A 72,089-nucleotide genomic window follows, 5' to 3' on the forward strand; every position below is an offset into this window, starting at 1 on the left:
TTAAGTGGTATAATATAAATTTTTAATAGTATAAAAATATTTGAAATATTTTTAAACTTGATTATTGGTTTTCCTTTTATATTTTGTTAAAAAAGAAATTAACCTTTTTACTTTGTTTGATTTGTTTTTGTGTTACCTATGTTAGTTTATAGAGAAAATGAGCACAAGAAATCAAGATTTGAAGGTACCAAGTCCACCACAATGTTCAAAACAACCAACTCCCTTTCAAAATTCCAATAATGACAGTTAATATCCACTGAATCCATCTACGCAAACACCTTCAGAAGTACATGATGAAATACATTCAACAACACAAGCAAAGCCTGAGAAAGGGAAGTTGAAAAGTGTTGTGTGGCAACACTTTGAAGAGATAAAAGTTGATGGAAAATACAAAGCTAAATGTAACTATTGCAAGAAACTGCTTGGTGGAGAATCAAAGAATGGAACAAAGCACTTGCACCATCATCTAGACATATGTATTCAAAAGAAGACTTTAACAAGGGGAAAAGGGGGACAAAAAACACTTTTTTCTAAGATTATAAGTGGCAAAAAGGAGTTGGCTTGTGGAGCATATAATGAAGAAAATGCCAAGAGGGAACTTGCTACAATGATTATATTGCATGAATATTCATTGTCAATAGTAGACCTTATTGGTTTTATTAGATTCGTGACAACAATTCGACAATTATTTCAACTTCCTTCACGAAATACGATAAAGAAAGAGATACTCGGTATCTATGGACATGAAAAACAAGTTTTTATAAAGTTGATAGATACAAATAAAGGAAGAATAACAATTACATCGAATATGTGGACTGCAAGTAATCAAAAGAAAGGGTATATGTCTATCACATCTCACTATTGATAACAAGTGGACCTTGCAAAATATAATTTTGAGGTACACCTTTTTTAATTTTTAAGTTTTCAATAAATTTTTTATGCGCCTCTAGAAAGAGTATATGTCTTACAAAATATTGCTTAATTTATAGGTTCATTTATGTTCCCGCACCTCACACAGCTGATCGACTTTGCAATGAATTAGTTGATTTTTTGTTCGATTGGAATATTGATACAAAATTGTCTACTATCACTTTGGACAACTGTAGCACAAATGATAGCATGATTGAAAAAATTAAGGATAAGTTGAAGTTGGACGCACTCATTAAGGAAGGGTCTTTGGTTCATATGCATTGTTTAGCACATATCCTTAATTTGATTGTGAAAGATTTGAGGAATCAATTGGACAATTGCAAATTTCTTTCACGAAAAAATTAAGTTTGGATTACCCAACTAGATGGAATTCTACTTACAAGATGCTTGATATTGGCATATGTTATAAGGATGTTTTTTTTAGGTTAAAGCAACGTGAAGCTCAATACACTTCTTTGCCAACTGATATGTAGTGGGAATTTGCAAAGGATGTTTGTGGAAGGCTAAAATTGTTTAATGACATCACAAAAATCATTTCTAGCTCCACATGCCCAACTGCCAACATCTTTTTCCCAAATATTTGTGAGATCAAGCTTGCAATAAATGATTGGGTTAAATCTCCTAAGACAGTCATTCAAAATATGACAATACAAATGTTAAAGAAATTTGAAAGTTACTGGAGTGTTATTCATGATATATTGGCAATTGCTTCAGTTTTAGATCCAAGGTACAAGATGGACATGTTAGAATATTATTTTTATAAATTGTATGGTATTGATTTTGATCTAAAACTTAGTAGGATTTGTCATGTGCTATGATTTGGTTTTAGAATATGAATCAAAAAAGAATGCAACTTCTTCTTATAAAGCTACATTGTTGGAGTTGGAAAAGGTTGTTGATAATGATGCAAATGAATTTTTAGAGTTTATGGCAAAAAAAGAAAAAAAATGTAGAACTACAGTTATGAAAACAGAGTTGGATTATTACTTGGAAGAAGATAAATTGCCAATTACACAAGAATTTGATATCCTATCATGGTGGAAAACAAATGGGTTAAAGTTTCCAACCCTTCAAGCAATTGCAAGGGATGTTTTAGCTATTCCAATAACAATTGTAGCTTTGAATCTGCTTTTAGTACTAGTGGTTAGATATTAACTTCTCATTGTAGTTGACTTCATCATATTACTATAGAGGCTTTGATGTGTACAAGAAGTTGGATATGAAACTTAAACCATTTAGGTAAGTTACTCAAATTTTTTAATATTTATTGTTAGTATTTTTTTATGAATTCTCATTTAATATTCTACATTTGGTGTTTGTAGGTGTTAAAAAATTAAAAGAAAAATATGTTCTCATGAGTGAAAATGAATCTGATGAAAAAGGTACATTATATTCTATTAATTAAAATTTCCAATTTTAATTATTATATCATATCTAATTTTTCATTTTTTTTCTATGTGTAGGTGGATCAAATGCAAATGAAACCACTGATCGTTTGTAAAATTAATAAATATTTTAGTTATTATAAATTTTTAGTAATATGTAATTGTTTAGCTTTTATAATTATTTGAATTTTCTCTAGTTGTTATTTGATACTTTAATTTGAGATTTATAGTACTACAACATTTTTTTTAATATTTGACATCATGAAAAGAAAAAAGACTATGTTATTTTAATATTGAATATTTTGATAGTATCATGATTCCTTTGATGTGACTTTTAAATTTTTTTATAAAAATTATTTAATTGATATTTGGAACAGTAAAAAAATGGGTATGGATATAGGTATAAGAATATACCCGTTACCTAGTGGGGATGGGGACGGATCAAAGTTGTATATCCGCTGAGTTTGGAAATGAGAATGGGGATGAATTTTTATTATGGGGATGAGGATGAGATCATGATACCCGTACCTGTCCCGTTGCCATCTCTATCATGAACCAGGGTAGAAATCTCCAAGGATGTTAGTATGCTATTCCTCAATTTTTATTTATAGAAAGTCCCAACACACATATGCATAAAAGTAGTAGAAAAATAGGTTGGAAGGTACAACCATATGTTTGAATTGGTTATATCTTGTGAGATTCCACCACATGCACGCTTGATAACCTTGGGTTGGCTTTGTATATATCATTTTACATTTATAACTTTCAATATAATCTTGGAAGGTACAACCATTTTGAGTTATTATAACTTTCAATATATCATTTTACATTTATTTAAGTACTCCTTCATATTCTTTTAGCCGATAATAAAAATTCAAGCTTACGTTTTTAAATTTGTTTTCGTAGTCAATAATTACAATAGATATTACATTTTTCACCTATTAAAGTGTCCTTAAAGTGTCATTTGAGATTCGTCCCACTTGCTCTTCGTCCCCATTTGGCCAGCAGTGTGTGGAGACTCTAGCCTCCCTCTCCAAGTTCGTCTTTCAATTTGGTACAAGATGTTAGTTTTTCATTTCTTTGATTTGCTCGTTATTTCTTGTTTATTGTATGTATATAATTGCTTGTATTTTGTATTTGCCATTGTAGTTTTAATCTTAGACTATATTTTTGGCCTATTTCTTTTTTTATTTGAAATTTTTTAATGATGTTTGTAAAATTAGGAAATAAAATTATATTTATTGTTAGATGTTGCATGTTTAAATAATTCTAATTGCATTTGACTTTTGAATATTATTGTTGCATTAATTGTTATTTTATATATGTAGATTTATTACACTTTTAGTATACAATTTGTGCCATACATTGATAAGTAGGTGTTTTTGTTTGTAATATTTTATGAAGTATTATTAATTATTTCGGCTAAGTACATGCACTACAAAAAATCATGTATATAACGATGTTTTTAATATGACGGTTAATTAAAACTGTTATTTTTCGCAGTATAATACGCCAGTTTGATAACTGCCATAATGTACATGTATAATATGGCGTTTCTAACCACCATTTTTTACATTGTCATATTATTATTTAAAATTGTGTCATTTTGAAATACCACTTTACATAAAACATTATTTTTATAATTTTATGAAGTTATTTCCTATCCCACTTTTGTCTCGGTACCCCTTTTTTTGGTAAAACTTTGTTCCCTCTCTTTTCTATTTCATTTTCCCACTCAACAGTTTAATATTTCCTTAACTAAGATTACTTTTCCAAATTCATTGACACCCAAATTACTCAAACCCCAAATCACTTCATTCTCACAACGTTCACTCAAACTTTCTCCTTCATTTCACCTCTTTCTCATTTCTCCTTCCTTCTTGATCTGTGTTTGCACCTCCATTTGTGCCTCAGTCCATGATTTCCTCTATTCGCATATACATTAGCGCCTTCATTTGCTTGATTGGGTTCTTCATCCTCGTTCGGAAGGAGAAAGGTTCGATTGGGTCATGTAACCACTCCTTTTCTGTTTCTGGTATGACATTCATCAAATTAGTGTTGCCTTTCTGAATTTACTCTTGCCTATTTTTGATTTGAGTGGCCAATTGTACAATTAGGGTTTTCTCTTTGATTCCTTCACGTGGTGGACAATGCCAGTTCGACATTGAAGGGCGAGGAACTCGCACCCGTTGTCTCCCCCACACTGAAGCTCGAAACCGATAGGCAGGTTTACAGGCCTGGTGATCCTGTCGTTGTGACCATCCAGATCTCCAATCCCACAAATGGGTGCTCGTTTCTAATGGAAAGACTCGATTTTGAGATCAGGGGCATCGAGAAATTGGACACTTAGTGGTTCGCCACGCAGAAGCCTATGCTTGGCACAAGACATAGGAGAGGTATGTTGTTACAGCAATAACACTCAAATTGGAGTTTTAGTTCTTTTAGTTGTTGTTTTGTTTAATTTGTTAACAACTAGATGAAAATTTATAGTTTCTACTGTATCATTGTTATTATGATGGTAAAATAAGTTTTGTTATGCCAAAATATCTTGAAATTCAGGTTACTCTCTCTACTCCCTATAGAAATTTTATACTTGTTTTAGTCCTTACTTGAAGTGACATGGTTTTAGCAACACATAACACACCCTTTTGATCATAATCTGTATTTATGTTGGTACATTACTGGTGTTGATGTTTGTAAGGTTCTGCAACAATTTTTTCTCTCTAATCGGATATTACATGGCATGAACTCCAATTTCATATATCATCGTTTAACATTTTTATCTGTGTTTCTTAAAAATGGTGTTTCCATAAAGAAAAACAAGAGATTACATGATGATAGTTAATTAGTTACACTTCTAAATAGGAAAATTTCTTAATTAACTTTTATGTCATGCTCTACAATTTTTACATTCTTTTCTTGTTGAAAGTCCTTGTCGTAATGTTTTGTTGTGAGAAATAGTTTTCATTTAATCATTTACGTTTAATGTGAGGCATAATTTGTCTTTTTGGTTTATGTATGTCAGGGGTGGAAATTAGTGTTAAAATATAGCGAAAGCACTAAAATGGTACAACTTTATTTGGAAACAACTGATATGGTTACCTTTTGTAAAAAAATAGGTAAATGGTAAGTTGTGATTTTAAGTATAACTTTCATCCTTTTGTTTTTTGTTTATTTATTTTAGTAATAAAGTTGTGCTTTGAAACAAGATTTTAGTATTTTTTTTAATATAGAAATTGTGCTGTAAAACTTAATTTTAGTATTTTTTTAAGGTGAAGTTATGATTACAAGCATGAATTTTAGTGCAAATTAAATTACTTTAAAGTTGTGCTTTAAATTAGGACTTTAGGTTTTTTTTTAAGGTGAAGTTATGATTACAACCATGATTTTTATTCCAAATTAAATTACTTTAAAATTGTGCTTTAAATTAGGATTTTAGGTTTTTTTAAGGTGAAGTTATGATTACAAGCTATTAATTTGCTTTCCAAAAAATCAAGAGGGGTAATGTTGCTTTTAAAATAAATATTTCAAAAGCTTATGACACTTTGAATTGAACTTTTTTGATAAAAGTGTTACATGGTTTTTAATTTCATAGCAGGTTCACCTCTTGGATTTTAACTATATTAAAGTTTGATTACATGTGATTCTTCCAACTCTAATTTACTTTTTCTTATTTTCATTCATTATGTTTTATCCCCTATTACTGAGACCAATTTTGCCATTTAAGGTTGATGATAGAAAGACATATATTATATGTATTTCTATTTAATGATTTACGACAAATAACAAAGACTGTTTTGAAAGAAAAAAATAAAGACTATTCATGCACCAACGATTACTCAAAGTGATATGAAAGTCATGATACAAATATCATTCACATCTTTATGTTAATTTAAATCATATATTACACAACATTATAGTTATTTTTACAATGATTTTTACCTTCTCTATTTGTATAGGATAAAACTTGGACAACTTGCAAGTTAAAGCTGGTGCAAACTTTGTCCAGCTTATTTCATATAATATCAAGGTTTGAGCTTAAGTCATGTTCTTTGCAATTCAATTATTTTAGTTAAATCTTTCATTTAATTGTTTTGAGGATAAAATATATATGTTTTGTCCTTTATTTTATAATTGCTTTGAATGAATACGTTGGTTAACTAATTATTTTAGTTAACTCTTTCATTTAGTTAAATCTTTCATTTAATTGTTTTGAGGATAAAATATATATGTTTTGTCCTTTATTTTATAATTGCTTTGAATGAATACGTTGGTTAACTAATTATTTTAGTTAACTCTTTCATTTAGTTGTTTTGAGGATAGAACACCTTCCTCTTGTTTGTATGATTTCTTTCCTAAGTAATGAATTTTTTTTCTTTGGTATTTATTTTGTAGTCATGCCAATAGATAAATTGAGGACTTCTAAACCACGAAACACCATTGAATATTCAAATGGGTTGAATATTTTTTTTGGATTTTGCTTTTGAACATGGTAATGGTCGTGTTATTAAGTGTCCATGTTCAAAGTGTGGTTTCAATAAATGGCAAACTAGGGATGCGGTTCTAGAACACTTAACATGTATACCTTTTCCTGAAAACTACAAAACATGGTATATGCATGGTGAAGGACCAAGTGTAAGTGATTCCATGGCTGGTAGAAGTGCAAATGTGGTTCAAGATTTTTTAGAATCTCAAAATCCAATGGAAGACATGTTGAATGATGCATTCAGGTTTGTGGGGAATGATGTTAATGATTTTGACAAGGCTACTGAAGATGATGGTGTGCAAGCTAATATGATGTGTGGTGAAGGAAATACAGATTTTGATGCTTTGTTGAAGGAAAATAACCAACCATTATATGATGATTGTACAAAGTATTCAAAATAATCATTCATGTTGAAGTTATATCATATAAAGTGCATGTGTAGAATGAGTGACAAAGCAATGACATTGATTCTAGAGTTGCTAAAGGACGCATTTGAACATGCTAAGTTTCCTAGCTCATTCTACGAGGCCAAGAATTCAATTAGCAAGCTTGGTCTTAACTATGTCAAAATACCAGCTTGCCCAAAAGACTGCATGCTATATTGGGGTGAAGAGAATGAAGACTTAGAAGAATGTAAACGGTGTAAGATGTCTAAATGGAAAGATAAAAATAAGAAACAATATGCAAAGATATTGCGTTACTTTCCCTTAAAGTCGAGATTGCAAAGATTATTTATGTGTTCTAAGACAATTGATTCTATGACATGGCATGCATCAAAAAAAAAGGTTTTCATTGTCAAAAGCAAAGAAGAAAACATTTTTTCAAACATTGAAAAATGTTAAAATGCTAGATGGATACTCAAGTAACATTTCACGATGTATCGACTTGAAAAATGGAAATATATTTGGACTTAAAAGTCATGATTGTCATATTCTTATGGAACACTTACTACCTATTTCCATACGCAATCTTTTTCCAAAAAATGTCACTGCTGTGATAGTAGAATTATGTTCCTTTTTTCGACAATTATGTGGCAAAAGTTTAAGTCAATTAGATCTTGAAAAACTTGAGTGTCGCATGATTCAAACACTATGCCACTTAGAAATGTTATTCCCTCCAATCTTTTTTACAATCATGGTTCATTTAACTTGTCACCTAGCTGGGGAGGCAAAACTTGGAGGTCTGGTACATTATCGTTGGATGTATCCCATTGAAAGGTTTGTCTACAACACACCTTTCTATTTTTGTTTAAGTGTAACATTTGTTTTGCCTAATTGTTTTAAAATTTTATAGGTATTTGGGACACTTAAAGTCCTATGTTTGAAACAAATCACAACCCTAAGGTTCTATTGCTTAAGGATACATAGTTGAAGAGGTTCTAACCTTTTGCTCTTAGTATATGGAAGGGATGGAGACAAGAATTAATAGACCTTCACGTGTGGATGATTGTGGTGATACAAAATTATCTGAATTGAGTACCGTATTTCCACTAATTGGTAGAGTAATAAGTGCCTCTTCAACTTTTCAAATGTCAACCATGGAGAAAACCCAAGCACATCGATATGTGTTATTTAATTGCCCTCTTGTTAAACCTTATATTGAGTGAGTATTACCATAAACAATAATGTAGTTATATTTAAAATGTGTTTTTTATGGTATTATTAGTAATATGTTGAGATATTATATTAGAGAATTTAAAGATCATTTGCGAAGGCAGTCTAGAAGGTGAAGAATTTCCAATACAAAGATAAAAAAGATTGTTAATAAGGATTTCATGAATTGGTTTCCTCGTAGGGTATGTACAATATGTGTTATTAGATCTTAAATTAAAGTTTCACTTTAAATTGACGTCTAAATTCATTATTTTTTTAGATTGATAACCCATACATTTCGAGTTTCGTGCCAGATGATCTGAAGTATTTAGCTCAACGTCCAACACCACATGCTAGAAGATTTACTACCTTTAATGTAAATGGATTCAAATTTAGAACTCAAAGTCGAGAACATGGGATGAAAACCCAAAATAGTGGAGTGTTCTTAACTTCTTCAACATCATGTGTTGCAAGTAGTGCAGACAATAACATTAGAGAAGCAGATTTGGCATATTATGGAAAATTAGAAGACATAATTTAGCTCAATTACTATGGGAAATTTAAAGTTATATTGTTCAAATGTAAATGGGCTGAAACCACACAAGAAAGGGGGTTTAAAAAGGATGCATGGGGTTCACTTGTATAATTTTTTCACGATTAATTCACATTGGAGATCGTGAGGATCATGACCCATACATCGAAGCTTCACAAGCTAAAATGGTCTATTATGTCAACGATGAGGTCAATAATGATTGGGCCATTTCTCTCCATGTCAAACCAAGAGACTTTTATGATATGGGAGAAGGTGATATTGATGTTTGTGAAGTTGAAACATGTCCACAACAAGACTTAAATCAATTTTTTAGTGACTCTGAACAACTAGCACTTTTTAGGGATGATGAAGATGATGACTTATTAAATGAGGACAATTGTAATGATGAAAATGATTCAATGTTAGAGTAATAATAATTATTGGGTATGAGTCTAGGTCATAGAACTTGGTGAAACATGTATTGGTTATAAATTATTTACTTTTACCTTGTTTCTAACTTAAAGTGTAGAAAATTTAGTAATACATGTTTACCTTATTAATTATGTTTTTGCTGATTTATTTTTTGTTTTTTGTGCAGATATGCCTAGACCCAAGAGGATTAGGAAATTGCTAAAGTCAGTTCCAGGTACCCCTGAAAATGAACATTTCGTCTAGTTCAGAACATTATGTGGGAAATTATGTGCAAGATACGTTTAGACAACCATCTACTCAACAAGGACAAGCAAGAATTCAACTAGGACAACCAACAACTCAACCTGGAGAGCGAGGAATTGAATCTGCAGATGCAACTTCTAAACTTGCACAACCACTTGAACCTTCACAACCAGCTTCTGAATCTTCACAGCCATCTTCAGAATTTTCACAGCCAATATCTCAATATACTCAACTCAATTATGAAGCTGAACCTGTAGTAATGATCCCCAAAAAAGGAAGACAATCAAACCACTATTGGTTTGTGGATGCTATAGGTAAATTTAATATTGTGTTAATGTTTTCAATTAATAAGTTCTAATTAATGTATTTGATTTTTATAGATGAAGATGGAGTTAGTAAAAATCTTAAGGTCAAGGTTAAGGATGTTCATAACTTGCCAAATGGATTACATGTGGTCGTGTATTATGATGATAAATATCATCCAATTGGAGAAGCATTTGGCCTTCTTGTTGGAGTGTATGGGCAGCTAGCAACACATTGTATATTGTTCCCTATAAGTTTTGAAAGGTGGTCATCTGTGCCAGATACTTACAAGGACAAAGTGTGGGAAAGTCTAAAGGTAATTAAACTCTCTATTTTTATTTCTTTTATTAAATATAAATTATAAATATTGACTAACATTTGAATTCTTTGAAACCTCGATTTTGTTTCAAGATAAATGAGGACTTGGCAAAAAGAGATGTTATGTCTAGAATTGGAAAACTATGGAGGGAGTACAGATGGAAGTTATGGAATGAGTTTTATGACCCCCTTCTCAATAGAAATGAACTCATCAAGAATGTTCCCGATGAGATTACCATGGATCAATGGGCTCTTTTTGTTGATTATCGTCTAAAGCCTTCAACAATGGTAAACAAATTGTAATTAGTATATTTACATACATTCTCAATTTAAATTTCCACAAAATTGATTTCCTTTACATTGGTAGGAAATGGGTAATAGAAATAGAGATATCAGGAAAAGGCAAACTATTCCTCACACGGGTGGTGCTATGTCTTTGTCAGGAAGAAGGGAAAATTTGGTATTTTTTCTTTTGATATTTTGTTCTCAATTTAGTAATATTCTAATGTTTGACTTAAATTATTTTCTTTGAATATTAGAAATTGGAGCTTGGTAAGAATATTGCGAGAGCTAAAATGTGGAAGGTGACTCATATGAGAAAAAATGGCACCTATGTGACTGACAAGGCTATGGAGATTGGGGTAACTTTACTCATATCATTAAGTTGTTAAAATATGGATTGTTAGATTATTGAATTTGGATGACTTTGCATGGTACTAGATGTATACTCTTATAAGGCTTTCTTATATTGTAGAGTAGTACTAAGTGGTATTGACGTGAGAATTGAGTTATGACAGCATGCTTTTCTGTTGGTTTCTAAGTGGAAGCCATTAGGACCCCAAGTGGGCCTAATAATGCCTAGAGGTTTTCTTGAGATAGGTCTTAACTCAATTAACCAAATATGTTCAAGATTTGATTTTGGTACTCTGACAGACATCAAATAACGTCGGCCAAGGTAAGCCCCGACGTTATTTGATGTCTGTCAGAGCATCACCAGACGTCAAACAATGCAGTTTGTTAGCACCATTCAGCGCGAAACTTGACGTCTGCTCCCTTTTGACCCAACAATTGATAACGTCGAACCCTTCTGTCCCCGATGTTAATTGACGTCAACTCTAGTTTCTGATGTTATTTTGACGTCACCCAGTACGACGTTAGTGTTTGGACAAACGTCAAAGGTCAAAAATATCGGACGTTAAAAGTCTTTTTTGTGTTAGTGTTTGGAGTTTGTTGTGGTACGTCTCAAGTATACTTTTTTTTTCTTTTGGTTTCGAAATAATTGTGTAAATTTTTATGGGTTTATTGTAACATCCCGTCAGGATATTACGAATTTAAAAATAAAATAAACGAAGTAAATGAATAACAGAGTATTTTATAATACCCCATTTTCCCAAAACGCGAGAAAATTTAAAATTTATTAAATGAGTAGATAATGTTCATAATCATCAGTCATAAAAACTGAAAACCAAATGTTATAATATCACCCATCAGAGTTTATAATTGATTCCAAAACCAAATAAAAGAAAACATAAGATTTCCCCGAGTCTATCCCCTCTCCGCGACTAAGCTTCACCTAAGCCACCTACATCAACAACATCTGCTCCCGTGTAGCGCGTACACGATCATCGCCAAACACACGCAGATAGGGTGAGCTTAACAGATAAAACATATATAATGTTACAGATATATATTACATACACACATATCACTATACATAACTTAACATTCCACATTTGTTCTATACTTTAATTCCTACTATCTGACCCTCAATCAGATTATTCGTGTTCTACATCGTCTAATGATTTCTTCAAGGTGACTTGCTGTCATACCTATCGGCCACAACCGATAGAGCACATGCGGGAAACAATGCTACGGATCATACACCGTAACGCCAGGTAGAGTTCCCATATACGAACATAGTTCGTATCGTCCCAAGACTACCAAACTTGTCAGCCAACAACTGAGGAGGGCAATCTATCTGGACACATCCGTAATGGCCACAACCAGCACACTCACACCGACAACATCGCCAACCCAAGCCACAACTCAAGGGTTCCTCGTGTTCATCTGCCATCCCGAGCCACAACTCAAGGGATGCTATTCCGAGCCACAACTCAAGGAATACCACGTGCTTAACCCTTATCCTGAGCCACAACTCAAGGGATACGTTCTGAGCCACAACTCAAGGAACACCAACAACCCCACCTTTAAAGCACCATTAGACGCCTTGTAGATCACAAATACGAAACCAAAATTCCAAGCTGCAGTAGAACAAATCGCTTGGCAGGGGACACGTGCCGCCAGGCGCTGCCAGCTCCCAGACCGCCTGGCGGGTGTCGCGTACCGCCAAGCGCACAGCGCCTCAAAAATTCATCTCGCTGTAGGTACCGCCTGGTGGTATTACCCTCACCGCCAGGCGCCTACATAACAGTGGCTCACTGTTGGATAGATATCGCCTGGCGCCACAGACCCGACCGTCAGGCGTCGCGCTATCAGGTACTCTCTGATTCCCTCTCTATCGCCTGGCAGAGCCGTTCCCTCCCGACAGGCGCTATTCCAGAACAACTTGTTTCTGGTTTAACATGTCTTAGTACCTCTAATGATCCTTAATTCCCTTTCACTGACCTCTCCATCCCTTACGCCACACCCAAGCTTATGATTAAGGTCAATATTACCTGTTAACATCATATTTAATCCACTCCTACCCACACAAAACAGAAATTGTACCTTGTAATATACTATTGGTCCTGTTGTGCATGTGATTAATCATCTCAGTCAATTATCTTAGACTCTGACTGGCTTATGTTCAATACCCATCCAACCTTAGTTGTGCTTTATACTTCATTCCTAATCAAAGCCTATTTTCCAACCTCACGACCCACTCAGGATTTTCCATTCTTTATCCTTCATAACTTGTTATCCAACTCAAAAATATATCCAAGAGAAAACATCTTCATTGAATTACCCTATATCATTTCATGACCAGATTATCATCGCATCTAACCCGAACCTAACGTACTCCAAACTTTCCCACATGCCTCTGATTTCCTCGTTGTCGCCTGGCGGTATCCTCTAGCCCGCCAGGCGGTACATCAGACCTGGGAAGTTCCAGGTTCTGTCACGGCCTATAACATCTTCCCCCATTCTCTTGTTGTGTTTCCTGTCAAATATTCTCTTAGTTCACACTCTCACTCACTCACATATAGTCCCATGTGTAATTCTCCACTCAATCTTTATCGCTTTCTCCCTTAAAATTTCAACATCAATTAGTCTAATAGCAAGATCTCTTTTCCTTCCAACCCTAACATTGTTCCATCACTTATACTGATCATTCATGCTGGAAATCAACAAAATACCACCTCAATTATCTTATAACCACAAATCTCCAAATTTCCCCCCGATTAGAATTCTCCTAGGAAGCACAGAATCAGGAAATCGAGTCAACAGATTCGCGTCGCCTAGCAGAAATTCATCACCGCCAGGCAGATCATTAAATAAACCCAGAATTTAGCCATCCACTTGCGTCGCCTGGCGGTACAGGGTTTCACCGTCAGGCGCTGCCCCTACAAACACCCCAAACACATACGTTTGGCATGAGCCGCCTGGCGGCTATGTATAGCCCGCCAGGCGGTTTCTGAAAAATTTCCAGAAATCAGAATTTCACAATCAAAACGAGAATCATGCATTCACATCATCATATCATTCATGTAATTTGATAAAACAACAAAGTAAATGGAGTCCAGCTCCCCTAACCTGGATCCTTTAGCTTAAACTTTGACAATTTGGGAAGTTCTCCTTTGATCACCAAACCCTTATTGGTTCCTCTCTATTCAGCCCCTCAACTCTCACTCAAACCTCACAAAACTCCAAATTCTCGTGCTTTCTCTCTGGGTATATTTTCCAGCTTGCCAAACCTTCACTATTAACCCCCTTTTACCTTTTAAAGTGTGCCTAAAAACTAGGTGAATACCTTAGGACGAAAATTTGTTATTAAGTGATGTTTAATGTCATTTACCAACTCATTATGGCTATTTTCCAGCCACCCCCTACTAGGGTTTTCTTTCAACCTTTCCATATTCAAGCCAAAGCCAAAAATACAAAAAATTAAAGTTTAATGTAAGTTCTCCAAGGCTTAAACCCATAACCATGCAATTGCCAAATCAATATCAAACCATTTAACCAATTCATATTTCATGCTAACAATCATAATTCAATTATCATATTATTTCGCAGCATGATTAAGTTATATTAAAATACAACAAAAATAACTCAAAGTTAACATACATAGAACTTGAACCCAAGTCCTCTCAACCATCTGAGCTAGTACTTTTCCACATCATACTCTTCATAATTTAATGTCATAATTATTTTTCCACCCGCATTTATTAATTAATTAATTATTTAATTAATTAAATCCTACATGTCATACATTTATGGCTTCTTCTCTGTTTCATTTAGGGTTTCAAATTTGGGTTTTCATTTGATTTTCTCTCCATATTTAGACTTTCGTATGTCTTCTTCTTCAAGTATACTTTTTATCTTCTTCTTCTTCTTTTTCAGTTTTGGTTTCAAAATAAATGTGTAAATCTTCTTTCTATTTCATTTCATTTTTCATTTTTGGTTTCTTCGGATTCTCTTCTCTACATCTTTGGAGTTTGTTGTGGTACGTCTCAGGTATACTTCTTATCTTTTTTTTTTCTTTTTTTTTTCAAAATAATTGCATAAATGTTTATAGGTTAAGTGATTTGTATTATTATCATCTATTGTCGTCAAGGCTGATGTGGTTTTTTGTGTATTGTGTATTGTGTATTGTTGATTGTGTATTGTGTGCTATGTTGTTTTTCTTTATTTAATAATCGTGTTTTTTTTTGTTACTTTTGGTTTTGTTTCCTCTCAATTGTAGTCAAGTTTTAATTTTTTGTTGTGTATTGTATGTTGGTTTTTTTGTTTTTCTTTCTGGGTTAGTATGCTTTTTTGGGTCAATTTTTTGTTATTTTGTCTTTGCTCAAGTGAAGTGTGAACATTGGCAAACTTAATAGATTGCATAGATTGTATGTAGGACAAGTAACATGTTTCTATTTTTACAATTATTATTGTATCATTGATGAAGTTGTACTTTTTATTTAAGGAGTTAAGGAGAAAAGGAGGGGAAGTCTCAAGTACTCACTTTTCCTCAAAACAAAAATTGATACAGGATCAAAGTTATGGTGTATTGAAAACCATAATTTATCTGTTTTTATTTTTTGTCTTTACTAATTTTTGTAAATTCTATATTTCTTTTGTGCTACAAAGTTTGATTAGAATGTACTATGTTATTGAAAAAAAGCTAGAGCCAAACTGAAGGACATTTTTATCTCCTTTTGTTACTGATTTGTTTTTTATTCAAGTGCTCCAGAAGATTCATATTCAACTATATAAGTAAAGGTACGCTATTTGTGTAGGAAACTATTAGTTCTAATTTTAACGCCTTTTCAATCCTATTTTTGGTCAAACTAATCCTTCACTTTCATTGCTTAGAGATATATCTGCTGATGAGTTATGTGAGAAGTACAAGGGTGAACTACATGATTTGCAAACGAGGAATAATGAAAGGTGAGAGTTCAAGTATGAAGCACTACTATGATAATAAGAAGTGTCACAATTCCTTCAACCCTTCTCAGAATTCTCCTTTTTAGGGATTAAAGAAGCAACAAAAAAACTTCAATCCATCCCTCAAGATTGGACAAGGTGGATATGAAAGTATATTTAAAGATATCTTACAGTACACTAAGGTGGCTATAGAAATGTTGAGTCCAGTAGAGTTTCAAGAAGAGGTTGGATGACTTAGTTTTAGTTTTACTTCATATTTTGTCCATCATCCTATTTTGGTTAGTAAGACTTTTTTTGTGTGGATGCTTTTGTAATATTAAATATGTTAAAATTACTTTGGTTGAATCTTGCAAGTTGTTAACTACTTATATGTGTGAACCAAAAAAAAAAAAAAAAGTTAATTTAATTGATTGAGTATTGCAGTTTCAACATCTCATCTCCTTATTATTTTTCAATAATGTAATCCCAAACATTAACTGATTTAGATTTTTCTATCATCTATTTTAAAGTTTACAATTAAAAAAAAAACTTAATATATTTAAGGGAAATTCACCTTAGATATAATTGTACTTTCTATTAGTCATTATTAAGACTAATTTCATAATTAAAATCTGTAACCATTTCCAAACAAATCTTTAAATCTTCTTTAACTATAATAATTAACAAACCGAATAGATTTATTTTACATAACAAAATAATAACTTTATTTTCTTGCACATTTACGTTATAAAAAATAATGATTCAACCTTTACAACTTTAATCAATTAAAATGTTGTTATAAATATACATCACCAATAATTATTATCTGGCTATCCTTTATTTATCCTTTATTTAGTATTATCTAATATGCATCAAAATAAAAGTTTTTTATCTTAATATTTATCTTTATAAAAAAAAAGAGGAAAAATACGTTTTTGGTCCTTGAAGTTTCACAAAAAATTGCTAATGGTCCCTCACCGAAACTTTGTCACCGTTTGGTCCTCATAGTTTCAAAATGAGTGTTATTGGTCCTTCTGTTAGGACGGCGTTACAAAAAATGGTGAGTGGCAAACGGCGTTCCACCTCAGCATGTGAGATGACACGTCTTCATAGAGATCTTTGACACGTGTTATTATTATTCTTTTTACCTAAGTAATATATCAAAACGCGCATTTAACTTAATTTTTAACCTACGTTTGTTTCCCTTTGTTTTACCTCCCTGGTTGAATTCGAAGACCAGCACTGGAAGAGAGAATCACGACCACCAGCGTGCGACAGAGACCCAAGTCGTAATTGATGAAGATCGGTCATGAAAATCGTTATGGGGAATAGAGATTCGAAGTTGTAGTGGAAGTGAAAGGTGAGATTAGGGTTTGTATATTTGTTGTTTAAGCTTTCCCAATATGAGGAGGAGTTATGGATCCAAGTGTTCGACGACTTCATCTTCATCTTCTCAAATTCGAAGTTCTGGATTTGTGCCAAGAATTTGCAGATGTGGGGAAACTTTGTTGCTTTTCAAAGCCACTACCCAGAAGAACAATGGGAGATTTTTTTGGAGATGTAAAAACTAGGTTGTAAGTAACAAAGTCATTTTGAGTGTTTAGGATTTTGATTTGGGATAAATATTTTTCTTGAATTGATTTTTTTTTTTCACTGCAGAATGACAGAAATTGTAGGTTCTTTGAATGGGCTGATGAAGTTGAACCTGAAAAGGAAGTAACACTAGAGAAAAACGAGGAGGATAGTGTTTGTGTTAATGAAAGAATGCTTGTAGATGTGCTACAGAAGAATGCTAAGTTGAAGAAGTTGATGGAAGAGAGAAAAATGGGTCAACTTAAGATGTGTGCATTCCTTGTATCATGGGCATTCACTGTTATGTTTTGTGTTTTTTTTTGTGACAAAAATCAACTGTAACAGGTAGTGTGTAGAAAGATGTTATGAAATACTGATCATTTGTTAAATTAATATGTCTGCAAGCCTTGTGATGTAACTTGAAATTGTTATTAGCCCTTTATGAGTAAAATTTAGTTCTTTTCAGTCCCTACGCTGTTATTTTAAAATGTAATTAGTCCTTCTTTTATGAAGAATGTATAACGTATGTTATTTGAAATTTGCCCTCTGTATTATTAGTACCTGTGGGATAAATCTCATGTATAGAGATTAATACATCAAAAATGCTTACAGAATTAACTAACTTGATTTTTTTTGCAATTCCAAACAACATCACAAGTCATAAAGATAAAGATAGTACATAACCTGTCATTAAGTCATAAAGATAACAAGTGGTCCAAACAACTTGACCATATTTGTCTGATAAAGTTCACACAAAAGCTGATTCATAGCTGGCTATAACTTAATAATACTTGCCCCAAAACACAACTTCCAAAAATTACAATTAAAATTAAACTTCCACTGTCATTGAAACAACAAAAGCACACACTTCTCAATGTAGGTCACATAAGTTGTCAACTTGGGTTGCTAGAACTTTCTTGGGAGCCTAAAACCACAGTGGCTGCCACTCCTTTATTAGACCTTCGCCCTCCCCTTGTAGTTGGTGGTTGTGATGTTCTCCCTATGGTAGATCTCAACCTGTTGCTTCGCCTCGCTCTAGATGCACTGGTGGTACATTCACTTCCAACATTGCTCTTCTTTTGATGTCCTTTCCCCTGTAATTAAGATGCATGAATGAAGTTAAATGTTTGTAATTTAACTCTAAATGTTTGTAATTTATGGTACAAAGATTACCTTTTGGTTTTTTGTAGTTCTACAACCTTTGATATTGTGTCTGTATTGGTTACACTTATTGCACTTCATCTTCACTGGTTTTTTCCCTGCTTTAGAGTGACTAACATTTTCATCAGCCTCTCTTCTTCTTAGTTTCTTGGGCCTCCCTAGAGGAGCCTTGTATGTAGGAAGAAGTAGTGGAGTTGCATTTGTCTTTGGCCATAATTGTTGTCCATTAATAGGTGAAATATGAGGCAAATAACAAGCTTCATATGCCTCTCTTTTATAAAATCGATGGACATAATCTTCAGGCTGTTCTAACTTGTAGTTAATAACGGCAATGGCATTTCTACATGGAATGCCACTAAGTCCCAAAAATAGCAAGAACACATATGATTTGTAAGATCAACGACAAACTTCTCCATAGTAAATCCTTGAGTGACTTCAAAAATTCCATCACCACTCCAAACAGCAATCCAATTGCCACTGTTCTCAACTTCCCTATCCAGCCTTTTACTTGGTTTAGGCATAATAGCTCCAGGATATGCAGCAAACTTTTCTCTTAAAGTAGCAAATCTAGTCATCAAGTATGATCTAATCCACTCCATCATGGTAATAATAGGTTTATCCCTAGCTAAAAGTATTGTGTTGTTAAAAGATTCTGATAAGTTGTTCATAAGCACATCACACCTAGGGTATACACTAAATGCATGTTCATAAGCACGTCACTTTGGCTGCCCCCATCATGAGGTTTCTAATCAGGATCCCTCCTCCAAACTTCTTGTAGTTGTTGTACAAGTGTCTTAGACAAAATCTATGTTTCACCCCATGTAGGATTTCGTCAAACACTTGCATTAGCCCCTGCAAAAAAACAGCAGAACATAAATTTAGATACACAACAGCAAAACATAAATGAAAAGATACAAATTCAGAATTTACCTTCTATTGATCATAAATAAACACCTAGCGATTAGATTGTACATCCCCAATGTCATCCTACAAGAGACTAAGAAACCATCTTTAGGTCTCCTTAGACTCATTTTCCACCACTACAAAGGCAAGTGGGAAATACTGGTCATTTGGGTCCCTCCCTACAGCTACTAACAACTACCCTCCATAACTATTTTTCAGGTGACAACCATCAACACCTATAAATGGTCTACAACAATTAATGAAAGCTTCCTGGCACCCTTCTAAACACATATAAAAAGACCCAAAACGTGGCTGCAGGGTGGGTAAGGGACGATTAATTTTAATCTTGCATGTTGTACCAGCAGACACTCTTTTCAACTCTGCAACATAGTCATACAGCAAGCTATATTTCTTATCCCCATCCCCTTCTACAATGTCCATGGCAATTTGTTTTCATTTCACCACCCTCCACCTACTAATCCCAACACTGTAAGTCTTCTTTATGTCATCTATAATTTCATTTGCAGTCATCTTGCCCATGTTTCTGTACTTGTCAGCAACAATTTTCGAAACCAATCCTTGTTTGCATTCCTATTCGCAAATACCCTCCCACAACTATGTGAATCAACCAATGTTTTAACCCGAAATGTGTGGCTGCCTCCAACTTTACTACATAGAATCAGAAAACCGCATTTCTTCTTACAAATAGCCCTAACTCTAACATCATCATTTTTAAGAAAAATTACCTCTCTCCCATTCAATACAGAGTACTCCTTTAAAGCTTGTTTAAACTATTTAAGGGAACAAAACTCCATTCCCAAGTAGAATTTGAAATCTCTTCCCATGTCATCAGCTTTAAACATTGGGTACTTTTGCACTTCCTCCCCTTCACACTCCACATCGCTTTGTAATTCATATGTGCTATATGTTGCATCCATGTTATGATTTCCACCAAATTGGGGTGTTTCAAAACCACCAACACTTGCACTAGCTGAAGGCTTCCTTTTTCTCCTATTCTTTCTCATATTAGACCACCTTTGAAGAACATTTGTTATGTTCCTGTGTGGTGTATCCCTGCATCCAAAACCATCATCCCTGCATCCATTTTCAACTGCACTATCATCACCACTTTGCACATCCACATCTGCAGCCACATTTGCATCATGGACAGTAGCAACCACATTTGCATCATCCACAGCAACAACTATATTTACATCTTCCACAGTAGAAGCATTAACAACTTCATCATGATCCCGAGCTTGAACATCAACATCCTCCTCACCAACCTTCTCATTAAGATCACCAGCTCCACCCTGACCACCATTATCATTAAGAGCAGCAACTTCATCCTGACCACCATTATCATTAAGAGCAGCATATCCCTCTTCATCACCACCACCCTCAGTACCACTATATGTCCATTCAATAAACTCAATTGGCTCAGCGGTACTAACAACATGTTCTACATAGTCAGACAATTCCAGTGCATCTTTATCTGTTACTAGAGGCCTCAAATCTTTGTCCATCCTACCTCTTTTAGGCTTCCACCACAATTTCACCATTCTGTCATATTTAAATTCATCCTTTAAGATGGAAGGTGCCTCGAAATATGGCCATCTATCAACATCCAGGCCATGGACTACATGTTCTTCCCCTCTCTGGTATCTCAGAAACCTTCCTTTAAAGGATTCGAATTTCCCCATGTGGTAAAACACAATCGAAAAACCCATCTCTGAAAAATGGAAGAAATAGAAACCCTAAATGCACGAAATTAAACAAAAATGGGAACCAACACAAACCATAGCTAAATCAAAATACAACAACCTAGATGAATCAAAGAAAATCAAAGAAAACGCCTCGCTCAAATGAATAAATCCACACCCTCGACTTCGTCTTCACCACGGGATACGAGACGAAATGCCCTTCGACAACAAGCTTTCCCACTTCGATTCAAGAACTAGACGAAACCACCTTTCTCTGCAACCTAGAACCAATTTCTCTCTCGCGCGCTGAAGATTTTCTCCCTCACGGTGGTGGTCACAACTGACGTAGGTAACAATGGTGGTGCTCGCGATTTTTACTTAGGTAAAATGGTGCTCGCGATTTACTTAGGTAAGAAACACTTCTCTCTCAACTTCGGTAAAAAATAAATAAAATAATAATAACACGTGTCAAAGATCTCTATGAAGACGTGTCAACATCTCACATGCTGAGGTGGAACGCAGTTTGCCACTCACCATTTTTTGTAACGTCGTCCTAACAGAAGGATCAATAACACTCATTTTGAAACATATTTTTCCAAAAAAAAAAACATGCCTTAAGAATACATACTAACTAAGAAGCATATATATTAACACATTAATCCACACCCTCCTAACAGTTTTTATAACTTTAGTCCTCAAATTTCTGTATCACTAAGTTTTAACATAAACTTTATTTTTCTATTAAATTTTATTTAATTAATGTTTTTAATTAATCTCCAAAACTATAACCATAACATTCAAATCTTTCATTACATTATTATACGTAATATTATAATCAATATTTAATATTCATAATATATATACAATATATAATGAACAATTACTATACTATTTATTTCATTAAATTATTGAAGAAAAATATCTAAAATTATAAGTTTTACTAAAAAAACAAATCACCTATGTATACGCATGTTATAATCACCATTTGTGTAACTACTAAATCTAAATTTTACATTATTTATTTATTATTATTATTATTATTATTATTATAATAAGCATTAGAATTATCATTACAATTATTTGTTATGCATGAATATTTACTTATTATAAATTTAATGTTATAGCAACATTTGTATTATTATTACTATGATTAACAAATTATTATTTGAAATTTTAAGAAGTATAACTGCACATCATTAATCAATTATTGTAAATTTCATAATTAGTACAAATAAATTCATATCAAAATATTATTTTTTACTCTTAATATTTATCATTCTAAAAAAAAATAATAGTGATGACAAATAGTAATACTTTAAATATTATTTTAAGTTTTTATATTTATAGTTTTGTTAACAAATTTTAGCATCTATTTCGATTTGTATTTATTTTGTATTAAGTTTATGATTATTTTTGAATATATTTGAATGATTAAAACATTTATTTTTACAATCAATAATTATATTATTTATTTCTCATTTTTTTATTAATTAGCCAATTAATTTCATTAATTATTTTTAACTTTCTAACTACGAATAAGTTGTTTTTTATTCCGTACATTTTGAAATCTTCTACTTTTATACCGTTGCAATGATTAATAATTATATGATTAATTTCTAAAAATGTTGTATCAATGTTGATTTCATTAATTATTTTAAATTTTTTTAATTATAAATAATGTTTTCTATTGATAATTGATTATGCTGAATCAATAAATTTTTTTATTTTAAATTATTCTTTTACTTTTTAGTCAACAAATATTGAATTAAAATTTATTAAAAATAATTATTTTATTTTATTACTTTTATCTACCGTGTTAGCTTCAATATTAATTTTTTTTATAATTATCGGGAGACAAATTGTTTTTATCATAATAATTGTATTTAATTTTGAACAAATATTGGTTTTGTGTTTTTATATTTATGCTTCAGTTAACAAATTTTAACATCAATTTTGTTTTGCATTTATTTTGTACGGGATATAATGCACAATATACTTACCTTTTATTTTATTTTAACAAACGGTCAATTAATGTTTATTTCATTTTAATATAATATAAAACTCAAAAGTTTAATTATAAATTTTAATAATAAAAAATATTATTTTATTACATGTAACTAATAATATATTACAATTATTAGTATTAATATTAGTATAATGAATATTTATTACTATTGGATCTGGAAGCTTTGGACCAATTTAGTCCTCTAACTTTATAAATTTAGAAATGTGTGAATTTAGTCATTTTAATTACATGTTGTTAACTTCATTGTGTAGTTAACGTTTTAAATGTATTTCATGATAACATTTCAGCTAACATTGAATCGAAGATGTGTCAAATAGTGTAAATAGTATAACCAATTCAAATACTATCATCAAACGCGTTTGAAACGTCAAATAAACTTAACGAAATTCGGTTGGAATGATTATATCCATGAAGGACTAAATTAGGCAAAAGTTTCATAGAGACTAATTTCAATTTTTATTGAAGGTTAAGGAAACAAAAATATATTTAACCCATAATTATAACACTTAAATTTGATTATATATATAAATTATTTATTTAAATATAATAATATTACTATTATTCAATTAACCAATAATCAATAATAACGCTATATCGCGAATTCATTCTAAATATTTGTTTAAGTTTTTAAATTTATACTTCAGTTAATAAATTTTAACATCAACTTTGTTTTATATTTATTTTGTACGGGATCCATAATATACAATATACCTACGTCTTATTTTAAAACAATGGTGTATACTCATTTCATTTTAATATAATATACAACTCAAAAGTTTAACTATAAATTTTAATCATACAATAATATTATTTTATCACACATAACAAATAGTACATTACTATTATTAGTATTAATATGATCAATATTAATGAATATATATTATTATTGGTATTAATATTATTCTACTACTATTATCATTAATATTATTTTACATTATTATTATTATTATTATTAATACGTTTACACTCTTCGTACTACTTTTATTATTATTGTTATTATTATTGTGGATTATTATTATTATTAGTTATATTATTATTATTATTATTATTATTATTACTGCTAAAATACTTCCTTGGTCTATGGTTTTGTTCAAAAATTTCAAATAGGTCCTAGGATATTTTTTATTCTCAATTAGATCCATATTTTTTAAAATGTGTAACAATTAGGTCCATTTAATTAGTATGGTGTTAATGGTCTTAAAGATGTGTCACATGTCAACTTCTCATTTTTTTTTAATTTTTTGAATTTTTTTGAATTTTTTTAAATTTTTTTTTGAAAATTATTCATGCCACGTGTCACGTCAATATTGTGCCACGTGTCAAGTCAGTAAGGTGACACGTGTCAAGTTATTGTCTGAATCTCAATTTGGTCCATATATTTGTTATTTTTATTACATTTCAGTCCATTTTTTTAAAATAAATAAATATATCTATTTTAACTTTTTTACAAAATTGTTTTAAAATTTTATATTTAAATTTATAATTTTTTTTAAACCAACTCTAACATTTGTATATAAATTATTTAAAAAAAATTTGTAACAAGTTAAAATAAATATTTTAAAATTTTAAAACAAAATATAAGTAAAGTTTAATGTAAAATATAAATTTAAATAAACTTAATATTATTAAAATGTTTAATAAAAATATCATTATAAAATTTATATAAAAGTTAAATTTGGTCTCAATTTGGAAAATTGAAAATTAAAAAAAATGGACTGAAATATAATCAAAATAACAAATATATTGACCAAATTGAGATTCAAACAATGACTTGACATGTGTCACCTTACTGACTTGACACGTGGCACAATATTATGTGACACGTGGCATGAATAATTTAAAAAAAAATAAAAAAATTCAAAAAATTGAGGAGCTGACACGTGGCACATTTTTAACACCGTTAATACCATATTTAACCGAATGGACCTAATTGTTACACATTTTCAAAAATATGGACCTAATTGAGACTAAAAAAAAATCTTATGACCAATTTGAGATTTTTGAACAAAAACATGGATCAAAAGAGCATTTTAACCATATTATTATTATTATTATTATTATTATTATATTAAAATTGATATTATTAATATTATTTGTAATCAATTCTAAAGTAATCCATTAAAAAATATAATATATTTTTGTTCCATCGACACAATATCTATGAATAATAATCACATTATTATTTATAACCAATTTTAAGGAAATTTATTAAAAAATATCATATGTTGTTATTCGATTTAACACAATATATAAGAAGTATATACTAAAGCACTATAATACTATTATTTAGAAAAAATTAATTATTAAATCCATAGTTTTATTTTTAACAATATCAAATTCTAAAACTTATATTTTAAACACCAAAAAGTATAAATAATTATTAAATCTATTGTATTATTACTTGTCTTTTATTTATATCTTAATTACTTAAATACATATAAAATAATTAAATCAATTGTATTATAACATGTTTTCTATTTATATATGTTTTAAAAACATAATTATGAAATGATTTATAATATTTAATTATGTTATATCAAATATGTACAATTACACATTATAACAAATTAAAATCTTATTTGTCTTACATCTATACAAATTTAAAAAAAAAAATCTTAAAATCAAATATAGTTATTTTAAATATTTTGCTAGTATAAAACATGTATGGATACATTTTTCGTAATAAATATATTGTTAGACATGATGATATTTTAATTAATTGCGTTTTGTCTATGAATCTTGTTATTATTTAAATTAATATTAACATTATTATTATTATTGATTATTGTATTATTATTATTATTATTATTATTATTATTATTATTATTATTATTATTATTATTATTATTATTATCCGGTGATTCCTATATAATAAATTTATGAACAAATGAACAAGACCAATAAGAGAAACTAAGATATTTTATTTAATATAATATTTAACTAAAATGTCTAATAAGAAATTTTAGTCATATAACCGTATATCATTAATAAATTATTATGTCAATTTTATAATTTTATAATTTAGTAAAAATAAATTTATATCTAAATGTTATTTTTTAATCTTAGTATTTATCATCTAAAAAAATAGTAATATCTTTGATTCATCATTTGTCAACATATCTTTCAGTAGTTTTGTCTGCTTGTTTGTGTATCTTATGTGATATTTGTATATGTTTCTATTTATAAGTTTTAACATCAACCTCATGCTTCTATTTTGCACAGGATCATTTATATCTTATGAAATACCTACACTTTACTTTTATTTTGTACATGTATTTCACTTATATTTTTGTTACGATCATATTTCAATTATTTGCATATTATTTGCATATTTTATCTATGTGACTATATTGTTGTTATTTGAATTAACATTATCATTACTAGTAGTAACATGAGTCTTAATAGTAGGATTGTTATTATTACTAGTAGTAATGTTATTATTATTATTAGCATTAGCATTTACATTAATATTATTAGTAACAAACAATTCCTATATCATAAATTCACAAACAACACCAACAAAAGACAACCTAAAATATTTCATTTAATATAATATTGTTATAAATTAATGGTCGTCTATTGATGTATATAATTACCGATATGATTGATAATCATATTATTCATTACTCTTTATGTAATATTTTGTATTTAATATTTGATTTTATATCCTTTCTGGGTTACCATGTTGTATTTATAAATAAGACTTGTCCTATCAGTAATAAGACACACATACAAACAAGTTGCTCCATACTCTCTCATTCTCTATTATTCCTCTCCTTTGTCTCTCTCTTCTTACCTTTATTTTATAACACGTTATCATACTACAAAAAAATTACATATTAGCTACAGAAAATTCCGTAGCTATTCCGTAGCTAATCCCTCGCTAATCAGTTTTGCTACAGATTAACTATAAAATTGCTAGAGAATATTTTGTAGCTAAATCCAGGTAGCTAATTAGAGAGAAATATATTTCATCGCTATTCTGTAGCAAATTCTCTCACTAATCCGTAGCTAATCTCTCGCAACTTTGTTCTCGCTAATCCGTAGCTAATCTCTCACAACTTTGTTCTCGCTAATCCGTAGTTAATCTCTCGCAACTTTGTTCTCACTAATCTGTAGAAACAACTTTGTTCTTGCTAATCCGTAGCTAATCTCTCACAATTTTGTTCTCGCTAATCCGTAGCTAATCTCTCACAACTTTGTTCTCGCTAATTCGTAGCTAATCTCTCGCAACTTTGTTCTCGCTAATCCGTAGCTAATCTCTCGCAACTTTGTTCTCGCTAATCCGTAGCTAATCTCTCGCAACTTTGTTCTCGCTAATCCGTAGCTAATTCTTCGCAACTTTGTTCTTGCTAATCCGTAGCTAATCTCTCGCAATTTTGTTCTCGCTAATCCGTAGCTAATCTCTCACAACTTTGTTCTCGCTAATCCGTAGCTAATCTCTCGCAACTTTGTTCTCGCTAATCCATAGCTAATCTCTCGCAACTTTGTTCTCACTAATCTCTTGCAAATTTGTTCTCGCTAATCCGTAGCTAATTCCTCACAATTTTGTTTTCGCTAATCCATAGCTAATTTATCACAATCATATACACCTATCTATATTCATATTCTTATTTTATTAAAGAATAAGTTATTTTGTTATTTTATGAGTAATTAATTAAAAATAATACAATGTTATCTAAAATGTATATAATTTTAAAAAGTGTATATATGTTATTTTAAAAATAGTTATTTAATTTCAATAGTGATAAGATATTCAATAATTTATTTAATTAAATAAATTAATACGTTATTTTTTATTTATTAAAAAGTTGTCAAGTAATATATAAGTTTTAATTATCTATTTTTAGTTTAATAAATTTTTAAGTGGGTCACACTGTCATGCACCAGTGCAGGAACGGCCTTTGGCAACGGTTGTTTTTAATACGGTTCGGGAACCGAAGCATATTGGGGCGAGGCCAAAAGAGCATAGCTTTTGGCCTCGGTTAAGAACCGAAGCCATAGAGTCCCCTTCTGCCTCGGTTCAGCGGAACCCGAGGCCATAGAGCCCGGCCTTTTGGCCTCGGTTTTCTGTGCCACCCGAGGCCATATGGGCTTTTTTTTAAAAAAAAAAAAATTTGATACCCTTTTGGCCTCGGTTTTGGTTGCACTCGAGGCCATATGGGCTTCTTTTTTTAAAAAAAAAAAATTCGATACCCTTTTTGGCCTCGGTTTTGGTTGCACCCGAGGCCAAAAGTGTGCTTTTTGCTTCGGTTCTGGTATGAACCGAGGCCTAATACGCTGTTTTTTTTTTAATACAGTTTCTAGTTTGGTGTAATTCCCACATTTAAACCTGCAAATTTTATTCAGCACCCAGCACAGACCAGAATAGACTAGAACAGAATATTTTAAAACACATCTATAATTCAAATTCATTTAAAAGACAATTAAAAATATTTTATAATCAACATACATGTTCTAATCAATACTATTGTACATTTCAATTATATATTTGGCACATGCTATCCTACCAAACTTGATGGACTTTGCGGGAATTGCTGCAGGACTCTTGAATGTCTACAAAATAATAGATTAAGTTAAGTTAGTATATAAAAAGGAAATATTGCAAAGTATTCATTTTAATTCAAATATATATTACCGTTTCCCAATTTGTTGTAATACGAGCACGCACAGTGGTTGTCATCCATTGCATTATATAGTAACCGCACTCATATGAGCCAGTTTGTCTATTACACTACATTCTGTGAAGCTTTTATCTGTCCAACCATTGGTCGCTTTCAAATTCATAAGTCTTAAAACCGCTGATAATCGCGTGAACTTAGTTGAACCAACATACAGCGGAGTTTCCGCATCAGCAGACATCGTCTCATACACATGCGCTTGTGCAAAAGCTTCTGCGCCAACATCCCGTATCATGTCCTCTATATTGTTTTCTTCTACTCGCTCTTCACATCGCTCTTCCCGTCGCTCTTCTCGTCGCTCTTTCATGGAGGAATTGGCAAGATATTCAGATCGAGAAACAGTTGGAATGTGTATTAATTCGCCATGCCATGTCCATATTGTATAACTTTTAAGGAAACCATCACAAATAAGATGTTCCCTAACTTGAGTTGCATTCAATTTTCTTCCATTCAAACAGTTGACACACGGACATCTGAACTTCACCTCATCATCACTTCTCCCCTCATAACGTTGCGCAAATTTTATAAATTTTTCTACTCCATTCTCATACTCAGCGCTAATACGTGGTAAATTAATCCAATCTCGATCCATACTGAAATTGCGTGAACAATTTCAGTAATCTTTGAATCAATGCTCACGTCGTAATCAAGGTGTGACCCTATCCCATTTAAGAAGATTCACTTTCTTTATTTTATTGGTACATATTACTTTTAAAATACATATCTTAAATTTCACGAAATTTTGCCAGCATTTCGCATTGGCCTTCAGGATACACGAAATGAAAGTGATTATAAACCACAATCAAATATGCACCCGAAGATCAATACAAAACACAATTGACAAATATTCATGAATTTTAAGATATGTATTTTAATATATATATATATATATATATATATATATATATATATATATATATATATATATATATATATATATATATATATATATATATATATGCACTAATAAATTACTAGAAAGTGATTAATCTTCTTAAACTGTCCAATCGGACAATTCAAGATTCAATACATTTAAATTATTAGTATTGTATCCCCTTATATCTAATTTTAAAAAAATGTAATTTTTTCAAAATGAAAACTCGGGGACAATACATAATTTACGTATTGAATCTCAAACGGGAAACTAAGGCTAACTCACATATAAGAAAAACAAACAACATGTTTTAACAAATAATTAATAAAATATATAAAGCAAACAACATATTGGCATCATAGGAAAATATTAGAATTAGGAACCTGGGAGCGCGTAAAAAGAGCAGATGACACTGGAAGATGATGCAATTCAACGCGTTCGAAAGCTACAAGAGATAACAAAAAACACAAGAGAAAGTCATAAGTAACAAATAAAAGCAAAAACAACAATTTCCTTAACATCATATATTACCTATTTAGTTATAGTGTTTTTACAATTCTCTTAAATTAAATTCAGACTTAATGCTCTACATTTGAAGACACAATGCTCTTAAATTGAGACTCAATCCTCTCACAAAATTAATCAAAACACTCCAAACAATTTCTATCTCAATCCAAATTAACACTCACAATAACTAAAATTTAAAATTAACATACACAAAAACAGAAAATCAAACATACATAAAAACAGAAAATAAAAAAAAACACGTTGAAAATTTACCTTACAGAAAACCGCGGCGCGACAATTGCGGCAAAAGAACCAAAATGTTCGCGTGGTGGTGGAGGGATGCCGGAACACTTGCAGAGAGACAGAGAGAGGGACCACTGCCGGAGCAGCGTTGCCGGAGGCGAGACGACACTACGGCAGGGGGCTCGCGTGGTTTTCTTGTCGGAAGTCGCGGAGAGAGAAGGAGAGACAGCGGCGGCAGGGGGCTCGCGTGCTCGCGTGGTTTTCTCGCCGGAAGTCGCGGAGAGAGAAGGAGGAGACAACGACGGGGTGGCTGTGGCAGTGGCAGCAGAGGAGCAACGCGCGATGGTGGCCGGAATTGCAGAGAGAAATGGAGGAGAGAAATGGAGGAGGAGCGCGCGCGAGGAAGAAAGGGGGCGCTGTTTTGAGCCCTAATTAAACAATATGGCCTCGGTTCAATTTAGAACCGAGGCATATAACCCCTTTTGGCCCCAGGTCCCTAATAACCGAGGCCTAACACCACTTTTGGCACCGGCTTTTGTCCCAACCGAGGCCTATAAGTCAAAACGAGAATGGCATTTTTGAAATTTTGGGCATCCTTTTTGGCTTCGGGCCTTCTTAACCGAGGCCTAACAGCCTTTTTGGCTTCGGTTTCTTTATAACCGAGGCCTATAACAGCTTTTGGCTTCAGGTTGTAGGGGAACCGAGGCATAAAAGTTGCCTATAATTGCAAAATTGCCACCGCGCCATTATAGGCTTCGGTTCCTGGCCAACCGAGGCCTATAAGGCGAGGTAGAAATCCAATTCTGCACTAGTGATGATGCCAACGAGTTCCTTAAATATTTAATCATACCATTTAAATATTCCCACAATGATGACAATTAATTACGAATTTACAGGATAACAAGTCCAAAATCAATCCATTATCATTTATGAATAATGATTAAAAACGTGATCTTACATTCCATTAACAAATAATAAAAAAATAGCAAGAATAATGTAATAAATGAATAAAGCATTAGAAAAACCAGATTCAACGGTGCTTGTATTTTTGGCTGAGAGGCACGTGTGCATTGCAGCAACAAAAGCAGTTTCAATACCATGAAACTCTGGTTGTCATGTAAACAATGCAAAAGTTCAAATCTGAAGCAGCCAACATGAGCAGGACATAAAGTAAAAATTATTAGCATGAAAATACACATTAAAAAGAAGTATACATGCAAATTAATTAATACCAAGCATCCATTTCTATATATAATGATAAAAAAATTTCAATGACATATTAATTTGCTCTACCAAATTGAATGATTCCTGAATCACAGTAAGGACTTGACATAACATTTCTGCTATCATTTTCTCAAACGAAGATTAAAAAGATGAGCACGATATATAATTAGAAGTCATAACTTTCTAACCAATAAGAGTTCAATATTCTAATTCATTATCAGTCACAAATCATGTTAGTTAACCAGCAAGATGAACTAAAATGACTTTTTCGTTGAAGATAAGCTCAAATATCCCAATAATAAAAAGACTTCATCGTTGATAGTTAAGTTGAGTTGAGAGAACTCATTAATGAAAAAACATGTAACAATTCATAAACTAAACATGTGAGCTTAGTGCACAAAAACGCCTTACCAGAATATGCACATCCCTTCATAAATATGTAAAAGATCAGAGCTATATACAAATAGAAGAACAAAAGATAATTGATGAGCACCTTTTGCCTAGATATTGGATAACCAGGTTGATAATTGATGAGCACCTATCCATTTTATTCCCTTCCACCAACCCCATGATTTGTGAAGCTTTGCAACCTCCAACTAAATATTTTTTAAAATTGTAAAGCTAAAACACTAATGAGCCACCTAAAATGTCATTAAAGAAACAATGATTAAACAAAATTGTGGTGCTAAATTATTTGCATCTGATGCTAAACTTACAAACCAAAGCCAGGATAGTGATATTCATCCCATCAATCATCAAAGAAATTAAAGTTACAAAAATACAAGTTTACATCCTATAACAACAAAGTAAACCTTTTAAGAGAAGAAGAAAAGCATGAAGAAGTTCTGTTGAGGAGCTATTTCTTTTTAGGGTTAGTTTTGGTAATGATGAAATGAAAGTAAAGCACTACAACATGCAAACATTAAAGAAGAAATAGGGAAAAAGCAAACGGAGAAATCAACATGACGAAAGAAACCAATGCAATGGAAACTGACCTAAGGATGAGGATTGGTTTGAAATCGCCGAAATTGGGAAAAGGAAGAAAAAGAAAACAGAGAGAAATTAGAGTGTGAAGCCTTCGCGCGCTGCCAAGTTGGGGAAATACCGGTGGACGAGGAATCGATGGTTAAGTTGGGGCGGCACCTCCTCTGCACAGCAGCGGCGTGTGGTGTGGAGGCTTCTCAACGGTGAACGACTGTGACAGGAAGAGAAGAAAACCAACACCGATGAATGTAGCATTTCAAAAGCAACACAACGTGAGAGGTTAAGATTCCAAAAGCACAATAAAGGATGGAGAATGAAAGAGACTATTAAATTTAGAGCAAAGCTTAACAATGAAGAAAGAGGAAACCGTTGATAAAGAGGAAGACTAGAAGAAGACTGAATAGTAACGAAATAAATGTTGAGATCGTGTACAAAGACGAAAGGAAACATATTTTTTCCTTGCAAAGTGTTTAATGATCCATCATAATTTTTTTTCTAGGATTTTTTAGTGAACTAATTAATATATTTTTCCTAAATAGCCAAATCTAAAAAAAAAATAGCAAAATTTTAATAATTTTATAAAATTATCTTTCTTAAACTTATAATTCTTTTATTAAAATTAATGTTTATATATATTATTGCTTATTTTTAATTAAAACCTTTGTTATATTGCTGTATATTTATTATAGCTTGAATATCATGAAATTTTTTTATATTTTTATATGATAATATGTTTTAATTTATTTATTGATATTGATATTGATCTTTTATATTTCAATATATACAACTATATTTTAAAATAATAATTTTAAATATTTAAATTAAAATTAATTTTAGAATATTTAAATTAACAATAATTTTAACATGTTTAAATTTTAAAAAATTTATGTTTAAATTAAAAATTATTAAAAATAATAATTATTTCTTTTAAATTTATAATATTTCAGTGTGTAAAAGATAGTTACAAAGGTAACTAATAATATTTTACTTTACGGATTAAAAAATAAAAATAAAATTCCTAAATTGCCAAATTTAAATAAAAAATATATTATAATTTATTTATTGATATTGATATTGATATTTTATATTTTAATATATACAATTATATTTAAAAATAATAATTTAAATATTTAAATTAATAGTAATTTTAAAATATTTAAATTTTAAAAAAATATATATTTAAATTAAAAATTGTTTTTATTTTTGAATTTAATATAATTTTAATTGAGAAGGAATATCTCAAATATATATTATGGTAAATTTGTAGCTATTTTGCTACGAACAAGCTACAAATTTTTTTTCTTCGTTATTTTCTCGCAAATTAGCTAGGTATTAGCTACAAATATATGTTATGGTAAATTTGTAGCTATTTTGCTATGAATTAGCTACAATTTTATTCCTTCGTTATTTTCTCGCAAATTAGTAAGAGATTAGCTACAAATATATGTTTTGGTAAATCTGTAGCTATTTTGCTACGAATCAGCTATAATTTTATTTTTTCGCTATTCCCTCGCAAATTAGTGAGGAATTAGCTATAAAAAATTTTCCTAGCTAATTTCTCTAGCAAAATACAAAATTTCTTGTAGTGTCAGCACGAGGGTTATCCAACTGAGCGTGAAGGCATTTTTTTTTCTCCCTAAGAACAACGCTCTACATTCCTCAACCGAGGTTCTTACTAATCTTTTTCTCATTCACAAATTTTATCTTATATTTTTTTTGTAATGATAATTGTTTGATTTATTTTTTCTCTGTCATATTATTATTATTATTATATTAATATTTTATGTGCTAGTTCTAAAACATGTCAAATCTTGCAAAGCTTGAATTTGCGGCCCTTGATATTTCGGGGAAGAATTATTTATCATGGATTTTAGATGCTAAAATTCATCTAGTTGCAATGGGTTTGGGTGATGCTATTAAAGAAGGAAATAAAGCATCTGAACAAGATAAAGTTAAAGCTATGATTTTCCTTCATCGCCATCTTCATGAACAGTTGAAAATTGAATACCTTACTGTAAAAGATCCTTCTGTATTATGGAAAAATTTAAAAGAAAGATATGACCACTAGAAAACTATGATTTTGCCAAAAGCTCGTTATGATTGGATGCATTTACGGTTGCAAGATTTTAAAACTGTAAGTGAATATAATTCTGCAATGTTTAGAATTACTTCTCAATTGACTCTATGTAGAGAAAGAATTAATGATGAGGATATGTTGGAAAAAACACTCTCAACTTTTCATGCAACTAATTTACTTTTGCAACAACAATATCGTGAAAAAGGTTTTCACAAATATTCTGAATTGATTTCATGATTTCTTCTGGCTGAACAAAATAATGAGCTCTTTATGAAAAATCATGAGGCCCGACCAACTGGTTCTACTCAATTCCCAGAAGTGAATGTAGCAACATCTGATCCATATAATCATGGACGAGGTCAAGACCATAATAATAATAGTGGTCGTAATTTTGGCTGTGGTCGTAGCCATGGTCGTGGTCGTGGTCGTGCTATTAATCATGGTCGTGGACATGGTTACAAAGGAAATTTCAAAGAGAAACTTCATCAACAGAAGTGGAACAAGAATGCGAAAAAGGAAAAAGAAAGGGGTGAAAATAATGGCAAAAAGGCTGAAAATATATGTTATCGTTGTGGCAGTAAAGGTCATTGGACCCATGCCTGTTATACACCAAAGCATCTTGTTGAACTCTACCAAGAATCACATAAAAAGAAGAATATAGAAACACACTTTGCTTATGAAGATGGTGATTCTGATTATGGTCATATGGATACTACTCATCTTGATATTGATGATTTCTTTTCTAAATCTGATGGAAGCATTGATCACGTTATTGGTGATGGGAGTGTTAGAAAATAGTTTTATTTTATTTTATATTATGTTATTAAATTTTAAGACAATGTTTTATATTTAATTCATGTTGCTTTTATATGTAAAAGTTCTATATGGACAAATCACTACTCCAATGGTGGTAAGGTCATTAGATGTTGATAAAGACCCTTTTAGACCTCAAGAAAAAGATGAAGAACTACTTGGTCCTGAAGTACCATATCTTAGTGCTATAGGAGCACCAATGTATCTTGCTAATTATACTCGACCTGATATAACATTTGCTGTAAATTTGTTAGCAAGATATAGTTCTTCACCTACAAGAAGACATTGGAATGGAGTAAAACAAATACTCCGTTACCTTAAAGGCACTATGAATATGAGTTTATTTTACCCAAATGCTTCAAAATTAGATCTAATGGGTTATGCAGATGCAGGTTATTTATCAGATCCTCATAATGGTCGATCACAAACAAGATATTTATTCACATGTGGTGGCACAACGATTTCATGGCGATCTGTGAAACAAACAATAACAACAATATCATCAAATCATGCAAAATTTTTAGCATTACATGAGGCAAGTCGTGAATGCGTTTGGTTAAGGTCTATAATTCAACATGTGCGACAAACTTGTGGTTTATCCTTGGAAAAATGAAACCAACAACGATATATGAAGACAATAGTGCATGCATTGCTCAATTGAAAGAATGGTATATTAAAAGAGACAGAACAAAACATATTCTTCCAAAATTCTTTTTCACTCATGATTTTCAAAGAAATGGTGATGTAGAGATCCAAAAGATTCGCTCATGTGAAAATCTAGCAGATTTATTTACAAAGTCTTTGCCAAGGAGAACTTTTGAGCAATTGGTTCACAGGATTGGACTCCGCCATCTTGATGATGTAAGTTTACATGAGGGGGAGAAATAGAAGATGCAAAGAACAATATTATATAGAATGATGTACTCTTTTTCCTTCACTAGGTTTTTATCCTAAAGGGTTTTTACTAGTAAGGTTTTAACGAGGCACATTCTTTTATCAATGGACTTCCAAGGGAGAATGTTATGAATTAATGGTCGTCCATTGATTTATACAATTACCCATATGATTGATAATCATATTATTCATTACTCTCTATGTAATATTTTGTATTTACTATTTGATTTTATATCCTTTCTGGGTTACCATGTTGTATCTATAAATAGGACTTGTCCTTTCAGTAATAAAACACACATACAAACAAAAGTTGCTCCCTACTCTCTCATTCTCTATTCTTCCTCTCCTTTGTCTCTCTCTTATTACCTTTATTTTATAACAAATATTTAATTTAAATGTCTAATTTAAAATTTTAATCATATATATACACATCACTAATTACTTATTATGTCAAATTTATAATTTAGCTCAAATAAATTCATATTCAAGTGTTACTTTTTAATAATATTTGTCATGTAAAAACAAAATCTTTGATTTCATATGTCATTATCTTTCGATATATCTTTATCTGTCTATATTTGCTACAAATCTTACATTAATTCATGTTGTTTCTATTTTTTGTACGAAATCATTCATATCTCACAATATGTCTACACTTTACTTTCATTTTGTACAGACATTTCACTTTTATTTTCTACGAAATCATATTTCAATTGCTTGTATATTTTCTAGGTGATCATATTATTATTTGAATTAATATTAACATTAGTATTAGTAATATTAGTATTAATAGTATGATTGGTATGTGTGCTTAATTATTATCTACGTGGACTTATATAGATTTTACGTAGTTAAAACTATTTCTAATTATTTACTTATGTTATATCAAACATGACCAATTAAGTACACATGGTAATGAATTCAAAACTAATTCATGTTACATACAATAAAAGTTTCATATAAACTAATTAGATTCAGGTCAAAAATATTGTTATTTTATTGTAAAATATATTGTTATTATAAACAAATACAACCATGTACTTTTGATTATACGATGATAATAAATCAATTCTCCTTACTAATATACATGTTAAACTAACAAATATAATGGAAAAAAAAAAAAGAAAAAAAAAGAATAACTCGTGCGTACGCACAGTTGTAAGACTAGTATTACTTAATAGTTCATTTAGGTTTAAATTAGATATTTACAATAATAAAAATCATCCTACTTAATAGTATAAAATTTGATTTATAATATTTGAATTCACTCTTAATAACGAGCCTTTCACTCATGTATATAGTTTACTAGCCATTTGCTCAAAACTAACAGTGTAGGAAGGGGATATGTCTACGGTTTTTTTAATATTAAGCTACGGTTAATGAACTGTAGTATATTTAGACATAGTAAAAAATGGTGGGTTATAGTCTATGGTTGAGAACCATCTCCTAATGTACACAACAAGTTATGCTTCCTGGAAAAACCGTAGCCAATAGACTTGAATTTTTTTTCTTTTTTTCTTTTAAATCATAATAGGCCGCGGTTGGATGAAAAAATTGTATATATGTTACGGTTTCCTAATACGCTCCATTAAACAACATGAAAAATTAAATCAAGATTTAACAACATCAAATAACATTGTTGAACTAGAATCAAGTACCAGATAACATCAAAACTTAGAGTGTGTATATTATTCATTGCTATCACAAGCTTTATTTTGGCAAGATTTGGTGGAGAGAAACCTTTAAAGGATCATAACTTTTGTTAGGACCTCAAATGAAGAAGTGTTGAATTGGAAAGTTGTTGGAAATTATGTTTCCCTTCTAATGGATAATTGGGAAACCCAGTTGACAGCTCCAAATTCTCAAAATTTCATAATTTACTATATCTTTTCTGTTTTTCACGTATTTTTAACCATTTTTCTATATTTTAGAGACTTATTTAGCTAACTTATACTTTATGAAAAATTCCACTTTTTTTGTGTTTTCTAACTTACATGCTTTCACATACAATTTTTATAGCTATAAGAGGAGCAAGGCAGAAGACAGATGTAAAAGAAAACATACATCAGAGTAAGGCACACTAGTGGCGAGCAACATGCAAGAGAAGATATCCAATGGTGTGTCATGAAAAAAACCGTAACCTATATTCTAATAACTATTACTAGCATAAATACAGGCGGTATCGCGTCTGTGTGTATGATTTTTTAAATATGCGTGATATTATATTAGTAAGTGATAATATTGAAATATTATTATGTTGTTATATAAACTAAAATGATATTTATTAAAAATAAAGTGAAATATATCAGAACAGATGAAAGAATAACCATTGATAAATAAAGAATAAGCAGACATAGCCAAATTTATAAAAAGCTTATAAAAATAACAGTCAATTTTTAAAAATTTAATAAATTATTATATTTAAAGGGAAAAATTGGTATTTTAAAATGTGGACACAAAAAGGGGAATCCCTTTATATATTGTTATAGATAAACATTAATTTAATGTTGTATAAATATTAATTAACTTTTTAATTAAATTTTTCACTGTTTTATATTAATTGTAATAATAAAATTTAGTTTTGTAAATATATATATATATATATATATATATATATATATATATATATATATATATATATATATATTAGATTTAGTGAAGGTAATATTTGGTTTAGTAATCACTCCAATTATTTAATAATAATTTCAAAATTTAATAAATGATATTATTTAGTATTGATCAAATCTTTAGAAATATTTTAATGTAAAATGATATGGAGGAAATAAATATCCGTTAAATAATAGTATTTAAATGTATTTTTACTAAAGGTTATTCGGCTTATTGTTTACATATTTAAAATTCATTAATTTAATTATTTATATTTGTATGTTTAATTATTATTGTGTTAGATATTAATGACAAGTTTTAGTTATACATATTTATATTACAAGGGAATTCTTATATTACATAGGATTTTTCTTGCAAATTTGTTAAAAAAATTTATAAGAAAAAAAATTTTCTGTCATTTTTTTTAAGAAATTTAATTGACAATTAATTTTTTCGTGGGTAATCATTTCCTACAAAATTATAAAATTTGTACAAATATTTCTTACAAAATTTGTTACGAAAAATGTTTTATACAATATATTTTACAAGAAAATTGGTAACAATTTCTTGCAAAAAAAATTTCTCAACAAAATTTGTAAGTATTTTCTACAAAATAATTTTCAAAACAAAATTGGTATGTAATTATATACATACACACACACACACACACACACATATATATATATATATATATATATATATATATATACATTAAGTACTAATCTCAATACATTTTTTCAATATAATTAATAATGAATTTCAATCTATTATTAAATATAATGTTTATCACATTTAATTAATGTGAATTTTGTTTTGGTAATGACGTAACTTATTTATTACATTAATAAATTCACTAAACAATATTATTTAATATTTATGAATAAACATTAATATCATGAAATTCAACAATATTTTCCCACAAAAGTAAGCAGATAAAAAAAAAGAAAAGATGCTCTTACTGTGTAGACTGAGACACATTCTTTCTTTCCTTGTCACCACTACACCATCTACGTGTTTTTCTCTATAAATACGAAAAATGTCACCAATAGAAAATGAACAAAACAAGGTGTTTTGCATAAATCGTGTTTGAATGGAGCATTTGGGCGAGGTTGGTTTAAAGCGTGAGAATAGAGTCAGAATGTGTGATGGAAAAGAGTGGTTTGAGAAAGAGACCAGCACAACTTCCATTGAAGATGCTGTGAAAGTGTTGTTGATGGGTTTAGGAGAAGATATCAATAGAGAAGGTATTAGAAAGACACCACTTCGTGTTGCCAAAGCCCTTCGTGAAGGAACCAGAGGTGACCATTCATTCATTTTCTATTTTGCTTAGTTATAATGAAAGTTTATCATTTATACCATATGTTTGTTTGGAGATATATAGACCTAAACTTGTGTTATTTTAAACCTAAATCTATAGTTATACAAATAATTTTAAAAATACCATTACATTTTGAAATGTTTCGTTTTTTTTTTAAACCTAAGCGAAAAGTAGTTCAATAATTTTTTTTTCGAAGTATTTTGTTAGAAGAGTCTGAAAGTATGAAATTATCATTTTTTTGGTTAATTTTTTGAAAAAGTAACTTACACAGGATTTTTTGTTAAGACGAAAAATAATCCTATTTTTCGTTTGTGTTATTCCAATGGTGGAATGAATATTTTACTTTTTCAATTAAATTATTTTTTTTTATAAAATTTATAGTTTCCTTCTTTGGATGTGCCATCACACATTGTACGCTTGTTTTTAAACCATAACTTCTTTGGATGTGCATTTAACACGTTCTAAGATGCCGACTATTTCTGTCATCCAATCAAAACCATCCTTTATTTTACTTTTTATATTTTATATTTTATATTCTAAACCTTTCACTGATATTTTATGACACCCATTTTTTTTTATAATAAAATAAATTACATTTTTAACAAAAAACTCAAATTTATTAATCTTGTTAAGCCTCATGCAGTGTTTAAGGCAATTAAATAGATACTTAACCTTTAGTAATTGACATGTATATATATTTATAAAAAAAAAAATACTAATGATAATATATATTTATCCTTTATTTTATTTTTCTGTTAAAGTCCACTATATGAGCACCTAATTTGATTAATGCTAACTACACTTAATTAGAAGAAACTGTTATTCCCAGTAGCAATTTAAGTAAATATTTATTTTGAAATGCAATTGTCATCTTTGTGACGACTTTAGTATAATTGAACTTGAATGGAAATTGCTATCCTTTTGACAATTTCAATAATTGAATTTTAAATTAAAGATGTCATCTCTAAAGACTTTAGTGTAATTTATTTTAATTTAAAATTAATTACACACAACTCAAAAGTCGAAAAACTGACGATTAAAATTAAATTACTCAGGAAATTTTAACTGAAGTCATCGTAGAGAACAGACGATTTCTTCTTATTAAGTTTAATTAGAATTAACCAAATTAGTTCCTTATGACATGGATCTAATTTACAAAAGGTCACCGTTTGTTTTGACAACTACTTCAACACAAAGTTATGCTTACTTCAAATCGTGCAGGTAATCTTTTTCAAAGAGAACCCAAATTTGTAATTTTGGAAACAAATTAAACCCTCATGAATAAAAAAACTTAGAACTTAAGATACTTTTTAAATCAATATGTTATCAGAATTATTGATAAGAAGGGTTTTATTATATTTCAGGTTATGTTCAAAGTGTTAAGGAAATTGTGGAAGGTGCATTATTCCCTGAACCAGGTGTAGAAAACAACGAAGTTGGTGATGCAGGTGGAGTAGGTGGAGTTGTGATTGTGAGGGACCTTGAGTTTTACTCCTACTGCGAGTCTTGCATGCTACCATTCTATTTCAAGTGCCATGTGGGGTATGTCCCTTCTGCCCAAAGAGTTCTCGGTTTAAGCAAACTGTCTCGTGTCACCAATGTGTTTGCAAAACGTCTCCAAGAACCTCAAAGACTTGCAAATGAGGTGTGTTCTGCTTTGCATGAAGGAATTCAACCCACAGGTGTTGCTGTTGTGCTTCAATGCAAACACATTCCCTTTCCAGACATGGAATCAAACTCTCTTGGCTCAAACCACAAAGGAGTGGTGGGGATACTGGTTTCTTCAGGCTCCGGTGTTTTTGAAAACAAAGATGCAAACTTGTGGGCTGACTTTTTTGGCCTCCTTAACTTTAGAGGCATTGACAAGGACAAAATTCTTGATAAGGGGTCAATGGACGACCAATGTTGGTGTCCTTCTTTGTCTTCTAAAGTCTCATCCGAGAATGAAGAGCTGAACCCTGCTATGCTCACTGCAGTAGTTTCAGTTCTCAAGTCTTTAGGCGAGGATCCAACTAGGAAGGAATTAGAAGGGACTCCTGCTAGGTATACCAAATGGCTGATGAACTTCAAGTGTAATAGCATTGAGAGGGCGCTGAATTGTTGGCTTGGGATTCGGACAAATGGTGCTTTGAACACTAATGAGGGGTTAGGTTTTGATGAAAAGCTACAGTCAGAGCTGAACTTGCCTTTTTTGTCACAGTGTGAGCATCATTTGCTTCCATTTCATGGTGTTGTTCACATAGGATACTTCATTTCCAAAGGGTTTCATCCCATTGAGAAAAGCCTGTTGCAGTCAATAGTGCATTTTTATGGTATTAAGCTGCAGGTTCAAGAAAGGGTGACCAAGAAGATTGCAGAAACTATTTCCCCATTGATTGGTGGAAATGTGATAGTAGTGGTGGAAGCAAGTCACACATGCATGATTTCTCGGGGAATTGAGAAGTTTGGTAGTAATACTGCTACCATTGCTGCCTTGGGACGCTTTTCAACTGACCTTGCTGCAAGAGCTGCGTTCCTGGACAATATTCCAAAGGCCACATATCTTTGAGAGCATTAGTAATTGTCTATCTCTGTTTTGGAAGTGTTTCTCAGTTGTTTTATTTTCATGATTTCATGCATATTTATGGTTTGACATCGTTTCTTGTTGTAATAACCCGTTACTATCATGTTAACGGAAACGGGATTTTTGAAGTTTAGTTTGAGTTTAAGTATTTTTACCCAGTTTTCGATATTAATAATTTAAATTCATAAATTTAAGTTGATAGTGGTGTGAGACATTCAGAATTCGTTTTCCTGCAAGTAGGTGTGAAGCTTTGGTTCTTGCATTGCGTGTATCTACTCACCAGCCCAACACTAAAACTCAAATCTGGTCTAGTGTTACAGTGGTACCTTAAGTTTCCCACGATGCTTCTATATTGAGTTGGATCAACATTCTCTTCATCAGGATTTATCTCAAGCTTCAATCTTGTTTTAGCAGGAGTGTTGGCAGCATTGCTTTGCTGCATTCCAAATTTTCTCAGCAAGTCCTTTGCATACTTAGTCTAATGCAAAACCATCCCACATGAAGTCTGCCTAAACTCAATCCCAAGAAAGTAACTCAGGTTTCTAAGTCACTCATCTCAAACTCCTTTAGAAGATCACGTTTGCTCAAAGCACCTTATTCTTCTCATTTCTATGCTCAAAGCACCTTGGTTACTGCTCATAAACCTTGATCTTATAAACCCATTTGAGTGCAATTGGTTTCTTGTCTGGTGGCAGCTTGACAAGTTCCCAAGTCTGATTCTTTTCAATCGAGTCTATCTCTTTGTGCATTGCACTTAACCAATGAGCATCGTTTACTGCATCTAGACTTTTGATGCATTAATGCTTTCTTTTCTTACTTTGTCTTTCAACCATTCTTTTAAATTTTTCAAATACTTGCAGTACTTCACCTTCCCTCCTCCCTCCTCAACAGATAAACCCGCATTTTATGTGTAATATCATCTATAAAGGTGAGGATATACATATTCCCACCAGGTGTTTCAACCTTCATTGGCCAACAAATATCAAAATACACCACTCCAAGTCTCTCGGTTGTTTTTCCAGCCACAAACTTTTTGAACTTTTATCTGGTCTGCTTCCATTGAATGCATTCTCTGCAAACTCTTCTTCTGGAATCTCAATTGAATGTAGTCCAGTGACAAGATTCTTCTGACTCAACTTATGTAGGTGCTGGAAATTTGGAAATTTATGTGACCAAACCTGTTATGCCATAATCATTCATACAGTAGCAAAGCATTCATGCTTTCGTGTGTTCATACCAACTTTGAATGTCCTGCTTTTAGAAAGTTTTGCATGAATAACCAATTCTGATTCTTGTCATATATACTCAAACCTTTCTCCTTGATTTCCATGACAAAGCCTTTCTGTAGGAGTTGTCGAAGACTTCGCGTCAACCGGGTGTCGCGCTGTAATGTCTCCGATATTCGTTGATCAATCGAAGAATCAATAGCTTGTCGAATGGAGGTTGTAATTTCGATGAGTCGTGCTTCAAGTTTCGACGTGATGCGATTCTCCAAACGATCCTCTTGCTCACGCATGGCTGTTTGAGTACGAGTTGTGTCTGCCATTAATGCTGATGGAAGGTCCAAGCAGATACCACTGATGTAGGTAGAACTAGGAAAAGACTATTCGAAGAACTACAAAACTATAGGGATTCTAATGAATGAATAGAATCCGTATAATGTATTGAATTGAGAAAGAATTACAATATCCTTAAATCAGAATTCACGTGCCTCCACCTTTTTAGAGTTGGCTTATTTATAGAAAAATAGAAATACAATACCATAAATAAAATGCTAATGGAATAATCAAAATTAATTCTGATTATCAATCAAAACTAAATTGATTGGTTGTGATGCAACTTCCTTATTAATCATTCTCAATTGACTGCGATACATCTTCCTTATTAATCTTCCTATATCAAAAATCTGCCTACGTAAATGGTCAAATTTTTGAAAAATTACAAAAAAAAAACCCGGTCGTATACCCTACACATTTTCAAAGCAGAAATTGGTTAGCTTTGAAGTCGTGAGAGCCAGCACAACTTTGAAACTGAAATCATGTAACAGCTAAACGATTTTAGTTGTAATTGATTATGAAGTATATATAATTGATTACAATTGTCACAAGTATGGTTCCAAATTTTTGTGATTGATTATGGTGACATCATAATCAATTACTAGAATGATTTGGTTATTAAGAGAGTTTTTCCAAATCGATTATGAATGAAATATAATCAATTGTGATACCAATTTTTTATGAAATAGTATATAACATTACAATTTAAATTCCACACATTTTAAAAGCATAAATCCTGCCTCAACACGTCTTTTGTAAGTCAATTTGTCAATTTTGAAGTTGTTAGAGCTGACACGAATTTGAAACTGAAATCATTTAACAACCAAACGATTTTAGTTGTAAACGAATACGAAGTATATATAATCGATTACAATCGTCTGATGTGGTTTTGAATTTCTGTGATCGATTACGATTATATCGTAATCGATTATCAAAAAGATTTGGTCATTGAGAAAGTTTTTCTTAATCGATTACGAATGAAATGTAATCGATTAGACCATTACACTAGTGCAGATTATTGTTTTTAACTCGCCTTATATGCCTCGGTTATCTAAGAACCGAAGCAAAGAATGACGTGATGGCATTTTTGCAATTCTATCCAAATTTTATGTCTCGATTCACAGAACACCCGAAGTAAAAAAAGGTTTTATGCTTCGGTTCATTAAAAATCGGTGCCAAAAGCTCGCATATGCCTTGGTTGCGGAGACTCAAAGCCAAAAACTTGGCTAATATTTCAAAAATGCCATTAGCCGTTACATATTTGGCCTCGAGTAGCAGCAGACCGATTCCAAAAGCTATCATATGCCTCAATTATTAATTGAACTAAGGCCATAGAGTTTAATTAGGGCTCAAAATGCAAACCCTTTTTCCTCTTCTTCTTTCCCGTGCTTCTTCTCTTCTCCGCTGCAACTCCATTTCTCTCTTCTCTCTCCCTGCCACCTTGCTGCCACCATGCTGTTCCGGCCACCATCGCGTCGCCTTCGCTGTTTCGCTGCACCTTCATTTCCTGCACCTCCTTCCCCATTTTACGGTCACTGTCGCGTCGTCATTCCTCCAAGGTAAGTTTCCAACGCGTTTTCCTTTAGTTTTCTGTTTTGTATATATTTATTTTAAATTTGGGTTATTATTGAGTCGCGAGAATTGATTTGCATTGGGTTTGAAATTGTGTGTGGTGTTTTGAGTAGTTTTGTAAGCGAATTGGGTCTAAATTTAAGAGCATTGGGTCTGAATTTTAGAGTGTTGAGTTTGAATTTAAGAGCATTGTAACAACACTACAATTCAATAGGTAATATATTTTGTTAAGGTTTTCGGTTGTTTTTTCTTTTTTCTATTATTTATTACCTTTTCTTGTGTTTTTTATTGTCTCTTGTAGCTCTTAAAAATGTGGTTAGTGTTGCATTGCATTATCTTCCATTGTCATTCGCTTTTTACACTCCCAAGTTCCTAATTCTAATATTTTCCTATGATTTTGTAGTTTGTTATGCATTAGTTTTATATTTTATATATGTGGTTAATTATTTGTTTAAATATTTTGTTTGATTTTCTTATAGTGTGAGTTAGCCTTAGTTTTTTGTTTGAGATTCAATACGAAAATATGTATTGGTCCCAAGTTTTCATTTTGAAGAAGGTACATTTTTTTTTAAATTAATATAAGGGGATACAATAATAATATTTTAAATGTATTGAATCTTGAATTGTCTAATTGGACAGTTTAAGAAGATTAATCACTTTCTACTAGTTTATTAGTGCATATATATATATATATATATATATATATATATATATATATATATATATATATATATATATATTAAAATACATATCTTAAAATCCATTAATATTTGTCAATTGTGCTTTGTATTGATCTTCGGATGCATATTTGATTATGGTTGATAATCACTTTCATTTCGTGTATCCTAAAGGCCAATGCGAAATGCTAGCAAAATTTCATGAAATTTAAGATATATATTTTAAAAGTAATATGTATCAATAAAATAAAGAAAGTGAATCTTCTTGAATGGGATAGGGTCACATCCTGATTACGACGTGAGCATTGATTCAAAGATTACTTAAATTGTTCACGAAATTTATATATATATATATATATATATATATATATATATATATATATATATATACACACGTATGGATCAAGAACGGAGTAGTTCAATTTATAAAATTTGTGCGTTATGAGGGTAGAAGTGTTGATGACACCAATGCAGGAAGGAGATTTGGCAGCGATTGTTTTTAATATTCTGCATCAATTGCAAAACCGAAGCATATTGGGACGAGGCCAAAAGGGGGCGGCTTTTGGCGTTGGGTGTGAACCGAAACCATATATTCACTTTCTGCCTCGGTTCTAAGTTGACATGTAGTCATATATCCACTTTTCTGCTTCGGTTATGCTGGCAACCGAAGCCATAGAGTCACTAAACTTTTAATTTATTTAAAAATTCGAAGAGCTTTTGGCCTCGGTCTTGGTTTAAACCTAGGTCATATAGCACCTTTTTGCCTCGATTATGGTAAGAACTGAGGCCTAATATACTATTTTTCTTAAATACATTTTCTATTTTATAGTTATTCCCACATTTAAACCTGTATATTTTTTTCAAAAACCAGCACAAACCAGAACATAATATTTTATAACACATCCACAATCCAAAAGCATTTAAAAGACAATTACAAATCATCCACAACCCAAATACATATCCTAATCAATACTATTGTACATTTGAATTATATATTTTGCACATACTGTCCTACCAAACTTTATGGACTTTGCAGGAATTGGGACAGGCCTTTTGAATGTTTACAAAATAAGAGATTAAGTTAAGTTAGTATATAGAAAGGAAATATTGCAAAGTATTTGTTTTAATTCAAATATATATTACCGTTTTCCAATTAGTTGTAATATGAACACGCACAAGGTTGTCATCCATTACATTATACAGTAACCACATTCATATGAGTCAATTTATCTATTACACTACATTATATCAACAACATTACAATTAATTAAGGACGAAAATCAACCAAACAATTATAAATATATAGATAGAAATATCAAACCTGGAGGGAACACCATACAAGACATTTTGCCTTAACCTTTACTTTCTTTATTTTATTGGAACATATTACTTTTAAAATACATATCTTAAATTTCACGAAATTTTGCAAACATTTCGTATTGTTCTTCAGGATACACGAAATGAAAGTGATTATCAACCACAATCAAATATGCACTCGAAGATCAATACAAAATACAATTGACAAATATTCATGAATTTTAAGATATGTATATTAAAATATATATGCACTAATAAACTACTAGAAAATGATTAATCTTCTTCAACTGTCCAACCGGATAATTCAAGATTGAATACATTTAAATTATTAGTATTGTCTCTTTTTAAATTATATCTTACAAAATATAATTTTTACGAAAATAAAATTGTAGACAATAAATAATTTTCGTATTCAATCTCAAACGGGAAACTAAGACTAACATGATATATTTAAGCATATAATGAATAACATATCTAACATCCAAATAAGTGGCATAAAAAATATAGACTAACATTAAAAATAATGGTTAGAAGATTATGCACCTGTGAGTGTGACACGTGAGCAACAATAAAGATACAGAAGGCGTTTTTGTGCCAATTAGGTGCACTACCAACCACTAGTACTCCCAACTCGGTGCATACTACAACGTTTATGGTACCACCATAACAGCCTCCACCATTGCGAGGAGGAACCCGTTGTAGATGGCGAGCCGAACGCAAAATTGTAGAGTGGAAGAAGAAAGTAGCGCGCGACGAGAGGAAGAAGACGATGCTTTACACGAAAACGTTTCCCCAATAAATCCCTAAATTAAACTTTAGGCCTCAATTCTAATTAATAATCGAAGCATATAACATTATGCCTCGGTTATAATATCCACTCGAAGAATATAAGATCCTATTTTGGCCTCGTTCATTTTTAACCCGATGCTTATAACTTCCACTTGACTAAATAGTAATAAAATTTGAATTTCTACGTAGTTTTAGGGTTTGGTTATTTTTTAACCGAAGCCTATAAGTTCCAGTTTCAGTTATATGCTTTGGTTTACGTGCAACCAAAGCCTATTAAGTTCTAGTTAATTACAAAAATAACACTGCGTTTTGATAGGCTTTGGGTGCACTGGAACCGAGACCTAAAGGCTGAGGTAAAAAGTGAAAACTACACTAGTGTGAGGTGAAGTTCAGATGTCCTTGTGTCAACTATTTGAATGGGAGAAAGTTGAATGCAACTTAAGTTAGGGAACATCTTACTTGTGGTTGTTTCCTTAAGTTACACAATATGGACATGGCACGGCGAATTAATAGACTTTCCAACTGTTTCTCGAACTGAACATGTTGTTGATTCCACCATGAAAGAGCGATGGGAAGAGCAAGTGGAAGAAGACAATATGGAGGACATGATACGGGATGTTGGCGTAGAAAGCTTTTGCACAAGCGCATGTGTATGAGACAATGTTTGCTGATGCAAAAACTCCGTTGTATGTCGGTTCAACTAAGTTCACACGACTATTAGCGATTTTAAGACTTATGAATTTGAAAGCGACCAATGATTGGACAGATAAAAGCTTCACAGAATTGCTCATGCTCTTGAATGAAATGTTTCCCGAGGGAAATAATCTACCCACTCGAAACTATGACGCCAAAAAAATTCTTTGTCTGATGGGTATGAAGTATAAACGGGTACATGCATGTCCTAATGATTGCATATTATATAGAAAAGAATTTGAAGATTTGAAAAAATGTCCAAAGTGTGGGTCATCACGGTACAAGTAGAAAAGAAATAGTGAAGATATTAGTCAAATAAAAAAGGAAGGATCTGCTTTGAAAGACTTAAGCGTTTGTTTGCAAATCCTAAAGACGCTAAAAACTTTAGATGGCATGCCACTGATATAATGTAGTGTAATAGACAAACTGGCTCATATGAGTGCGATTACTATATAATGCAATGGATGACAACCATTGTGTGTGCTTGTATTACAACTAATTGGGAAACGGTAATATATATATATATATATATATATATATATATATATATATATATATATATATATATATATATATATATATATATATGAATTAAAACGAATACTTTGCAATATTGTCTTTCTATATACTAACTTAAGTTAATGTCTTATTTTGTAGACATTCAAGAGTCTTGCGCCAATTCCCGCGAAGTCCATAAAGTTTGGTGGGATAGCATGTGCAAAATTTATAATTCAGATGTACAATAATATTGATTAGGAATGTATTTGGATTGTGGATGATTTTCAATTGTCTTTTAAATGTATTTGGATTGTGGATGTTTCATAAAATATTCTATTCTGGTCTGTGTTGGTTTCTGAAAAAAGAAATATGCAATTTTAAATGTGAGAATAACAATAAAACAAAAAATATATTTAAAATAAAACAGTATATTAGGCTTCAGTTCTTACCATAATCGAAGAAAAAAGGTGGTTTATGGCCTCAGTTCTTACCATAACCGAGGCCAAACGCTCTGTGAATGTTTAAATTAATTAAAAATTTTGTGAACCTATAGCTTCGGTTCAGACAAGACCCGAGGCAGAAAAACGCCTCTATGGCTTCAGTCCCCCTAGAACCGAGGCAGAAAAAGAGACTCTATGGCTATGGTTCAGACAAGACCCGAGGTAGAAAAGTGCCTCTATGGCTTGGTCCCCCTAGAACTGAGGCAGAAAAATGCCTCTATTGCTTCAGTTCGCACCTGAGGCTGAAAGTCATCTCCTTTTGGCTTCGATCCAATATGCTTTGATTCTAAAACCAAGACAGAATGACAAAAACAATCGGGGCCAAAAGCCCTCACAGCACTAGTACTAATTTTTGTACGAAATAGTATATAACATTATAATTTTAATTGGTCACTCCAAAGTGAATGGTTTGAGTTGGACAAAATTAAAATTTGGCCGCAAGTAAATTTAAACGATATGATCGTTTTAATTGTTTAATACAAGATAATACAAAACTAAATTTTAATAGAAAGTTATGAAAATTACAAATTAATACATTAGCAAAATGGACATTAATCCTATGATAACTTTTAGTGCAACAGTAAAAAAAAATTCGGTTAATCTGGAATTGGTTGATCATTTACATTATGGATTCGAGTAGTCATTTTTCTTATATATATATATATATATATATATATATATATATATATATATATATATATATATATATATATATAAAAGAGAACTTGAGATATATTTCACCAAACACCGGGAGGAATTTGAAGTTAAGGATCCAATTTTGGCATAGAAATTTGGCGAAAACATCTATAAAATATTGCAGAAAATGTCATGGTTAGAACAAGCTCAAATAATTAGATGCTTTAAACAATTTAAATATAACCTCAAATAATTAAAATGTAATTTTGAAGGAAAGCATACTCATGACATCAAGGGAACTAAATAATGACATCAATTTCCTATGATTTGAGGAAGGAACTGCACCACAAAAGTTTCACATCATTCTTTGAGTACCTACGACTTTAGTGATCCCAAAATCAAAGTTTCATTCTTTATTATTCCTTTCATTAAGTTATATATATATATATATATATATATATATATATATATATATATATATATATATATATATATATATATATATATATATATATATAAATTAAACCATCTTCCAAAATCCCCCATTGAAACACCACTCAACTATTAAGTCTCAACCACGATATATAAATTTTAAGGATATTAATGCAGTGTCTATTAAAATAGAAGGTTTTTTCGTAGAGTTTTTCTTTAAAAAACAATATTGTGGTTGATTTTTAATTTAGTTCTTCCATGTCTCATTTTTTAGAAAAAAGTTATCCCATTTTTCTTCCAACAGTAAATAATTTTTGGAAGCTCCTACCTTTATATATATATATATATATATATATATATATATATATATATATATATATATTTATTTATTTAATTGTGTTTCAATATATTTTATTTATTGATTTGTTTGGTGTTGCTTGACAATTTGTGTTTTTTAGTGTCAAGAAATTGTTTCTTAGACCATTTTCATTGTAAGAGTTGTCATACCAAACTGCTTTATGCTCTTTCGATGACTTAAAATCTTCAATAATTGAATCAGAACTAAAGTTTGTTGCAATATCCCTTTCAATATATATTATCATGTTACTTGTTGAAAATTCAACCTCCATTTTGTTTCGCAGCCTATTCTTGATTATTTTAATTGCAGAAAAATATCTTTTAGTTGTAGCTATAGAAACTGGAAGAGTCATGATATGACGCCTCTCCGAATCACGTTCTAAAAAATTTTCAAATTCATTATATCACTAACACAAAAAAGGCTTTTAACCACCGATATTTTCAACCTTTGACGTCTACCCAAACACCGACATCGTACTGGGTGACGTCAAAATAACGTTAGAAACTAGAGCAGACGACAATTAACGTCGGGGACAAAAGGGTCTAACGTTATCCAACGTCGGGGTAAAAAGGGACCAGACGTCAATTTTCGTGCTAAATGGTGCTAAAAAACTACAATGTTTGACGTTTGGTTATGCTTTGATAGACGTCAAATAACGTCGAGGCTTACCTTAGCCGACGTTATTTGATGTTTGTCAAAGCATCATCAGATGTCAAACAGTGCTATTTTTTTTTTAAATTTGACTATTTTTACAACATTCTCACACTTGAAAATCCGAAAATTCCAAGAACAGTTTCATAATATTTTCAGCACAATTCAGTACTTACAGTTATATCTAATAACAGTTAAGTATTCTAAACTAATACAAATAACACCAAACTATAAGTTTCAACATGAAATTTTTGTCCAACAAAGTTTTTTAAAGGAGTTCTAACTCCTGTGGTATCAACTTTATCTTTCAATAGTTATGCTGCCCATTACTGTCTTAGTGTGTGGATAATATCATCTGGTAGAGGTAATGAATTCTTGAATAGTTGAAAAAGTAATACAATTTCATTATATATGAATATCATAAAATATTACAAGTAAAAACACCTACCCACCAATGTATGACGCAAATTGTATACTAAAGTATAATAAATCTACATATATAAAACAACAATTAATGCAACAATAATATTAAAAAATCAAATACAATTAAAATTATTTAAACATGCAACATCTAACAATAAATATAATTTTATTTCCTAATTTTACAAACATTATTAAAAAAATTTAAACAAAAAACTGAAATAGGCCAAAAATATAGTCTAAGATTAAAACTATAATGGCAAATAAAAAATACAAGCAATTATATATATACAATGAACAAGAGATAACGAGTAAATCAAAGAAATGAAAAATTAACCTTTTGTACCAAATTGAAAGACAAACTTGGAGAGGGAGGCTAGGGTCTTCGCACGTTGCTGGCCAAGTGGGGACAAAAGGCAAGTATGACAAATCTCAAAACGCTACAAATGGGGATGAAAACATAAAATATTCGGTATAAAATGCCTAGAAAAAATCCACAATCAAATCCCAACAAATTTGGCGGTGGAAAACGTTCGAAACTCACCTGGAGGAGCGAAATGGTGGTCGCTAGCGGGGAACGATTGCAGAAGAAGTGGCGGCGCGAGGAAACAGTGTAGGGTTTCTGCGTTTTGTGCAGAGATAATTGAAAATTAAAGTCGGGGGAGTGTGGGTCGACGTTAATTAACGTCGGGGCTGGCTATAGTCCGACGTTAAGTGACATCGGGGGGTGACTAGGCTGACATCCTTTTTTAAATAACGTCGGGGTTTCGAGGGGTAGACGTTAAATTACGTCTGATCCAAAATGGACAGACGTTAAAAAAGTCCCATAATTTACAAAATTGTCACCGATCATTTTTAACGTTGGGCTTTTTTAGGCAAGCGTTATAGGGGTGACATTATAGGGCTTTTTTACTTTAGAAACTTTAGAGAGTTGTTTTTCATTTTCTTCACTTCTTGGATTCTCATGAAGTTTCTCAAGTTTAGTTAACGTAGATACATTTTTTTCATCTTCATCACAAGTCTTCGTCTTGAAAAAAGAATAAAGTTTTTACTCTTTATCATAATTTTTCTAATATGAATTTTTCACCTCTCATCTATTTAGAAAAAGAAAAAATTATGAATACCCCAAACTAAATTTAAAAACCAAAACTCCATATTTTAATAAAATTAACAACTTCTAAATGATTAACTTCTCTTATTTTAAAGAAGATTCCTAATATTGCTCTTCCCTTACACAATTTCGAAGTCTAAAATAACTCCATTTACACAAAGAAGAGTTCGATCAATAATTAGATCATGATTTTATTATCGGTAACAAATAGAGATCTGCCTATAATGTAAGCCACGTACAACAGGAAAATATATTGTTTCTAACATAAAAGGGGTAAAAAATAAACTTACTCAAAAGAAGAAGTTGTTCAGTCCAAAATGTTCCTTAACTCCTTAATTTTGCCTTAGTGCAATTTCATTTTGAAAATGATGAGAGATTGACGGTGAAAATTGAGATTGAAAGAAGAGGTGAAAAAGAAAGGTATGGAAAACAGAGAAACCAAATAAAGGAGAAAAAAATAATAGAAGAGGAAGAAAACATAGTTTTCAAATTCTAAAAAAAAATTTCTAAACTAAATTAATATAAATAATAAAATAATACAAAAATATATTTTTAAAATATATAAATTTTAAAAAAACGTTGGAGGAGCCATGGCTCCTCTCAGTCCTTTAAAAGGACCGCCCCTGCCTACGAGATTTCCTTGTAGTTTGAACGGGCTCATCTCAGTATTATATTATTTTCCCTCATCAAGCATCGTAGCCATTTAAAATCTATTTTCAACAAATCTCCTTAGATGTCATAGAGATAGGAACTATTGCTCAACTAATATGAATTTAATCTAATTGTTGTAAACCCCGCAAACTATTGACAGTAAGGATGGGAACAGGGCGGGGCAGGGACATGTCTCGCTATCTCATACTCATCCCCATAAAATAAATTGATCCCCATCCTCATTCCCAAACCCAACAGATATCAAACTTTTGTTCCATCCCCATCTCCACCGAGTAACAGGTATATACTCGTACGCATACTCGTACACGCTTTCTTACTGTTTCAATATTAATTAATTTTTATAAAATAATAAAAAATTATGATAAAAGAAAAAATATTTATTAAATATTCAATATTAAGAGGATAGTTGTTTATTTGATATCAAATATTTAAAAAGAAAATATAATCGTATACATTTCAAATTAGAATACAAAATAAAATTTCATGATAACCAAAAAATTTACTAAATTTGCAAACATTAATGAAACATGGTTGATAAAATTTAAAAACATTTAAAAAAATATAAAAGAAAAACAAATATTCAAAATTAAAATATTTTAAAAAATGTTTGTTTGCTTCAATTTTTTAAATTCTAATGAATCTATTTTTATGCACAAATAAAAGTTAAAATACATCACTTGAACAAAATCATGCAAAGAACAAAGATTAAACTAACAATAAGAAAATTTTAGTATAAATCTTGTATCTTTTAAACTTCGATATATGTTCAATAGTCATAAAAAAATTTATAACAATTACATTAAATTTTTTATTACAAGAAATAAAATTTATTTATATAATTATTGTGACAAAATTACAGTATGATAATGGGTTAGAAAATAAAAAATAATTATATAAAATATATCAAAAAAATATTCAACATGATAAAAATAAAAAATAAATAAAAATATAAAAAATGTATCAAATATGTGTCTTAGAAACAATTTGGGAGACTGTTGAATAATATCACTCAAAGGAAAATAAATGTATAGTTCAAAGTATGAATAGATGAAAAATACCTTAAAGATCTAAGAAAACTTTTCAAATATAACTATAGTCAATGGTTGAGAAATAATAAAAAATATTTTAGCGAAACAAAAGAGTTATTCAAATGAACAAAATTAATAATAATAGAGTCAAGAATATAATTTCTTTATATTACCTAGTAAATGAAAGGTTTATTTTATTCATCACTTCAATTGAGAGTGTTAAACATTTTCATGTTAAAGGAAAATATACAATAAATAAAAATATTAAAAAAAATGAGAAATATTCAAATGTGAGACATAAAAATATCTAATTGACATACATCATTTGAATATAATTACATAAAGATTATGATCAGATGAAAAATATATTGAAGATGCAAACGAATTTCATAACAAACCAAACAATTAGAAGAAATAAAAAATAACAAGTGTGTAGTAATATATATATATATATATATATATATATATATATATATAGGTAAGGTTACTTAATTGACTATGAAGATTTTAATAATTTAAACGGGGACAGGGATATAGTGAGGACGGGTATTATGACGGGTATAGGGACGGGGACGGGGTGGATATGTACATCCCCATATCCATCCACATGCCCAATTGAAAAAGTCAGGGATTCCCCATACTCATACCCATACCCATGCAGGGATTTTCCGTGACAGGTTCGGGTAATACCCACGGGACGAGTTTATTTGTCATCCCTAATTGACAGTGAGAATGATATCCTCTAAAGGAGGCATATTGGTCAAGGAATCAGATTCCACTAGCACATCATCATCTAGATTCTTAACAAGATAAGATTCATTCATAGCACAAATATTATCATGATTATCAACCACTGGTTCTGGCTGTGACTGAGCAACAAGCTATACTCCAATAGGTTGCACAATGAAAGACTGAACCACATATTCCACTACAAAACTCCACAACAAGCTCCACTACAGGCTCCACCATAGGCTTTGTAACATCCTGTCAGGATATTACGAATTTTTTAATAAAATAAAGAAAATAATTAAATATGCTACATTTAATAATACCTCATTTCTCAAAATGCGAGAAATTTAAAACTTTTATTAACGTCCAATAATAAAGTAAAATCCACAAATTATAACATCTGGAAATAATATAAAAACATCTCGTAATGTTTACAAAATTGTTTCAAAACCAATAATAGAAATATAAAACTCTCGAGCTATCCCCTTTCTGTGGCTAAGCTCCACCAGAACCACCTGCATTAACATCATCTGCTCACGTATATCGCGTACACGTTCATCGTCAAACACAAGCAAATAGGGTGAGCTTAACAGATAAAGCATATAAAAGTTATATACACATATACAACACATTTATATAAGCAACACAAACATCCTAATGAATCCTATCCTTTTATCTCATAACACTGGCCGCCACCAGGTTATTCATGTTCTACATCTTCTAGTGATTACTTCAAGATGACTTGCTGCCATACTTATCGGCCACAACCGATACAGCACATGCGGGAAGCCATGTTACGGATCATACACCGTAACGCCAGGTGGAGTTCCCAAATACGAATATAGTTCGCAATGTTCCAAGACTACCAAACTCGTCAGTCAACTACTGAGGAAGGCAATCTATCTGGACCCATCCGTATTGGCCATAACCAGCACACTCACACCGACAACACTCACCAACCCGAGCCACAACTCAAGAGTTTCTCGTGTTCATCCGCCATCCCGAGCCACAACTCAAGAGATGTTATTTCGAGCCACAACTCAAGGAATACCACGTGCTTTAACCCCTATCCCGAGCCACAACTCAAGGGATACGTTCTGAGCCACAACTCAAGGAACACCAACAATCCCACCTTTGAAGCATCACCAAAAGCCTTGTAGATCACGCCTACAGAATCAACAACCCAAGGTTGCAGCAGCAAAATCGCTTAGCGGGGGACACGTGCCGCCAGGCGCTGCCGCTTCCAAACTGCCTGGCAGGGGACACGTACCGCCAGGTGCATAGCTCCTCATTGCTCACTGTTCCATAGTTATTGCCTGGCGGGAAGCTCTTTGTCACTAGGCACCACGCGTGTGAACTGGCCACTGTATTACTTCTATCACCTGGCGATTTGCGTATTATCGTCAGGCTCCATGACAGTATTTTCACAGATGACAATTCTGGTTTAAGTTCAAGTTTCCTTGCTCATGTCCTCACTCACAGATTCACTCAACCAGTTCATGGCCATATCCTGTGTACTCCCAAAGTGCTTACAACTTACCACCACTAGCAAAATTTCCACATTATTAGTTTCTAAATTCAAGACCTTATTAGTCATCCTTGGGATCACCCATTCTCAACTCAATCATATACACTCTATAACTAATATGAATACCACTTGTCAATAAATTAAAGCCACTAATAATATCGCCCCCCAAATCCCCAAGGGTTAGTTTTTACCTCAAGGCATTGTTCCATTCCATTACTTACAATTTTAAGTGGATTTTCTTCAACCAATAGAATTATTCATAAAAATTCCCACTTCTCATATAACTAACACATAACAGTGCATTCCTTGTGTTTTCCAACTAGATATCATAATTATCATATATGTTATACCAAATATTGTCCCATGTTTTCCTACCTTTACTATAGTATAGCATCAAACCGAATAAGGTAATTTCCTACTTCTTATTTGTATCACCATCACCAGGAATTATGTCCAAATACCATTTATAACACCAAAATCATCAAGAACCTGACCCATCCCAAAATCACAGAACCATCAAAAACCCATAGTCTCTCAAAGGTGGCTGTATCTGAGATGGCGCCTGGCGACAGGCCCTATGCCGCCAAGCGGTGCATAAGAAATTCTGGAAAATCCAGAATTTTCCCCTCTTTGCGTACTCTCCTAAAGGCCATCGAGTTAGTCTTCTTCCTGCTCAATTTTCTAGTCCTAATGCGAGTTCACCTACATTCAACTAGTGTATTGCTCACACGCCCCCTTTCCTAAATCATGTTAGAATTCCAACCCCAAATAGTTTCTTAAAATTAGACCCCAACCCTTCCAAACCCTAAGGCTTATTTACACTGTTCCATCAATTTACACCATCAATTACACTAAAAATCAATGAATTACGACATTAGATCATCTCTTAATACCCAACCTTTGATTTCCCTCCGAACAAAATCATGTCAAAATGCCCAGAATAGCAAAAATCGAGTCATAGACCCGCGTCGCCTGGCGGTTCAACCAATGTCGCCAGAAAACACAAATATGGGTACAGTACTATGCGTCACCTGGCGACTAGGGAGGTTCCGTCAGGCGGTTCCTTTGCAGGAACCCAAATACGTGCCAAAAATGCATGTGCCGCCTAGCGGCTATGAATAGTCCGTTAGGCGATTTCTGGAAAATTTCCAGAAATGCAGATTGCAATGCAAACAGAAAAATGGCTAATCATATACATGCTATAAATCATACAATTATGCATAAAAACATAGATAGATTGTGGTTCAGCTCCCCTAACCTGGTTTTCGTGCTTAAGATGGATACTTGAGAGTTTCCTTTGTTCAACAATAGGGTTTCCTTTAACCTTTCAAATTCAAGCCAAAACTAAATTAAGCAAAATAAAGTTTAATTTGAGTTCTTCAAGACTTAAACCCATAACCATGTCAATGCCAAATCAATGCTAACCATCAAGCCAATTCATTTTTCATGTTAACTAATATAATCCAATGATTATATATCATTCCACAACATGATCACATATACAAAAATATAAATTAAATAAATAACACACAATTGGCACACATAGGACTCAAACCCAAGTCCTCTTACACTATAAAGTACCCTCAACCACTTAAGCTAGTACTTTTCCACATCATATAAGTTAGAATTAAATTTCATAAAGGCTTCTACTACCCGCATTTATTAATTAATTAATTATTTAATTAATTAAATTCTACGGGTCATACATGCTCCACCATAGGCTCCACCACTTGGGTTAAAAAGCCTTGAGCCCCATCTTGTATGTCAACCACCTTAGGACAATAATGTTGTTGTAATTTTGTGCCAATTGTTTTATCCCCACCAAAGATAACATTGGCATCTTGTTATAACCGTTTACAATTAGATAGATCATGACAAATCATTTTACAATTTGAATAAAATAGAGACAAGTTCACATATTCCACAATAGAAATAAACTCAAATCCTAGTCCTTCAACCAAAATTTGATTAGAAAAATCAAATAACAAATGAAAATTATTCAAGACATGTGCAAAGAAACCTCAAGACATATTCTGGGTATAATCATCTAAAGATAAAGATATACCAATTCCACGTGCTATGGAGAAAATTGCTTGTGGCTGCCAATACTTTAAAGGAAGATCATGAAATGTGAACCCAACATTGAGTTTTTGTGAGTTTAATTAAAGACGAAACAAAATCTTTTGTCCAAGGAAAAACACAAAGAATCCTAGGAGATTAATTCCAAGTTCCAACATGCAAAACCATTCAGATATCTTCTGAAGAAGAAAAAGCAAATTCATAGAACCATTTGCCAAGTTGTATTGCCTTCCATTGACCTAAATGCTTCCAAGTTAAATCAAGTTTTTTACAAAGTTCTAAACGTGTAAATGACCTATCCCCTTTTGTTAACAAAATACGCTCATGCAAATGAGTTTTGCATTCCTCCAAACCAACAAGATAAATTTCTTCAGAAATATGCACATAAACCATATCTCCCTTTATACAAGGATAAGGTAATTAGGACAAAGATGTCAAAAAAATTCGTACCTGCAGATATCCACGGATAAAACCCGCAATGGGTAAGAAATGGATATTGTAAATGGATACCTGCGGGTAACGAGTACAGGTACTTTTAATACCTGCATGTGAATGGGGTGGGTATGAGTATCATAGTATCCGTACGCGTGGACACCCATATCTGCTATACTCTAATTTAAATTAAAAAAAACATTAAAATATTAACATATTGATTTTGAATGAGTTATTTTTTATCAATTAGTTTAAAAAAAAAAATCATTTCTTTGTAAATTGTCATTCAACACTATTTAAAAGGGTTATTTGGACTTTGTTTAAAATTTATGAATGTTATGTATTGTATTTTTTTTGAATTTACGATTAAGATATGTTGTTAAATATTTATTTTTATTTTTTTTAAATACTCGCAGGTACCCGTGAATATCTGTGGATATTAAAATATTATGTGGATACCCGTATAACAGATATCCAATGAATATAAGTACGAATACTGAGAGAATATTTATCCAGCGAATAGGATACGGGGAAACTACTGCACATACCCTACCCACCCCGTTGATATTCCTAAATATCACACGCATTATTGAGGACCTAGACAAATGTAGGATTTTGTATCCACACATTTAAAAATTTAGAAAAAAAAAATGATTTTATGTAACTTTGAAAAAGAAGTCATACATATACCTCTTCAAACGACATACCTCCCTTTAACCAACCACCCTCCAACCACATGTGCAAACTCAACCGCCTCCAACATACAATCACAACCGAGCATCCCATGTGATACACAGTCAACCTTCCACACGCAAAACTTTAACATTTACACACCACCACCGAATAGGAGTTGGCAACTACTAGAGTTCGTTGTTAGCAAAAACAAACGTTTTTAGTAATATAAATTATTATTATAATATAGAATCTTAAGATTTAAAGTCTTAAAGTTTTATATCAAATTATTATATTTCAATAGAAAGGTTTTATATAATTCAAAATTCATGAACTTATAATCCTTAATATGATCTTGCAATGGAAATGTCCTTATACAATAAAGTTTTTCTTCGGTTGGACAAGATGGGCGTGCAAGATATGATATCTTCGATGACGATTTTTCAAGGTTTGATTATTTATTTTATTTTTTACATCAAGGAAAGCACTAAGAAAGCGTGAGTCAAAATGGTCAAAATTGAATCATTTATTGTATTATAAGTTAGATACAATATAACATTAACTTTTGTACTGTTATTAATTAAATTACAATGCATTGCATACATGTATTTAGTGCAAATAATGTAGCATTTAGATAATAATTAAATAAATTTACTCATTTTTAAAATACATCATCTTTAAGACGTTTTATCTATTTCAATGCGCAGTTATATGAAATTCACACTTTAATCATTTTTATTTGGTTGTTTAGTAGATATACATGAATTTAAGATAAAAATAATAATTTCCGTACGGGTAAAAGTCTTATTTAAGAATCAAAGTCTTAAATTTTATATAATTTGAGCATAGTCCAATGAAAATGTTTTATAAGACTAATGTCTTAAACTCATTATCCTGAGTAGGACCTTGTAATGAATTTTTATACAGTAAGTTTTTCTTAAATTGAAAAAATAGTTGTGACACATCCATAATAGACTATTTTAAAGATTTGGTTTCTTTAGTTAAAGAAACAACCATTGAAAAAAGTATTAAATAGAATTATTTGCAGTAAATAATTTAATTTTAAAACATATCCTTTAGTGGTTTCTCAGTGAGTTTTTTTGACTTTAAGCAAACAAATCTTGAAGAATTCTACCATCCAAAAGATCCTATGACGCATACTTATTTTGTCCAACTTAAGAAAAATTCATTGTATAAGGACATTTTCATTGCAAATCATAATCAAGATCATAAGTTTTAACCATTACCTTGAATCTTAATTATAAGACCCTCCATTAAAATATGTTTACAAGGTATAAAATTTAAAACCTTGAGTGTTTCTCTATATTAAAATTTTAAATCTTAAATCTTAAATAAGACGTTTCTATAAAAATTGTTGAACTGTGAATTTTATATGACACTTGCATTGAAGTAAAAGTTGGTAAAAAATGTTAAAAGAGATATACTCACAAAAGGTAAATTTATTTAATTATATAAATGTCACATTATTTGCATTAAATACATGTATATATACTATCAATGGCGGAACTATGAATGGACAGAGGAAGTCACGGCTCTCCCAATTTTTTTTTAATTTATTATATATATATATATATATTTATATATTTTTTAAAATTATATTTATATATTATTTATATTAAATTTATATTATGAAAATTATAATAAAAGATAAAATAAAAAATTTAATGGAGACATTGATTTATTAAAGAGATTAGGATTTTGATTGGTTATAGGATTTTTTTACCGTACCATGAAAGTGTATGAGGAGAAATAAATACAAAGACATAGATTCGAAATCAGAGGTTGGAGAACATATAGATCAAGATTGAAGTAATTCTTGTATGATCTCTCAGATCAAGGTTAATATCTTATTATAATTTATGTATGTTAGATTTATGATTCTTTTTAGGATGTTTCTCCAACTTTTTATCTCAAATTAGTATAAACCTAATTATGATTTTAGGGATTCTTTTATGAAATTGGTATGAACCTAATTATACTTTTTTCCAAATTATTATATCCCTTAATTATGAAATTTAGGGATTTTGTGTTTTCTGTTTCCTATGGTAATTTTTTTTTTAAGTTTTTAATTTATACCGTGTTGCTTATTTAATTAGAGCGGTATAAGTTATTTTATGTCTTTCATTGTGATAATTGTGATTTTTGAATATAAATTTTATCTTTTTCTAAATAGGTGAGATGTGATAAATTTATATTAGAAAGAATATGATAAAGAGTAAAAAAAATTGATTCTTTTTTTAAAGAAGAAGGTTTGGGATAAAGATGAAAAAAAATGCATATATGTTAACTAAACTTTTCATTGAAAATTTCATGAGAACCAAGAATAAGAAAATGAAAATCAAATCTCTAAAATTCATAGAGTTATATATAATGAATTTAAAAATTCATTAGAACGTAATCTGGGAAAAACATCTTCAAAATTGACAATACCCACCAAATAAAATTGATGAGGTACAAAGGGCTGATCTAAAATGATATTCATGGTTTGGTATCATCATATAATAGCATGATATAATAGCGAATAATAGTCATATTTTTTTTTTGAATTCTACTATTATGTGTGTTTGTTTTAAGTAGAGGAAATGAGGAGAAAAAATGAAAAACTTTTTTTTCTAATAAAAAAATTATATATAAAAAATTTAATTTAGCACCCCTAAATTTTTTCTCCAAGTTCCGCCACTGTATACCATATCTTGCAACGTAAAGTAATCACATTAGAAAAGTTAATGTTTCGATACATCTAATGAGTACAATAAATAGTTGGCTCAGTTAAAACAAAATTGATATATTTTTTGTTTAAATTACGTACAAAAATTTTAATTTCATAAATTTTGTTTGAACTATGATTAAGATATTAAGCATACATATTTAGTTCTCAATAATTATCGCATGTATTTATTAAAACAAAATTAATATTAACATACAATTATTCTAGAAGGAACTTTTGTTATAACCTATAAAATGGAATTATAGAACAAATAGTGATTTTGAAACAGTGACACTCAATTATTTTAATAATAAAATGTTTTAGTATAAATAGTTTGGTTATAAACGAGTTTCATTATTTAAGAACATATAATTTCTTTAGAAACTACTTTTTTAAAGCTTTTTTCCTTCTCTCTTCTTTATCTTCCTCTTAGTCTTTGTTCATCATTTTGAAGATCTGAGATGTCATAGGAATCCTCGCAGTGGGTTCTTTAAATATAGTCGATTAGTTTCTTCGTTTGAGTAAGTTGGTTTTTTGTCATTTTTCTTGGTCTAATATGTTTTGTTGTTCCATGCAATTCTATACTTTGATGCATGTGTCATTTGAGTCAACAACAAGAGTGTCTACTGATTAGTGATCATAATGGTATGGTCTAATCATTCTTATGATGTTTTTATGTGTGGATAGAGCATCATGTGGGGTTGATGGTGCTTTGGTGTTTTAGGAGTTGTTAAAATTGTTTTTCAAGTGAGGATAGCTAAATTTAGCTCTTTTTTCATGGTGTTAATTTAAATTTATTGATGTATGAAAATTTAACAATGATTGTTTGGAAATTTTGCGCATGTTTGAGGTTCGTATATGTGAAATGGGATGTCTGAGTTCAAATACAAGTTATATGTGGATTGTAATTTGTATTCGATGAAATTGTATGGTTGAATTGGAATGTGAAATTATGAAACTGATTTGGGAAATGGTTAGAAATAAGTATATGGTTTGAGTAATCAGTTCCTAGGAATGTTTTAAAATGAATTGAATTGGATAAAGAAAGGAAATAGAAAAACTAGATTGAACCTTTCTCCCTGTTCTGACTTGGCGTTGGGCTCCAGATATCTACCATCAGGCACCACTTTGAGATGGCTACGTCAGAAAGCTATAAAAGCCTAGAGCTTTGGAATTTTTGTGCATGTTTGAGGTTCGTATATATGAAATGGGATGTCTGAGTTCAAATACAAGTTATATGTGGATTGTAAAAAAATTTGTATTTGATGAAATTGTATGGTTCAATTGGAATATGAAATTGGGAAACTGATTTAGGAAATGGTTAGAAATAAATATATGGTTTGAGTAATCAGTTCCTAGGAATGTTTTTAAATGAATTGAATTGGATAAAGAAAGGAAACAGAAAAACTAGATTGAACCTTTCTCCCTGTTCTGACATGGTGTTGGGCATCAGATATCTACCATCGGGCACCACTTTGAGATGGATAAGTTAGAAAGCTCTAGAAGCCTAGAGCATTGGGCATCAATCTACACTGTTGGGTTTCCACGTGATAAAGATCTTTATGGGTCTAGAGTGTTAGGCGCCATGTTAGGGTCGTTGGGCGCTCCCTTTGACAATGGTTCTTATAAAAGCCAATGTTGGGCACCACTTAAGTAGCCATGGGCACCATTCTAGAATTTAACTTCCAAAGAGCTTCAAAGCTCTTAGCATTGGGCGTGGTGGTTGTCGTTAGGCGTTGGGCAGTAAGTGTTGTATGATTGTTATAGAACTATTGGTGTGAATTTCGTATACTTATTGATCATAATTTGTATCATATGAACATTGAGATGTGATTACAAGTGTGATGTGAAGGATATGAAAGTAAAGAATAAGAAGTGGGTGGAATTCTTGTTTGTATGAGAATTGTGTTCCTCAAGGAGTGGTACACATCTCTTAGTTTTTTCTAGTGCTATGCATTCACTATGGATATTCATTGGAAGTTATCCTTATACTTTACTAGATTAACGGACTTATATAGAGGAAGGAGTCTAGGTGGTGAAGGGGGAAGGAGATTCTTATACTTGTCATGGATTCCATTTCTTTTAAGTTATAAGTGAACTCACATGGTCATGAGAGGGGGAATTAGGTACCACTACTAGAATTGTAACACTAACGATTTCATTTTACAAGACAAAGCAAAGCTTTTAGACTCCAAGTGGATGCATAAATCTGGATAATCGAGTTTAGTAATATTTTTGTGAATGATTGAGAATTTTTTTATGACTAATGAAATGATGATTTGTTAGGTTAATTTTAATTAATCTTTATATAATAATTGTATATGAAATGTTTAAATTACCATTAGTTTACCCTCTTTTGTTAACTGGTTGTTTCTCTTTTGCAATGATCATTGTTGTGGTGTGAACATATAGGAATGTAGGTGGTGATGGTGTTAGCCAGTAGGTTGAGGGCTATGTTTTGGGAATCTTTTGGAGATATGTACATGTTTATATAATGTAGTGTAATTAAATAGCATTGTCTTGTATTTTGAAGGATTCTAGAAATTTAATGTATTTTGAAAAAGTCTTAATTAGTGATTTAGTCTTATAATTTGTTGGTTTGCTTCATTTTGATCACCTTATTATTTTTGAATTAAATTTAGTTTTCCAATTTTTTAAAAGGGTTTACTTTGGTCCTTTCCATTAAATTGACGCTATGTCCATACTTGCTACATGTGAGTTCGTAGAATTTTCAATTTTTTAATACTTTTATTTTAATTTTTTAATTTGTTTTAAGAAAAACATAAAATATCACGTGTCAAGTCATGGTCGTACCATATAGCAATGGCAGTCTAACGTGTAAGTGTTATTGTCATGTGACACGATCATAACCTGACACGTGGTAGTTTATGTTTTTTTCTTAAAAATATTATAAAAATTAAAAAAATTAAAAATTCCACAAATTGACATGGGTCATGTATGGACACGGTGTTAAAATCAAGTGAAAATGAGAATCTGAATCTACTTCTCAAGAAGTTTGGAAAGTTTCTCAAGAAGTTTGGAAAGTATCTCAAGAGAAGAGGTATCAAATGTAACCAAAGGAGGTACAATTTTAAATGCAATGATTCAAACAATACTTCTAATTTCACTTGTTATAATTGTGGTAAGCAAGGAATTATAAAGCTTGAATGTCCAAACATTAATCAAACAAAAGAGAAAGGTGTTTACAAGAAAAAAGGAAAGCAAGCTCAAGGAAAGACGTGCTTACATTGCTTGAGAAGATAATGATGATTCAAGAAGTAGCTCATCATAAGAAGAAAGTGAAGAAGCAAACTTATGTCTCATGGTTGGATATAAGTAATCATCATGAAGCCAAGTAAGTTCTCTATCATCAAAAAACAAGCATGACTATTACCAAATACTGCATGACTTTGAGGAATTGCATGATGAAGCTAATAGAATTTTTGTCATAAACAATTGGCTATAAGGTTTAAAAAACTGGCTAGAAAACAAAGTTAATATGCTAGAAATAGAATTAACCGAGTTAAAAGTTGATTTTGAAACCTGAACATGATTTACAATAATTCAACCTCTTGTAATGAAAATCAGTTGATTTCAAAACCTTGTGAAAAATGCACTGTTTTAGAAAACAAAGTCAAATACCTTATAAAAAATTGTGCAAGCTTCACAACAGGAAAAACAAATTTAAAAGTTGTTCATGATTCTCAAAAGTGTGTTTCAGGAAAGGCTGGAATTGGTTGCAATTCTTTTAGTGAAAAGAAAGTCAAGAAGTTTGCTAATTTCTTTTTCACTAGCAAATCAAGTGATATATCTTTGACTGCTTGCAATTATTATATGAGAAAAGGTCATGTTTCTAAGAATTACAAAGCAAGAAAATATGATGTACCCTAAGGGATATTTGAAATGGATCCCAAAAGGACCAATAAAGGATTAACCATGTTGGACCCAACTTATCAAAGGTACTATGTAATGTAAATCTATTTTGCAGGTCATAAAGAGTGACAAGAAAGATTTGTGGTACCTAGATTGTGTGTGCGTGTGTGTGTGTGTGTGTGTGTGTGTGTGTGTTCAAGGCATATGACAGGTGATCAAACAAAATTTGCAAATTTGAGCTTTAAGGGTGAATGATTTGTGATTTATGGAGATAAAAACAAAGGAAAAATACTCGGAACTAGAGTCATAAGCAATTGATCCTCATAATGTGCTCATAGTTGAAGGATTAAAGCATAATATGTTAAGTATAAGCCAACTTTATGATAAGGGATATAAAGTAGTGTTTGAACCTAGTCATTGTCTTATCTTTGATGCATGTGGTAGCATTGTGTTAATAGGAAAAAGAGTTAACAACATATACTTTCTTGATCTGCATTATGCATCAAATAACATACATTGTTTTCTTACAAAAGAATATGATACATGGTTACGGCATGCAAGATTTTTGTCATATTCAAATGTAGCATTTAAATAGTTTGAATAGAAAGCAGTTGGTTAAAGAACTACCAAAACTTAAGTTTGAGAAGGATAAGGTGTATAAAGCATGCCAATAGGGAAAACAAACTAAGGTCTCTTTCAAACCTAAAAATTGTGATTCAACTCAAAGACCTTTCAAATTGCTTCACATGGACCTATTTGGACATTCACGAACCATGAGTCTTAGTGGGAACTTCTATGCATTGATCATAGTAGATGATTTCTCTAGGTTTATATGATACTAGTTTTAGCATACAAAAAATGATACTTATCTTGCTTTCAAAAGACTTGCCAAGGTCTTAGAAAATGAAAAAAAGTTTTAAAATTGTTTCTATTCAAAGTGATCATGGAGGAAAGTATTAAAATGAAAAGTTTGAAAGATTTTGTGATAAATATGGTATAAAACACAACTTTTCTGCTTTTAGAACTCCACAACAAAATGGAGTAGTTGAAAGAAAGAATAGATCACTTGAAAAACTTGCTCAAGTTTGATTCAAAAGCAGATGAAGGAATCTTTCTTGGTTATGCTTCAAATAGTCATGCATATAGACTTTATAATAAAAGGCTTATGATTGTTGAAGAATCTATACATGTTGTATTTGATGAATCTAACTCAAAGTTGCAAGATCAAGTGGTAATTGATGCAGATGAAGATGATATCATTCTAGAAAAGCAGGCTAGAATAGGAAATGTGAATATGTTGCATTTGTATCACAAGTTGAACCTAAAAATGTGAATGATGCATATAATGATAGTAATTGGATCATTGCCATGCAAGATGAACTTAATCAATTCACTAGAAATGATGTATTGTCTCTAGTTCCTAGAAGTGAAGATGGTAGCATAGTTAGAAACAAAGCTAGGCTAGTAGCTAAAGGTTATAATCAAGAGGAAACTACTGATTTTGATGAAACATATGCACCTATTGCTTGGCTAGAAGCTATGAGATTGTTATTGGCATATGCTTACATATGTAATTTTAAATTGTTTCAAATGGATGTTAAAAGTGCATTCTTAAATGGTTTCTTTGATGAAAAAGTGTATGTATCACATACCACCTAGTTTTGAAATCACTTTTACCTTAACTATGTTTTTAAACTGAAAAAAGGCTTTGTATGGTCTAAAACAAGCACCGCAACAGTGTATGAAAGGCTAAGCAACTTTCTCTTATCAAAAGGATATGCTAAAGGGGTTGCTAATAAAACATTTTTCATTATAAAACATGAAAGTGATGTGATACTAGCTCAAATGTATGTTGATGACATAATCTTTGGTTCCAATAATAACTCCTTGTGTGAAGAATTTGTTATAGCCATGTAAGGTGAATTTGAGATGTCCACGATGGGTGAGCTAACCTATTTTTTAAGGTTGTAATTCAAATAACTTGAGCAAGAAATATTTTTAAGCCAGACAAAATATTGTTTTGACCTATTAAAAAAGTTTAAAATGGAGAATTGCAAGGAAGTTGTCACTCCAATTGTTACAAACTGTTATATGGATTCATATGGCTAGATAGCAAGTTGATTCTACCAAATAAAGAGGACTAATTGGCTTTTTGCTCTATCTAATAACAAGTAGGTTAAATATCCAATTCAACGGGTGTATGTGTGCAAGATATCGATCTTATCCAAAGGAATCATATTACAAAGCTGCAAAGAGGATTCTCAAGCATTTGAAAGAGACAATTTGTAAGGCTCGGGAAAATTAAATAAATAAATAAATATTTATTTAATAAATACGACGACAAGAATCCTTAAATTAATTAATGTAGAGAGAGAATATAAGAAGTGATCAAAATCAATTAAAATTAGTAGGCTGAGGAGCATGAAACTATACACCAAGATGATTAGACATTACTCATTTTAAAGGAACTAAAATTGATGGTGTTAAAGACAATGGGCTAACGGGCTGATGAGTTGAAATCTTTAACCCAGCCCATTCCTTTTGACACAGGCTAACGGTCGAGCCTAACTTGTTTTGCCACCCTTAATTAGAGGGGAAGATCAAGTGGAATAAAAAGGGTGCGTCCAACAACAACCTATACACATTTTTTTATTTTTTTTAATTTAATTCACAAAATTAATTTTTGCCACATGGACAAAACATATGCAAGATGTGTAAACATTGCAGACGCTACAATGGCACGTCATTTTTCGTGTTAGAGAAAATTTAAGGATGTTGAGTGAGAGGACTATATCCATTTCTTTCTGATGTTAGGGGACTAAACAAAATTAATGTTTCGAGTAGGGATTAATTGTAATTTTTGGTCAAAGTTGATGGACAAAAACATATTTAACCCTAAAAAAAAGTCAAATAGATACAATTAAGTACAAAATTGTTGCTTACATGTACTCATAGATGACAATTTTACACAAAATTGTACCCTAGCAATGCTCACAAGCGACGATTACAGTGAAGACCATCGTTGTCAACAACGAATTTTATATAGGTAAATAAAATTTGTTTTAAAAATATAATAATACAAAAACTAGGTAGTAGAGGTATAATTTTAGCCCACAACCCACGAGTCATCCTTGACCCCTCTAACATTTAAACCTCATTTTATCAACCCACTTAATGGGAGCATTTTTTTCAAAGTCCTTAGTAGAGTGGGGTTTACCCCCCTTTTCACTCAAAACTCTTTTTCTTTGCCAATCCTCACCGAAACTTTTTCTTATCACCTAAGTTCAAGACTCATTCTTTAATGTTTTCCTCTAATGCCACCATGCATGCACACAAGGCCAACACTAGCACTGTCAAAATAGGTTGGAACCCGCGAGCCAACCTGGCCCATCACGGGTTCAAGCCAGGTTGGGTTGAATTTCTTTTACAAATTTCAATATGGGTTAATTTTTGACCTGGCCAAGGCCTGTTCAAGGGTAAAACGAGTAAAGCGCTCGCTTTAGACCTCTAAAGAAAGAAGGCCTCAAAAATGATTTTTCTACTACTAATATTTTTCTATTAAATTAATTAGCATATTAAATTTAAGAAAAAAGGTCTCAAAATTTTTTTAGTACTAATATGCTCGTTAAATTAATTATAAAATTATGCTTAAGAGAAAAAAAAAATCCTCAAAAAGAATATTTTAGTCTAATATAGCTATGTTAAATTGATTATAAGTTTATTTTTTAGAATAAAATTTAATTAAATTTTTATTAGTGTATGTTGACTTTTATTGATATGAAAAATGATATTTAATGAGTTAAAACCTTTTTTTGGTAAATTATAATTTGGTTTAAGATGAAAAAAAGAATTAGTTATCTTTATATTCTTATAATCAATCTTGATTCTATTTTCTTCTTCTATCTCTTTGTAACTCCTCTTGCATCTCCTTGTTTTCTTCTATTCTATAGTCTTTATTTTTGGGTTTTGACATATTACAATCCTTGAATTTCATGTTGTCTGTGTGTACCAATTTGTTCATCCTCATTTATGATTAGTATGTTTTTTCTTTCTAATTGTGTTGCTGATGTTTTTATCTATTTGTTGGATTTCTATTAGAATTAGAAATGTGTTTATTTTGTCCAATTTTGTTTTTCGGTACTATAGATTTACGAGTTTCGAGAGTTTTTTTGCATATACCTTGATGAGGAAGTGGAAAT

General features: G+C 31.2%; 2 protein-coding genes and 1 pseudogene across 2 annotated transcripts; all 3 read left to right on the forward strand.

Moving 5' to 3' along the window:
* Positions 1-6,962: 6,962 nt before the first annotated feature.
* On the forward strand, positions 6,963-9,356 carry LOC146882052 (uncharacterized; annotated as a pseudogene).
* A 988-nt stretch (positions 9,357-10,344) lies between these two features.
* LOC146882053 (uncharacterized) lies at positions 10,345-17,710 on the forward strand. Its single transcript, XM_085667253.1, has 5 exons — positions 10,345-10,509; positions 10,589-10,681; positions 10,761-10,862; positions 17,449-17,630; positions 17,707-17,710. Exons 1-5 carry the CDS (start codon positions 10,345-10,347, stop codon positions 17,708-17,710), a joined length of 546 nt encoding a protein of 181 aa, XP_085523379.1.
* Positions 17,711-40,009: 22,299 nt separating this feature from the next.
* LOC114172032 (GTP cyclohydrolase 1-like) lies at positions 40,010-43,088 on the forward strand. The gene is made up of 2 exons (XM_085667226.1): positions 40,010-40,356; positions 41,741-43,088. Exons 1-2 carry the CDS (start codon positions 40,149-40,151, stop codon positions 42,922-42,924), a joined length of 1,392 nt encoding a protein of 463 aa, XP_085523352.1. The 5' UTR covers positions 40,010-40,148; the 3' UTR covers positions 42,925-43,088.
* Positions 43,089-72,089: the final 29,001 nt, after the last annotated feature.

This window comes from Vigna unguiculata, chromosome 10 (assembly GCF_037176805.1).
Source record: "Vigna unguiculata cultivar grain cowpea cultivar isolate G323 ecotype 2 chromosome 10, ASM3717680v1, whole genome shotgun sequence".
Lineage (NCBI taxonomy): Eukaryota > Viridiplantae > Streptophyta > Magnoliopsida > Fabales > Fabaceae > Vigna > Vigna unguiculata.

Bases quoted from the DNA above. Each gene is read 5' to 3' on its own strand.
- LOC146882053 (XM_085667253.1), top strand. From the start codon at position 10,345: ATGTCTAGAATTGGAAAACTATGGAGGGAGTACAGATGGAAGTTATGG. The intron at 10,510-10,588 runs GTAAACAAATTG...TTACATTGGTAG, and splicing joins GTCTAAAGCCTTCAACAATG to GAAATGGGTAATAGAAATAG. The intron at 10,863-17,448 runs GTAACTTTACTC...TTTTCACTGCAG, and splicing joins ACAAGGCTATGGAGATTGGG to AATGACAGAAATTGTAGGTT.
- LOC114172032 (XM_085667226.1), top strand. From the start codon at position 40,149: ATGGAGCATTTGGGCGAGGTTGGTTTAAAGCGTGAGAATAGAGTCAGA. The intron at 40,357-41,740 runs GTGACCATTCAT...ATTATATTTCAG, and splicing joins CCTTCGTGAAGGAACCAGAG to GTTATGTTCAAAGTGTTAAG.